Here is a 72,089-nt window from a genome sequence, read left to right on the forward strand (position 1 = left end):
TGACATTGTTCTTGATTCTTTAGATCTCCCAAGAGTGATGTGGCAAGAAAGTCATGTGCACTCTCCACCAGCACAGCTACATATGTGGTAGGGGAGAAGGGAACTATGATCAGGAGAGGGAGAATAATGGGGATGTGGGACTATGATGGGCGCAAGTAAGGAACTGTGATTTCAGCTGTGCTGTAAATTTGCTCTCTAGTTTCACCTTTTATTTTTCTCACACGTCTCAGATGAACCTAATCTGGATAGCCCAGGTGAGCCTGATCTCATCAGATCTCAGAAGCTAAGCAGGGTTGGCCTTGGTCAGTAATTGGATGAGAAACCTCCAATGAAAACTGGAGTTACAGAGCCAGGCAATGAGAGACCTCCAATGAAGACCAGAATTGCAGAGCCAGGCAACCCATCTCTATTAGTCTCTTGCCACGAAAACTCCACTAGGGGGTGCTATGACTTGATGGCACTCTCCAGCACCTCTCAGTCGGCAAATATTAAAAGGTTTGGGAGAAACTTGACAACAGCCTGGAGAAGAAATGTCCTGCCCCTTTAACAGAGAGATTTAATATATAGAAATGGGCCGGTGAACCTTTTCATGGCCTGGAGGTAAGTAATATCACCGGGTATACAATATTCCACTAAGCTTCTATTAAAGGGATAGGGCATTTTTCCCCCTCTAGACTTTTGACAACCCTAAGTTTGTGTCTCATTTTTTCAGGTGTTTGTCATGTAGTGGTAATTTTGCTTGCAGAAAATGTAGGCATTTTTACTCTTCAGTTCCATAAGTATGCCAAACAGTACAGTTTTACGTGCTGTAAATGATGGGTTTAATGTCGTGAAAGCTGTAAAATCAGTTTAGGCTTGATAGGAAACTAACAGTCAACCCTAAGCAGATCTACTCAGGGCCAAGCTACAAGTGACGAATGACACTTGAATGGCAAGTGGATCAAGTGGAGGGCAAGTGAACAGGGAGAAATACACTTGCCGTTCAAGTGTCATTCATCACTTGTAGCTTGGCCCTCAGAATCCAACTCCAGTCTATTCAATGGAGCTTCATAATGGGGCGACCCACAGACAAAGTAGTCTGTCTGCATACTTGGTGGACATGTCAGCTATCCTTGGGACAACCATAAAGGATTCCAAAACCAGCCTCACAAAAGATCTTCGCCAACAAGCTCCCCTCCAGATGCCTAAATGTTTAACTGAGGGCGAAGCTACAAGTGACAAATGACACTCCCTGTTCACTTGCACTCCACTCAATCCACTTGCCGTTCAAGTGTCATTCGTCACTTGTAGCTTGGCCCTGAGTCTAAGATGCCTGATTAGGAAGGCGACACGTTATAGCTGGATCTTGTCAAATTTCAGGAGCTAAGCAGGGTCAGTGCTGTTGGATGAGTGCCCAAAATACAGCAGTAGATACGCAGTACTAATTTAAAGTGTGAAAAAGAGTTTATTTAGAAACGACATTATCAAAAAGAGGAGAAATAGAGATAGTGCCTAGCTATCTAGCTGTCTAGGAGAGAGAGGGAGATCTCAGAGAGGAGAGAGAAGAAGAAGATTGCCTCTGTTAAGCCCAATTGGAGACAAGAAAAAGAAGTGACCCTTAACAGAAAAGAGAGGTATTGTCCTCACATCCCTATCTGATTAATCCTTGCTGCCCCCCTGTAAGGTAGTGTCTTCTCTTCATCTTTGTACACCAGACACTGCTACTTCCAACAGGTACTTGGATGGGCAACCACCAAGGAAGACAAAACCAAGGATGGCAAACCACCTCTGTTTCCCACTTGCCTTGAAAGCCCCTTGCTGGGCTCACCATAAGTCACTTGCGATGATGACACAGGCACACAAGGCCCCTGATACTATCATGGCCGGTATTGTCTACTCCAACTGACAGCATATCTCCAGTCTTCCATATCACCTACTGTCTGATCTTTTCAGAAGGCCGAATCAGCAATTTATACTGATTATTATTTTTGTACATATATTTTTGTACATACTGTACATATATGTTTTGAATTGTTCTGCCAATGTATGTTTAATGTTGCTGCTGTTTGATCGTAATAAATGAAATGAAGAATTAGAAGAAAATTGAACCGGGAATATTCCGCAGGCAAAAGAGGTGCTCTGTCGCCTAGTCAAAGCTCCGCCCCACACTTTTCCTGGCTAATCTGGGCTCATTTTTGGAGGGACAAAGCTGGAATATAAATAAATTAATATGTTCTAAGGAACAGCAGTCACCTGGTAAAAGCACAGGAGCAGTAGGCAATCCTAAAGTTATTGCAAATACCCCAATGGGACCAAGATTACAATCAAGGAGTGAGTACCGTCTTAAGAAACAATTGAAAAACTGCCTTTTTAGGGGGAGAAAGGAATCATTGTGACAGTGAAAAAGAGCCACAGCAGCCAAATGTGTGAAGAGAAAATAAATTAAAAACCGGCACTGATGATGGAAACAAACAAACAGAAATTAAATACATTTCCCTCAAGTGAGATTTTTTCTCCTCTCTTCATTGTATTTCCTGTGATCTGAAAAATGTAAATACCCAAGAATAGCATTTGGCAAATAACTTTCCCTTTGTAACAGTTTGGGGGAAATAAATAGCTATAAAAACAAATTAATGCCTGAAACGAAATAAAGCTGTTAAGAGAATAAGATATATATTTGCAGCTCTGGCGCTTTCAATGTAACTGTTAACGAACAGAGACCCAAAGGGATGTTTTTCTTCCCCCACCCCCTTCCTTTCAGCAGGGAAACGTAATCTAGCTGCAAATACAGTTCAATAATTCAATTAAAGTTTGACTTACGTTGCGGCATTAATTTCTAAATCTACCTCAACTGGATTAGGGATGAACATTTTTTTCCTATTGCTTTCATTTCCGATTAACTTCTAGTTTTTGTCAGCTGTTTCAGATCTTCGAACTTCACTGCTGGTTTGGTAGATCCAATTGCATTTATAGAATCAGAAGGTTGGATCCACCCGGCTTTTCTGCTGTTGAAAAAGGGCTTCCCCCATTAACCATCAATGGACAAAAGCCATGTGAAATGGGGGCTGTAATAATGAGGGGAATTCAGTGAGTTTGGATGAAAATCCTGGTTGAACCCAACCCGCGGAGTTCTGCAGTTGGAAGGGATTGCTCGTAGCAACTAGCTCAATTCCCTTCTTAATCCAGGAAACCAAAACAAGAGTATTTTTAACAGATAGCTTCCCAGCCTCTGGTAGAATACCTCCAGTGAGGGAGATATTGGTCATCAAATTGCTTTCACTATTAGGAATGTTCTCCTAATATTAAGCTAAAATCGACTATCCTGTAACTTACAGTGAAATCCTAAACAGAGCTACTCCAGTCTAAAACCCATTTATGTCAATGGGCTTAGTGTGGAGGAACTCTGCTTAGGATTTCACCATTAAACCTATTAGATTTCTTCTTGCCTTCTAGAGCACCAAAGAGCTTGCCTTTGTTTCTTCCATGCAACACACCCTAAAGTGATTAAAGAACAAGGCCATATCCCCGCTCAGTCTCCCCCATATCCATTTCCTACAGTCCTTCTTCATAAGGGATTTTGGACCTTTTCCCCTCTTTGTTTTCTTCCTCTGAGTCTGTCTCAGTTTGCCTGCATCTTTCCCAAAGTTTGTCACCCAGAATTGCACACAGTGTGGCTGACGCCTGGCTAGCCCAAAGCGAAGTGATTAGAACTTGGACCCTGTGCTTCTGTTAATAGGGAGGAAGGACCATGGCTGACGTGTCATTAATGAGAAGGATGTTCTCTGGCACAAAACTGGCCTCCACAGCATTCTAACCACACATTTGAACAACCACCTCAAGTGATCCAGTTGATTCGTGTGTCAGTGAGAAGTTCAGTGGAGGTAAGTTTACCAGGCAGTTGTGTTTACTTTGAAGTTATCAGTCAACCCTAGTTATGGTAGGAGTCGAAAGAAGAGAAGGTGGAGGACTATGTTGGTGTTCAGCCATTGGCCTTATCAGTAGAGTTGCCAACTCCAGGTTGTAAAATTCCTCAAGATTTGGGTGAAGTCTTATGGAGGAGAGAATCTCAGTGGGGTATAATGCCATCCAGTCTGCCCTACGAAGCAGCCATTTCCTCCTGAGGAACTGATCTCTGTAGTCTGGAGATCAATTGTGATTCTGGGAGCTTTCCAGACTCCATCAGAAAGTTGGCAGTCGTGTGTATCAAACCATGATGTGGACTCCTTCAAGCACATACATCCCCTTACTCCTGTCCTCAAGCTAGTTGGCAGCTTTGTTCTTCTTTCTAACCTTTCAGCAGCAGCATCTTATCATTCCTTCCATCAACTGTTGCCTACAGTAGCATCAAACCCCTTACGAGTCACTGTCATAGGAAGTTCCTTATGGCTGCCTATCTATGAGTTTAGAACTATATTTCAAAATTACATTATCTCTCTCAGCCATCAGTGACAGACATTCGATGTCTGAAAGACCTCGTCTGATCCCCGGTCAACTCTAGCAAAGCTGGGTCAGATGAGATTAATGAATGACGTCTTTAAAATGATTATGTGTGTATGTAAGTCTCACCAAATGTAAATGCAGGTAATTTACTTGACATTTTAGAAATCCAATTTCCAGCCCTTTAGGAAAAAGACACAGTTGTCACTTGACGGCAGCTTGGTAACGAAGGGGACATATTTTCAAAGTGACATCATTAATAGTTCTGAAAAGGATGGTAGCTTATGATTCAAAACCAAAAAGGCACACTTTTGAATGTTTAGAATATTGAAATCAATAAAGTCTTTCAGTTCAACTGGAAATTAGAAAGGATCTTACCAGATTTTCAGCTTGCTTTTGCCTGATGCTCCACCTCACTACCACTTCCTCCCTCCATGCTTATATCCATACTAGAGGCAGGCATGAACCGAAATATGAACCAAAGTTCATCATGAACTGGGCTAGTTTGTGGTTCATGAACCGGTGGTTCGTAGGAGCTCGTTTCTCATGAACCGTACCAAATTTTAGCCTGGTTAGTTTGGTTCGTATTTCGATTTGTCTCTGCATACAGCCTGAAGCCAATCAATCAGATTCCTAGACAACGGGAGAATAGGCTCCCTGCAGACCTTCTGCTGAACAGGAAGTGCCATTTTTATGAACCAAATGAACTGATTCGTGAACCGGAGCAAGTTCATAAAAGTTCGTGGTTTGTGGTTCGTGAAACATGATGAACCATTAACTGCATGGTTTGGAATTGTCCTGGTTCATGCCCATCTCTAGTCCATACAAATCCATGATTTCTGGCATAAGCTTTTTAGTGTCCACCAGCAAAAGAGTGGTAGGATTCAATCCCCTATGATTGCCTCCTGTACTGCTATAAGCCCCCTACAGGAATTGGAAATCCCATTTATTTCCCATTCTAGAAATTAACAGTTTGTCAGCTCTTTGTCTCGCCCCAGAGACAACCTTGCAATCCTTTGTTCCTCCTGGGACCAACCACTCAAGCCTTTGTTTTTGGGGTAGAAGATGTAATCTCACCTCAAAGTAGGGTCCATGGTATAAAATAGGCTGCCCCTCAGCCCCAAAATGTGTTCATGCTTGGATCCAGAATTCCACCCACAAACTCCATTCGAGCCCTTCAGCCTTGAAGTGCAGGCTGCTCATCGCTCATCGCTCCTCCTGTCTCTCAGAGATCTGAATGGTAACTATCCCCTACCTTTTTCTCTTCCCTAGTTAGACTTGAATGTGTGTTGCATTGTGTGAAGGTGTTGTGTGCGTCTGATTTTTGTTATTTTTAATAAAGATTCTCTGTTTGTTTGAAATATCTGTCTGTTTATTGAAAGGAGTTCTCTAGCTGGGACAATCTCCATATATAGAGACTAAAAGATCCCTAAGTTACTCTTCTTTTCACAGGCTTTTCCTTGTTGATAATTCCCTCCCAACTTGCAAGGAGACCTCATTTTGGTAACAGTGCCTCCAGAACTCATGTCAAAGTGACCTCTTCTGAGAAACTGTTCTGTAGAACTACGCTCTCACATAATAAAAAACTTCCAAAATAAATTAATGAGAAATCAAAGAGAACCCTTCTTTTGAAACAGGGGAAAAAAAGAATATGAGGAACCCATTGCTATAGCTATCAGAGAAAAAAAAATTAGGGGGGAAATCCACCCCTCCCCTGTAACAATCCTATTCTGCTGACAGTTTGCACTGCTGAGCTGAGCAACTCCTACAATGCTGAGCCACAAGGGCCACTCGGTTTGACAATTCCAGGACCATTTTCAGTAAGGTTTGACCCAAAAAATATTCGTAATAACCTGAATCCTGAAGTGGCAAGTCGCTTTGGGATTTGGGTGTTTAGATCACTTTGGTATGCTCCGTAAAGATTCAGGAGCTGCTCCACCTGTCAGACGAAGCAAGCAGCACGGGGTTTGAAAGTGCTCCTCTTCATGCTGCCTGCAAGCAGCATGAAAAGGGGCATTTTCAAACTTCCTTCCTTGCCACTTTTTTCCCCCATGGGAGGGGGTGGAGAAATCAGAGGAAAAAAGCAGTGGGGTGAGAAGTTTGAAAGCAAGCTTCACTTTTCTGGCTGTTTGCAAATGCAAACAGCCAGAAAAGTGCTGCGGGCTGCTCCCACTTGACTCAAAGCTTTCCAAAGCGATCCAAATCACTTCAGAAAACTTTGATTCAGTATTTCTGAATCGGGCCAGCACTGCTAGGCCCAATTTGGAAATCCTAAATCTTTCAGAATTAGATCTGATTAAGGGTTTCCCCCGAATCAGGATTCCAAATTGCATACCCCTAATTTTCGGTTCCCCGTCCACTCCTGGCCACATGTCCCATTTCTTTCACTGCAATAAGTCATGTGGGTCACTGCCATTTGATAGCTGAGGAAGAGGGATCGCAAGCCACAAAAACTGCAGTACAGCCATTAGATAATCAAAGCGTATGCCATTCCATGGAGGGACTTAGTAATGGACCTTGCTGGAACTAGGATTAATACAAGCAATTGTAACTAATAAATAGCAACTGTTTATTTTGCTGATGGTGGATTCAGTGGACTGGAGAAGTGATGAGCATTCATTCTTACCAGGATTGATTTATGAACTGCAGTGACTAATACAAGGGAGTCTGCGGAGAAGTTAATGGGGGAATGTATTGGGGCAGTAATAAATGTTGTCAATTGTTGCTAATAACAAATCTCCTGCGAGGTTCATCATTAGGGGAGACATTACAAAATCATGGCTACCTTTCTCTCTCCTCTTCTCTTGCTTTAGCTCCTTTCCCCCTCTAGGATAGAAACAAATTACATGATTTAAGCTTGTGCTAATATGAGAAACAGATATTTCAGAACTATATTGGTGTTAAATAAAACATGCTCAGTGGGACCTGCATAGGTAATAAACTTCATTAAACTCTAAAAAAAGTATGAGAGTGGAATTCAGAAGCCAGCCTTTTCATTTCACTCTATCCCAGGGATTGATTATCTATGTAGACCCAATAGAAGAGAGATTAGGAATGTTCCTGAAATCTCCCATTTTGTCCAGGAGTGGAAGCCATTAATTGTAGCAGTAAGATCTGGGAGAACTCCCCGGTAAAACAGATGTTGATTCATCACAGTTCAAAATTCAATGGAGTTGTCCCCCTCAAGCAAAGTTGCAGGGAGAATTCCGTGGGGATAGGCCATGACTCAATGGTAAAGCATCTGCTTGGAATGTAGAAGGTCCCTAGTCCAATTCTTGACATTTCTAGTTAAACGATTAACCTTTGGTAGTTTCATTCTTTGTCTGTCTGACCAGACACGAAGAATCTTCAGTGGAGTCTCCACCAGAGGTGTGGAATCAGTCGTGTGGGATTTGTCTTGTGGACTTGCACAGGATTCTGTTCTCTCACCCATGCGCTTTAATGTATGGATGTGTGTATGACATCTCATTCCTCTGTTATGATGGAACAGATGAAGAATCAGGAGAATGAGGGAAACATGTAGATTTGCACCGTAATCCTTCATATTCAACCCAGTGCTTGTAATTTGGAGGCAAGATATATGTGTGATGGATACATTGGACAGACAACGTAGCTCATTGCTCTTTGCACCAGGAACGAAGTATCTCCTCCTATCTCTGCAATCAAGTCAATTGAAAACTCTATGTCCAGGACCAAAAGAGCAATTATGCATACAACAGGTCTATCATACATGCAGGCAATACCATGTATTTAATTGCAAGCACCACTTTGGATACCAGTAGCAATAATTATAGTTAGGTGAATCCTTGATCAGCGCTATTTGTGATCTTTCTGGGGTTATTTGAATCTGTGTTATTATGTGTGTGTTATGTGCCATCAAGTTGCCTTTAACCTATGGCAACCCTATGAATGAAAGACTTCCAAAACGTCGTATCATTAACAGACTTGCTCAAATCTTGCGAACTGGCTTCCTTTATTGATTCAAGCCATCTCATTTTGGGTCTTCCGCTTTTCCTACTGCCTTCCACTTTTCCTAGCATTATTGACTTTTCCAGAGAATCTTGTCTTCTCATGATGTGACTAGAGATGGGCATGAACAGCAATATGAACTAAAAAAAGCCACGAACAGTCCAATCAGCTGTTCGCGAACAAGCTGTTTGTGAGGCCCCATTCTAAATGAACAGGTGGTCATTGCAAGCATCGTTTGTTGCTGTTTGTCAAGCCAGACAGTCTGGCACCTGCAATCAATTCCCTTGGCAACCAGAGGCAGGGACTGCCTGAACTCTGTCTGAACTCCTGCTGTTGTCCTGGAAACCCCAATCTAGGCCCAATTTAGCTTGATAGGCAGGTCTTCCTTTCAAGTGTGGAGCTCCACATTTGTTACAAGGAAGCAAAGAGCAGGGGGGAGGGGGGCTCCTAGCTCTGGTTTTGCAGACAGTGAGGGAGAGACAGTTGCTGTTGGCATTTTGAGAGAGAGAAAGGGAGAGTGCACAGGAGCTTGAATTTTCTGTGTGTGTGGTGGGATAGGGATCTACCTCTTCAAGTTCCAGGGCTGCTGCCAGGCTCTGGGCCAAGCTATTATTTATTACTGGTACCTTTCCTGGTGCTTGCTCAGGTCAGGTTCCTGGGAGTGGTGTGGTAGGGATCTACCCCTTCAGGTTCCAGGGCTGCTGCCAGGCTCTGGGGCCAAGCTATTATTTATTATTGGTACATTTCCTGCTGCCTGCCCAGGTAGGGTTTCTGTGAGTGGTGTGGTAGGGATCTTGATGGCTGGAGGAGGGCCTGCAGGCCCCCACGAACAACGAACAATGAACATATTCGTGAACAGGTCATGTTCATCAATGTTTGTTGTCCGTTGTTTGTGGATGGCAACAAACAACGAACACCATGTTGTTGTTTTTTCTGTTTGTGCCCATGTCTAGATGTGACCAATGCTTGATAGCCTCATTTTTGTCATTTTAGCTTCTAGGGAGAATTCAGGCTTGATGTGATCTAGAACCCACTTATTTGTCTTTTTGGTTGTTCATGGTAACTGCAAAATTCTCCTCCAGCACCTCATTTCAAAGGAATCCATTTTCTTCCTGTCAGCTTTCTTCATTGTCCGACTTTCACATCCATAAATAGTAATGGGGAATACTATAGTTTCTGTGTGTGTGTGTATATTTGTACTAACTTTGGCTAAAATACATCTGAAAAGGAACATCTGGGAAGGCAAACATTGTCAATGAACATACTCGTGGGCAAACCAAGTGTGTCACTAAATGGCTGTCATAAGCAGTTATGGCTTGACTGCATTCTCCTTGCTCTCTCTAACATTTCGTAAGGGTTGTCTTACATTGAGGCATCATGATGTTCTGTCTTTCTTTGCTTTTGGCAGAGCAAGGATCAAGAGACACAGAATATTTGTGACAGCATGAGAAAGAACCAGTTTGGTGTAGTGGTTAAGAGTGGCAGGACTCTAATCTGAAGAGCTGGGTTTCATTCCCCACTCCTCCACTTGAAGCCAGCTCAGTGACTTTGGGTTCGTCACAGCTTCCTGGAGTTCTCTCAAGCCCCACCCACCTCACAGGATGATTGTTGTTGTGGGGATAATAATAACATACTTTGTAAACAGCTCTGAGAGGGTGTTAAGTTGTCCTGAAGGGTGATATATAAATAGAATGTTGTTGCTATTATTAAGAGGTAGGCTGTTCTAGGGATACTGTAATCCATGTAAATAATGTGCTCAAATTTCAAAAATGTCCTGCTTGCAATACCCATTTCCCCTAGATTCAAACACCCCACAGGGATGTCAGCCATATCTTTTATTTCCTCATTATATTTATCCCTCACCTTTTCCCTTGGAAGGTGCTTATTTGTTCTTAATTAAAAATGAATAGTATTTGGAATGTGCTTCATTCTGTGCTGCTGGGAGCATTCATTGTCCCATAGGCAGCAAGCCAGCTGTTGGCACATGCTCAGAACATACAGGATCACTGAGGCAGATGGGAAATGTAGTTTTCTCAGTCTTCTGATTCCCATGCTGAGAACTTCATGTGGAACATGGTTATAAGGCAAACATACCTTGTTCATAACTTGCACATCGTTTGAGTCATGGATTGGTTCATCTTGCCCAAATATTCACTTCCCAATGTGAGCAGTAAACCAGGGATGTTCGTGGCTACACAGCAGCCACGGATGATAAGTTTTGTTAAATTCCTTGTGTCCACTTTTGCACATATTCTTTCCTTCATTCATTGCCTGCTTTTCTCACTGAGGGCCAAACTACAAGTGATGCCTGACACGAGTTGGACACTTGTCAGCTTCCCTCAAGTTTTGATGGGAAATGTAGGCATCCTGGACTTGCAGCTTGGCTCTCCGACTGCTGTCCAATGGACTTTTCAACTGTCACTTGCCCAACATTCCACCAAGCTGCCTACATTTCCCATCAAAACTTGAGGGAAGCTGACAAGTGTCCAACTCGTGTCAGGCATCACTTGTAGTTTGGCCCTGAGACTCAAGGCAGATTCCAGAGTTACAAAACAATGCAATAAATATTGATCAAATACACAATACACAGTAAACAAAGCAGTGAAACTTAGTCACTCAGTTAAATGACCAATGAAATAAAAACATCAGAATGCATCCAATAAGCAATGGAATGTGAGAGGGAGAAAGAGAGAGGGGAAAAACTTCCCACAGTTTTTCAAGGCGGGAATTGCTTCAATACCTTCCCATACTTGGCCAACTTATTAGCTGCACTGCATTTATTTTATTTTTAAATTATTTTTCCATTTTATACCGCTTCCTTTTAATCAAGATCTTACTTATTTTATTTTATTTATTTATGTCATTTATAGTCCGCCTTTCTCACTGAGGGCCAAGCTACACATGATGAATGACACTTGAACAGCAAGTGTATTTCTCCCTGTTCACTTGCCCTCCACTCAATCCACTTGCCGTTCAAGTGTCATTCGTCATGTGTAGCTTGGCCCTGAGACTCAAGGTGGATTACACAGTATGAGATCAGTGCAATCAGTATCTTGAAGCAGTTCACAATGATCACAACAGCTAAAATTGATACAAAAATATGATATCCAATAAAATCACAATCAAACAATGACCTAATACAAATATTACTCTTCCTTCTTCTCTCCCATGTCAGTGTCTAGTGACTAGGGATGCTGCAAATTAAGCTGTGAACACATTTAATAGTAGAACCTACCATGTTCAAAGGTGGTAATCTGATGTAAGCTGTTGTAGCATAGTCGTTAAGTGGTTGGGTTGCAAATCAGACTCTGCCGGTCAGAATCTCACTGCTGCCCTGAGGTCAGCAGGCTGCCTTGGGTAAGCCCCTCCTCTTAGCCTCAACTCCCCAGCTGTATTATGAGGATAACAATAACACTGACTTGATTCACCACTCTGAGTGGGGCACTAATCTTTCTTGAAGAGTGGTATATCAGTGCAGTTATTAGGGCATCAGAGCTTCTGTAACATAGTGGTTAAGTGGTTGGTTGTGAATCAGCACTCTGCTGGCTCAAATCCCACTGCTGCCATGAGCTCAGCAGGTGGCCTTGGGACAGCCTCTCCTCTCAGCCCAGCTTCACAGCTGTATTGTGGAGAGAATAATAACACTGACCTTGTTTAGTGCTCTGGGTGGGCACTAATCTGTCTAGAAGAGTGGTATATAAGCACAGTTATTATTATTGTAGCATGGTGGTTAAGTGGTTGGGTTACAAATCAGTTCTCTGTTGTTTCAACTCCCATGAATGCAAAGAGCTCAGCAGGTGGCCTTGGGCAAGCCACTCCTCTCAGCCCCAATTCCCAAGCTATATTGTGGGGATAATAACAGTGACTTTGTTCACCGCTTTGAGTGAGGCACTAATCATTGTAGAAGAGTGGTGTATAAGTCCAGTTGGGCTAGTCACAGCTCTCCAGAGCTCTCTCAGCCCCACCCACCTCACAGGGTGTTTTGTTGTGGGGATAATAATAACATACTTTGTAAACTGCTCTGAGCGGGCCTTCAGTTGTCCTGAAGAGAAGTATATAAATTGAATGTTGTTGTTGTTGTTGTTGTTGTTGTTGTTGTTGTTGTTACTGCCATGAGCTCAGCTTTGGGTGAGCCATTCAGCCCCAGCTCCACAGCTGTATTGTGGGGATCATAATAACGCTGACTTTGTTCACCGCTCTGAGAGAAGCAGTAATCTGTTTAGAAGAGTGGTATATACACATCGCTAGTGCTCTTGTTGTTAGCCAATCACTTGAATTGTTTGGTTCATGCTGAGCAGCTGCAAATGCCTGCTGAGCCTTTTTGCCTTAGGTTCTCAAAAAAAACTATGCCTGGTAGGGAACATAAATCCAGGTTGTCCAAAAGTAATTTTTGAAGCTCTGGTTTTTTTTTGGCTAATCACAGCCAACTCTGACTTCAGACCTCTTTATGGCCATTTCAGGATGACTGGAACAGCCCTTCATCACCAGATGAGTTTGTGTGTGTGTGGTGCCCTCAAGTCAGAGTTGACTTATGTTGACCCCTGGTGGGGTTTTCATGGCAAGAAACTATCAGCAGTGGTTTGCCGTTGCCTGCTCTGCAACCCTGGTCTTCGTTGGAGGTCTCCCATCCAATTACTAACCAAGGCCAACCCTGCTTAGCTTCTGAGATCTGATGAGATCAGGCTCACCTGGGCTATCCAGGTCAGGGCCAGCCAGGCTTACCCACATCGAAAAGGTAACTTAGCATAACAGAGTGTTGCTCACAATACCAACAGAACCCACACTGAGGGGAGACCTTCTGAAGGATCATTTTGTGCCTCTGATTATTTAGTGTCTATGATACAAAGTGGTCTCCTGCTCACCTTTTTAGTTGGAAATTGTAAAACCTCACAAGAATTCCTGCGGTGATCTATAACTTCTCAAGACAAATGTTTTCAATAATTTTGACTTCCATTTTCTCTGGCTGGGCCAGATCTATTTCTGCTTCCATTTTTATTTCCATTTAAAAATATATATTTCTCACTTGCATCACCTCCATACCTTTTTCTGATGAAGGATCACCCAATCCATGAGGAGAATGAGTCGGTTAGGCCACAAAATAGCTTCTGAAACTGGTTAGATTAAGCGGCTCCTGTAATTTGCTTTGACTGGTTGTTACATCCTTTAATGGAAGTCCATTAAGGGTGCTCTCCTTTGTCATACAGGAGAGTTCAATATCAAAAATGTCTGGTTTCCTAATGGAACAGCAAAGCCAAATCGAAAACATCAGAAAAGCACATTTGTTAAAAGACATAACACTTGATTCTTCCTCAGCTTGCATTGAATGGATGTCAGATCAATAATGGACAAGAAAATATTTTGGGAAGCATACATGGCTTTGAGAAACAAGGGTGGAATAACTGGTGAGCTAAAAGTGTCATAACATTTCATAGAAGAGGGGTCCTGGGTGTGAGTAAAGTGCTGTCAAGTCACACCTGACTCAAGACAACTCCTACTGGGGTTTGCAAGGCAGGTGAGAAGCAGAGGTGGTTTGCCAGTTCCTTCCTCTGCAGAGTCTTCCTTGGTGGTCACTCATCCAAGTACTGAACCTGCTTGGCTTCTGAGATCTGATGAGATTGGGCTATACCATGCCACCTTCCTTCCTTCCTTCATGCCTGCCTGCCTGCCTTCCATTATTTATGTTCCATCTTTCCCACTGAGACTCAACCAGATAACATAGTGTAAGACAATACAATCGACAGCTGGGGCATTCAATAGATCACGCAAAGTGTGTGTAAAGTACCCATATGGTGACCCTGCTGTGCTTTGAAGACAAGTGAGAAGCAGAGGTGGTGTGCCAGTGCCTTCCTCTCCAGTGTCTTCCTTGGTTGTTGCCCATCCAAGTACTGGCCCTGCTTAGCTCCTGAGATCTGATGAGATTGGGCTATACCATGCCACCTTCCCTCCCAAAAGAGAGGTCCTACTTTCCCAAATAGTAACACAAGGGTAAGTTGACAAGCGTCCTCAAATTTGTAGACCGTTAGGATACAATGACCTACATAAATCAACAATAATAGCTATTAAGCGGGATCCTGCCAACTTTTCCACTCAACCTCACCTGATTCTCCTCTTTAATAAAACCCTTGTTCCACATAACATTTGTTCATACAGGTCCCATGAATCCCAGAGTAGCTCTTTTCCTGTTCCATTTTTCATGAGCAGAAAAGTTGGAGGCATTCTGCCCATTGTGTTGTGAAGTTTCCATGCAGCGGCAACAATTCCAGAAAAGTTTGTAGGACAGCTTTGGAAATTTTTGAAGAGCCAACGTCAAGTTAGGGTATGGAGGCAAAAGATGTGTGTCTTTATTCTCTCTTAGCCTAACCTACTGTACAGGGTTGTTGTAATAATCAAATGGAGGATGGGAGAATTGCATGCTACCTTGAACTTCTTGGAGGAACAGTAGTATAAAAACATGATAGGTAGTTTTCGGTAAAGTAATTTGCTATTATACCTCACTGTTTTCCCCAGTGGAGACCCAAAGCAGCTCAGACACTCAGACCTCTCTAACCACTCTACAATACAGTTAATGTAATTATCTGAGGGCCAAGCTACAAGTGACGAATGACACTTGAACAGCAAGTGTATTTCTCCCTGTTCACTTGCCCTCCACTCAATCCACTTGCCATTCAAGTGTCATTTGTCACTTGTAGCTTGGCCCTAAGAGTCCCTTGGGCAAATGAGGTGATGTGGGTTTTCCTACCTCACCTTTGCTGATTCCGCACACATTGAATAATGCACTTTCAATCCTCTTTAGGGATCATTTGGAACTGATTTTTTCGTGTGCGAAACAAAAAACCCCACTTCCAAACAATTGCTAAAGTGCATTGAAAGTGCATTATCCAACGTGTGCGGCATCAGCCCTTGGCTCATAATACTATTTATTTTTAAAAAATTATGCTCTCCTTCCCAATGAAAAAACAGTCCACTATTGATCTAAAGCAACCAATTATCATTACCAATCCCTTGCCTGGAAATTTGTTGAGATTCTTCCCTCCTTTGATTAAAAGAAAGAGCCATATTCTTGAGCAGGCGAAATAATACGGCGGCTGCAAATCCAACTCCCAAAAATGCTGCAGTAAACAATAATAGAAAAAAGAAGATAGGAAGGAGAGTTTGTTCAGCTCCTGAGCAAGATTATTCTATAACCCATACTTGCAAAGAGACAACCTCATAAATCATGAGCACTTCGACAAGCTTTGCTGCAGTGCATATAACTCACCTAGATACTCATTAGACACTTTTGAGTTTCATTAAGAAAAATACATCAACGCACGTCCATTCGCCACCCAAATACGTTTCCCGGCTGTTTCCAAAATAAGAAGCGTGGTTAGAAAGCTGTCTTTACAAACACATTTCCTTTCTCTGAAAGCATCAAACTATACGATAAACACTGGGCAAGCTGGAGATGGGTATCACAGAGAGTGAGGAGCTGCATAACATTCACTCGACACCCGGGATATCCGTCAGTTTATTGTCTCTGGAGGCCTTGATCTCAACTGCACTAAGTCAAGAACCTTAGCACAGAATAATTTGGGGATTGTAAATCAGAGTTCAGTGCAGGAGCCCATGTTTGACAGATCAAAGATCAATCTCGAGCATCTCTAGTTAAAAAGGATTTCAAGTAGAGTTGTTGGGAAAGTATTTCTCTGCCTGAGAGCCTGGAGAACCACTGCCAATCAGAGTAGACATTACTCTGGGCTAAATGGACCAGTCGTCGAATGATATAAGCTGGGTTCATATGTCCAAATTAATCTTTACCACAGAGTTGGCCATAAAAGTAATTCAATTATATCACTCTGTTGGCTATCTATCAGTCACTGCGCTCAGTTCAAGGTACTGGTTATCACATAGAAAGCTCTTCACGGCCTTGGTCTGGCATACTTTTGGGACCCCCTCCCTCCTTGTGTTCCTCCTTGGAAGCTTTGTTCATCTGAACAGGTTCTCCTGCAAGTGCCACCTTGCATATGGGCCAAATCAACAGCATCCCGTATATGGGCGTTCTTTGTGATGGCCTTTACCCTGTGGAACAGCATGTCTGAAGAGATCAGGAGGGCCCCCACTCTCCTGGCTTTCTATGAACAATGCAAAACCGAATTATTCGAAAAGGCTTTTTTTCTCAGATGCATATGTGTTATGTGCTGTCAAGTCACCTCCAACTTATGGCAATCCTATGAATGAGAGCCAAGCTACAAGTGATTAATTATACTTGCCTGGCAAGTGAACAGACTCAGTGTAATTCGTCACTTGTAGCTTGGCTCTCAGAGACCTCCAAAATGTCCTATCATCAACAGATTTACTCAGATTCTGCAAACTGGAGGCCGTGGCTTCTTTTATGGAGTCAAGCCATTTCATTTTGGGTCTTCCTCTTTTCCTACAGCCTTTCACTTTTTCTAGCATTATTGACTTTTCCAGAGAATCTTGTCTTCTCATGATGTGACCGAAGTATGATAGCCTCATTTTTGTCATTGTACCTTCTAGGGAGAATTCAGGCTTGATTTGATCTAGAAACCATTTACTTGTCTTTTTGGCTGTCCATGGTACCTACAAAACTGTTTTCCAGCACCACATTTCAAAAGAATCAATTTTCTTCCTGTCAGTTTTCTTTACCATCCAGCTTTTACATCCTTTACTCAGATAGGAGGGCTGTATTGTAGGGAGGGGGTTTCAGAAGCTTTACTAACGAGTTAGGGACTGTAGACTTCACCACTGTTTCCTTACATACTATTTGTTGCTTTAAGTATGTGCTCTGATGTGCTACCTGTACTTCAAGTATAATCCTACTGGGTAGTTCTATGTTGTCTAATGACAGTCCTAGAATTACTTATGCTCTGTTTCAGCATTTCAGCTCTGTATTGGATTCTTGCTGATGCTCTTTATAAACTTGTATTTATTTATCGCATGGCATTGTTTACGGAAATGTCCTTGATACTGTTTTGCCATCTTCTGGGCATAGAGCAAGGGTAACTGGGTGTGTGCGGGGGGAGGCAGTTCTGAATTCCCTGCATTGTGCAGGGGGTTGAACTTGATGACCCTAAAGGTCCCTTCCAACCCTATGATTCTACCGACGGTTCTAATCTCACACTGTGTAATCCACCTTGAGTCTCAACGAGAAAGGCAGACTATAAATGACATTAAATAAATAAATAAAACAGCCTCAAGCTCAAGGAAATGGGTAATCTAGAAATCAGTATTAATAACTGTTGTATTATGAGAATAGGACAAAACATTTAAAGCACTTCTGTGCTTAACTCAGATCTATTCATTTTTAAACGTACCCTTGAAGTCCCAGGAGAAAATTAAATTGTTGTTCCACCTCCTCCTCCTCCTAGCAGGAGGTCTCTAGTTCTTCTCGTCTTTTTGCTGAAAGCAGAAACAGGCTACCTGTCTGAAAGGGATGTGTAGATTATCAATTCCTAGGGCTGCAAGCGTACAGTAAAATTATTTGGTGCTAGTGGTGCAGATATGAAGCATTTTGCCCAACACATGCAGCTGAAAAATACAGTAAAATACGTGGAAAGGTTAAAAAAAAATCAGAAAAGGCATGTATTGAGGTGGTGGAAAATGCAGCCGACTTACAGTGAACCTGTAGAGTTTTCAAGGCAAGAGATGAGCAGAGGTAGTTTGACATTGTCTGCCTCTGCATATCCCGTTGCCACGCTCTGCATACGAGGGCTGGACCCTGCTTCACTTCTGAGATCCGACAAGATCAAGCACATGCACTGTTGAGAGAAGGAGAAACAATTAAGGTTACAGGTCATTAGATCTCTAGTGCTGCATCTTATGGGAGAAATCAGTACTAGCTGAAAGGGACAGAAGGAAGGAAGATTGCATAGCCCAATCTCATCCGATCTCGAAAGCTAAGCTGGTACTTGAATGGGGGACCACCAGGAAACCACCTCTGCATCTCATTGACCTTGAAAGCCCCTTGCTGGGTTCGGCATGAGTCAGTTGTGACTTGATGGCACTTTACACATGCACACAGACAGGACAGCACTCTATCGGATTACTGGATGAGCAAGTGGATAAAGCAGCAATACCAATCGGAAATGGCTATCTGTCATGCTACATTTCCCTTTGCATTCCTTTAATTTCCAAGTCTGACTTGCTTTTCCAAAAAGAAAAAGAAAAAACAGCAACTGTGATTGATGGGATAAACAGCAAAAGGCAGTTGCAGACATTTGGCTAAGTTTGCCACATGAAATGATGTGGATCATGCATGACCAGGAAGGGCTAAGCTTGCCACATGAAATGATGTGGGACAGGCATGACCAGAAAGGGCTAAGCTTGCCACATGAAATGATGTGGGACATGCATGACCAGGACCAGGAAGGGCTAAGCTTGCCACACGAAATGATGTGGGACAGGCATGACCAGGAAGGGCTGAGGTGTGTGGCCTAATTTCACAAGTGGATCTCTGGTGGCCTAACAGCTCAATAAGCATGTGCAGGAACTTTGGAAGTCTAGACAAATGTACATCCATTTTTCACCCAGGTGCATCGTTTCATACCCTCCAACATTTCAGCGAAGGACTATGCTTGTAATACCATTATTCTCACACTAAGGATTGCTTTCCAAGGTTAACTCCCCTACTCTATTACTGCACATCGTTGAAGGCTCTTCAGTGTTTGGCTGTATGCCACATCCGTTTGCTCTGTTGTTGTCCCCTCCTCTGCTGATTTCAAAAGCGAGAGCAGGGACGCTGTTTCCGTAAACAGTCTAGGAAAAAACATAATTGCCTTTTGACGTTATCAGCACTTCAAAGAGCACCTTGGCATATGGAGGGTGTGAAATGGCAGATGAAAACCACATGGGATTAATACATAAGCATTTGGAGTAGGGTTGCCAACCGCTGGTTGGGAAATTCTTGGTGATTTGGAGATGGAGTCTGGGGAGGGAAGTGTTTGGAAAGGAGAGAGAACTCGGCAGGGATGTGATGCCATAGAGTCAGTCCGATGAAGTAGCCATTTTCTCCAGGGGAACTGTAGTCTGGAGATTAGCTGTGATTCCAGGAGATCTCCAGTCCCCACCTGGAGGTTGGCAACCCAAGTTATGAAATATTTTTACTCAAAAGAAGGTTCAGCCATCCACCCACTCAGAAATTTAACTTCTAGAGAACCTATGGAGGACATCAGACCTCAAGGACACAAACTGTATTGACTTGTGCAAACCGTAGTTTAAGAAGACAACCCCCTCCCCAAGTGGAAGGAAGGAAGGAAGGAAGGAAGGAAGGAAGGAAGGAAGGAAGGAAGGAAGGAAGGAAGGAAGGAAGGAAGGAAGGAAGGAAGGAAGAACCGAATAAGACACTGACTTCCCAGGACAGGTCCGAGAAAAGAGGGGCTTTCCTTTGTAAGTAGGATTCTGTTATATTTTTATTTTATTTTATTTTATTTTATTTTATTTTATTTTATTTTATTTTATTTTATTTTATTTATTATTTCGATTTATAAACCGCCCATCCTCTGGGCATTGAACAACAGTTAAATTCAATAAAAACAAGAGAACAATCATTCTAAAATCAACATACAATAAGCAATAATAAAATAAATTGACCAAATACATTAAGGTGCAATGGAGGGGAGAACTCCCCACCCCAAAGGTGGAAGGCTGACATGGCACCGCCCCCTTCAACCATCGAACGCCTGGTGGAACATCTCTGTCTTATAGACCCGGCGGAATGATAGTATGTCCCGCTGGGCCTGGGTCTCCATTGACAGAGCGTTCCACCAGGCTGGGGCCAGGCCCTGAAAAGGCCCTGGCCCTGTTTGAAGTGAGGTGGGCTTCCTTAGGGCTGGGGACCACCAGTAAACATTTATCCGCTGATCGAAGTGGTCTCTGGGGAACATACAGGGAGAGGCGGTCCCGAAGATCATGATTTTCTGATCACAATTAACAACTTGCCCGCTTTCTGGACAATGATGTAGGCATATTGTTACATTGTTATCCTGCCCTTTCTCTAAAAAAGCTAATTGTGGCATTCACGACTTTCCTTTCCCCACTTTATCCTCACAACAGTCTTGCAAGATTTCTCAGGCTAAGAATATGTCAGTATTCCAAGCCAAGGTCACGCAATCAGCTTCATAGCAGTGTAGGGACTAGAATGCAAGGATTCTAGTATGACATTCTAACATTCCGATGTAACAGCTTGTAATAGTGGCTGATTCTGCGCACATTGGATAATACACTTTCAATGCACTTTTTCAATAGTTTGAGGTGGATTTTTTGTTCTGCACACAAAAAAATCTGTTCCAAATGATCTATAAAGAGGATTGGAAGTGCATTATCCAATGCGTGCGGAATCACTCATTGCCTCTCTCATGCACAAATCCACAAGAAAGGAGTCAAATGTTAAATTGCTCTGTCCAAACTCTTCACAGACCTGCACACCAGAGAATATAGTTGCTATCAATCAGAACTATGTAGTGGAGAGGGAAGCTGAGAGGTAGGACTGCCAGCTTTGGGTTGGGAAATTCTTCAGCAGGGTATAATGCTATCTAGTTCACCCCCTTAAGCTGCCTTTTCTTCCAGGGGAGTTGATCTTCGTCATCTTAAGAGTTATAATTGCCGAAATCTCCAGGCGACACCTGAAGGTTGGCAACCCTATTGAGCATAGATTTCCACAAACCAGATTGCAGGGGTTTTTTTTCTGGGAAAAGTGGTGGCGGAACTCTCGAGAGGGAAATGAGGAAGAAACACACAGGATTCTTTGAAATAATATTATTTTCATACACTATTGCCGGGTATTTTCAAGAGATGCTGGAACTGCGTTCCACTGCGTTCCCACTGAAAAAAAGCCCTGCCAGATTGATGCATGGTCTTTCTTAAATCAGCACTCCCACACCAGGCATACTGTTAGGGGAGGGCAAAAGGAAGGCCTTCCCCAATATATCCGATGAGATAGGATTATATGGCACTCCCAGCCAGCGGCAACAGCCGCTTCGGCTGGGGGGCCACAATTCGCCTCCCTGAAGGAGGAGGAGGCAGCAGCACTTTCCCAGTCATATGGGAATGCTGGAGGGGGCGGATTAAGAGGTATTATAGGGCTGCTCCACCCCTCAGTGTCTCATTCGCACCTCGGGCTTGGCCCACCCCCCTCACCCTATTTCAGTGCAGGTTTCGCCGGTCGCTGTTCATCAGGGCCAGGTAGGAATTTTTTTCCCACAATTGGCAACTGGGTGAGGAGTTTTTCACCTACCTTGCATGTTTGTATGGAGAGGTAATTGGCTTAAGTTGGATCTGTTAGAAGCTGCTTCTGGCAGATTAGAAGTTGGGGGAAATCAGCGGGCCGATGAACCCCCTTGGCATATCCCCATTGGTGGGGAACTGGGATCTGTCAGGAGCATCTGGCTGCTTTATGGCCCAGTTACAGGGACAGATGCCCTGGTGGGAAACCGCTGGACAAGCCAGTCTCCCCCCTCAGTTTTACGGCTGGGTGGGGGAGCAGGCCGGGTCCCAGCCATGCACATGGATGGCTCGCGCCAGGGGCAGCTGCGGCTTGCACAGACAGGTCAGTGTGGAGGTCCAGGAGTGACCTTAGGGCCTGACCTGTACTGCTAGTTAGGCCCTTGCCATGTTGACAGTTATGTTGTTGTAATAAGCAGCCCTTTAGTTCCCAACTCTTGTGACTGCCTCTTCATTCTGAATGAGGGAGGGCAAATCTTTTGGAGCACATTTCTCAGTGGGAAACCCAAGTGCTTGTTGTACTGAGAACAGTTAGGAACAGTTAAGTAGGTGTCTTTTGTAGGTAGGCATACCAAAGTAGAAATTCAATTGAGGAGGAAGAAGAAGAAGAAGAGGAGGAGAGGAGAGGAGGAACGGATCGGATCGGATTGGATAAAATAGGATAAGATTGGATCAGTAGTACAGTTAATCCAACATTCTGTTTCATACAGTGGACAACCAGGTGTCCCCCCCCCCAAGGTGGCCAAGAAACAGGGCACAGAGGGTAAATGCCTCTAAACATGAAGGTTCCATTTAGTCATCTTAGCTACTAAATCTCTACTCCATGAAGCTATTCCCCTTTGAAAGCCAACTAAAGTTGGGATCATCTCCACATTCATAAATAAAAAACAGCAATGTTGGACCTGTATGGCTAGCATTAATATAGCCAGACCTGCACAAATTGTGACTGATCATACACCAGGTAAGTATGGCGACTCGCCTGGGTCTTGATAAACTTCTTATTTTTCTTGTCTTCCAGGGTCTGGTTAAATAGGGAATGCTTTCAAGCACATCAGAGAACATTATAGATGGAAGAGTTCAGTCGAATAAAATAATAATCACCGCAAATGCATTTAAAATACAGTCAGTTAGATCCAATTCCTCTTTGCATGTAGCAAGGGCACAAAAGGGATTTTTCTCACTGACAGCCACCAGCCCCACTCACTCGGTGTCCCAGCTCGGCTCAATAAATTGCCAGGAGCAAGTCCTTTTTTAAAAATGTACTCATTTTCCTTTCCCCCTAAGACTAAACTTGGGTAGTCTGTCACCAACAAGGGACCCTCCTTGAAGATTTGATCAATACGGGGGCAATCTCACTCCTGGACTAACTATCCCTTAAGACTTGTCCTGAAACTGCTTCAAATGCCCTCTATTTTCTGATTGAAAATGTGCTTGCAGGAGAACACAGGTTTACTTCCCTCCTCCTTTTTCTCTCTGACGGATCTGTCTGCCTCGGCACCCCCTTCCCCGGGTAATGTTGTAATCAAGAAAGGCCAAAGCTTCCAAAAGAGGTATGTTCCCCAAAACACAGAGATCATGTTTTTTAAAGCGTTCTTAATATATATAGTAGAAAGTACAGATATTTAGGAGAAATAAAGCAGAATGCTAATAAAAGAACAAATTTGCAGTTTCTAGATCTACTTTCAATGCATATATGACTCTGCTCTTCTTTGAGAGATACCTCCTCCCCTCCACTGTAAAACTGACCGAGTCTCATCCAAGGAGATGTTGGAGCCCTAATGAAACTACCTGAGGAAACTGACTGACACAGAGCCGCACTCCAGGCTGTCTCAGAGCCAAGCTACAAGTGATGCCTTACACAGGTTGGACACTTGTCAGCTACCCTCAAGTTCTGATGGGAAATGTAGGCGTCCTGGTTTTACAGCTTGGCTCTCCATTACAGCTGCAAGACCAGGATGCCTACATTTCCCATCAAAACTTGAGGGAAGCTGACAAGTGTCCAACCTGTGTAAGGCGTCACTTGTAGCTTGGCTTTCATTCATCTGCTTTCCCTCTACTTTGGGAGTTCCATTCCTAGGCCAATCAGAACTTGGAGTACAGTTTCAAAAACTCCATCAAGAAGACATTGAGTCAATCAATTAAAAAGTATAGAGCAAAGGAGTTTTGCACTCCCATGTGCAAATTGAAGTAATGGATGCAAAGGAGTGAAGGCCAAGAATATTTCAACAGGTCAGTGAGAAGATGTCCAAATGGACAGAGCTGACATGTTGATTCCACTTTCCTTTCTCCCATCCATCTGTCTGAAGAGGGCCATAAGACTCCCTAGCTAGGAAGGTAGTTTGGGAATCTTATGGTCCATTTCAGATAATTGTGTGATCTTCAAAATATATTCACCCATCCCTAAGGAGGAGAGTCTCAGGAATGGGGTAAGATGTGGGACATGGGACTGCAGAAAGAAGACAGAAATTACCCATCCCCACTTTTGTATGTGGAGCAACTGAGCACAAATTCCTTCAGCAGCAAGAGGAAGGGAGAAGATTATGCATGGGACAGAGAAGGTAGAGAAAGAAGTCTTTTTCTCCCTTTCTCACAATACAAGAACTCATGGACACTTGATGAAATTGCTGAGCAGCCGGGTTCGAATGGACAAAAGGAAGTACTTCTTCACCCCAAGGGTGATTAACACATGGAATTCACTGCCCCAGGAGGTGGTGGCAGCTTCAAGCATAGACAGCTTCAAGAGGGGATTGGATAAACATCAGTGGCTATTAGTCACAAGGTATAGATGGAACTCTCTGTCTAGGGCAGTGATGCTCTGTATTCTTGGTGTTTGGGGGAAGGGCTATCAGTGGGAGGGCTTCTAGTATCCCCCACTGGCAGACCTCCTGAGGACACCTGGTGTTTTGGCCACTGTATGACACAGAGTGTTGGACTGGATGGGCCATTAGCCTGATCTAACATGGCTTCTCTTATGTTCTTAGAAATGTCTGCTAGTTCTCTCTTCTTGCTGCTGCTCCGTAGCTCATACCATTCCCAAGGATACCTTGAGCCTCAGTGCTTTGGGAGAAGAGGAAGCCCTTTTGTAAATGTTCTCCATTCATGGAAAGGCTGGACCCACTGCCCCCTCTTCCATGTTCATCTGTCACATATTTATCCCACCTTTTCTCCAAGAAGAAAAAGCCTCAGAGAGGTATTCAATGTCCTCCCCTCCTCTATTTGATCTTCACAACAACCCTGTAAGGAAGGGAAGGCAGAGAAAGGGAGGGAGGGAGAGGGATTTGGAGTGGGAGGGTCACCCAATGAACTCAATATGAAGTGGAGATTTGAACCTTCATTTCCACAATTCTAATATCTCTCTCACCCTGACCTGAATGGCCTAGACTAGCCTGATCTCATCAGATCCTGGAAGCTAAGCAGGGCCAACCCTGGCTAGTACTTGAATGGAAGACCACCAAAGAAGTCTGGGGGTGCTATGTAGAGGCAAGCAATGTTCTTCTCTTGCCTTAAAAATGCTACCAGGTTGCCATAAGTTGGCTGCATCTTGATGACACCTTACACACACCCAACTTGGATCTCTATTACGGCACCCTGCCTGTTGAAGTTTTCCAAAAATAGGCCTACAAACTTTGCCAAAAATTGTTCCCATACTGAACTCTCTGACATTTAAGCCCTCCCAATGAAACCCGTATTCAAGGCTTATCTTCTCTGAAGTGTTACAGAAACATACCCACGCGCAAGTCTTTATCTTAATAGGTGTTCATTAGTACCCCAGTCTCTGGCTATCTTTCAACTCTTAATACCTGTAAGGAGCTTCCCTGAGGTTAGACTAATATACTTTCGGATTCCTTAATTGCTTTAACAATGAAAATCAAAGACGAGAATATATGAATGTCCTACCTATTGTGAAATGCACGAGTCCTCGCCGTGTTTAAAAGCATTCTGTTGCTCTCCAGTTTTGTCCCACAGGTAGCTTTGCTTAGGCATTATCTCTCCCATCAAATGAGTGGAAACTTTGAGTCATAAACCTCATCCATGTTATCTTTGCTGCTGCCATTCAAATTGAATAATTTCACACTTCCCTCGTAAACACAAGTCAGGGGTGAAACTTCGCGCAGAACTAATTTAAACCAAATGAGGTAATTACTCTGAAAGACAATTCAGCAGTTGCAGGACTGTTTTTAATCTTAAAGCGCTAATCTGGAAATTTACAATGCTGCAGGTGAGAGGGGGAGGAAGCAGGTTTAAAAAGAAACGTAACAAAAAAAACAGCAGGGCTGCATCATGCTTTAGACACAGTTTGCCGCAGCCACCTTCTCTGGCGGACATTTCAGGGGGTTGCTTTGATAGATGAGGACTACAGTGGAACTAATATAGGCCCAATTGTGTGCACAATCCAGGATGCCATGGGACTGGCCCAAGTTGTGTTGCACCTTCTATTTGTGTGCGTGCGCACGTTTGTGTCAGGTTTCCAATTTCATGCTAAACCGGAAAACAGAGAAACAGTTGTGTGTGATGATACATAAGAAAAGCCGTGAGTCATCTGACAACAGCACTTGGGGGGAGGGGTTGTAGCTAGAGATGGGCATGATCCCAAAAAAATTAACTATCAAGCTGATCGTGGATCGGCGCCGGCGACGATCCCGATTTAACGACCCACACCGAGCATTTTCCGTTCCCGATCCATGGATCGTGGATCTTGGATCATGGAGGCAAAAGCGGAAGAGCGCCCTGCTGTTCCCAGCGATACAGGAATGGTGGGTGATGCCAGCGGCATCTGTGTTTGTGTTTGGCCATCAGAGCTCCCTATCAGGGTTTGCAGGGATGTGATTGGAGTGCCCATGGCTACAGAACACCCCTTCCCCTCCCTCCCCTGGGTGTCTTCTCCCAACTGGTGACTGCTTTGCTGCTCCGTGGTTGGAAGGAAGCCCTGCTGATCAAGGAAAGCTGGGCTTCCATTTGGGTTTCCAGGGCGACAGAAGGAGGGCAAACAGAGCTCAGGCATTCCCCTGGCTCCGTTGCCAGGGGAATAGATTGCTGGTGCCTGAGTGTCTGGATCCCTGATCCGAGCCAGATCGCCCTGATCCAGGCCCTCCTGATCGCTGGATCATTGGCCGTGGACGATAACGATCCGCCGGGTCATGCTCGTGCGATCCCATTATCATGGGGTTTTTTTATCGTAATGTGGATCGTGCCCATCTCTAGTTGTAGCACTTAGGAAGGAGCCATGGTGTAAAGACTCAAAACTTGTAGGTTTTATTTTGAATGTACAAAATTGAATCAGAATGGGATTGTTCAAGTTTTGTGCAACCTGCAGACAGAGGGCTCCGAGTTCAATTTCAGGCATCTTTAGATCAAGGCTAACAGGTTCTGTCACAGACCATTCTGTGTCTGAAACCCAGGATGAAAGCTACTCAAAGACAGAGACCCCAATGGCATCATAGATTTCTAGTGTTACCACTTACCTGGTTTTCATGAGCATTTTCCCTCTTTCATTGTGGCCCTCCCACTGTTTTTCTTTGAACAGCAGGAGGGAAATGGGAAGGGGAACCTCATTACATGCCTTGAAATGTCACTTCCTGCAAAAACTTGGAAGTGACATCGTGGCCACACTGCAATGCACTAGAAATGTCCCAAACCTCTATGGTCTTTACTGTAGAGATTTGAGGAATTCCTAGAGTGTTGCATTTCCAGATTTTCACAAGAAAAATTCTTTCTTTTATATGTTCCAAACCTATTGTTAATCAATTTCATAGGACAACCCCAAGATCTAGTGCTGAGAGAAGGTGAACAATTTCTTTCTGTTCAGTTATCTGTAATCAAATGGGTTTGTGTGTTCTGTTTAAATTTCTAGTTAGATGGAGCAGGCTTTACAAATGCGTTGAATGTTTTGGAATTTTCCCCTCTAAGTTATATGGCCTGAGGCTAAAATGATTTTTCTCTCCCCTGGACAGGAGAATACAGCGCTGAAATTATTTAAGACCTTCCCTCCTTTACTGTAAAATTAATAACAATTATAAATAAGTAAAAAGAGAGCAATTCAAAAGTAATGCTGCCCAAAGTATTCCAGTACAGTCTGGACCATCGAGAGAAGATGACAGCAGCGGGAAATAATTTACTTTCAGTTTAAAGCAAAGGTGTGAGTTATGGATCTCAGGATAAACCACATCACATTGAGGAACCAGATGCAGTCAGTTAATGGGGTGCTGCTAAAAATGTCCAGTGAAGCTCTATTCAAAGTAAAACTAATGACTGAGCTTTGAGCTTACCTTGAACATATGAAGCTGCCTCATACCGAATCATACCTTTGGCCCATCAACATCAATACTCAGTGATTCCGCACACGTTGGATAATGCACTTTCAATGCACTTTATCAATCGTTTGAGGTGGATTTTTTGTTCCGCACACAAAAAAATCTGTCCCAAATGATCTATAATGAGGATTGGAAGTGTGCAGAATCACTCACTGTCTACTTAGAATGGTAGCAGCCCTCTAGGGTCCCAGGTAATAGTCCTTCACATTACCTGACCCTTTTCGTTAGAGGAGCCCAGGGGCAGATTCTCTACCACTGAGCAGTGGCCCCCTCCTCTTGTTCAAAACCCCTGGGGTTTTATGGTCAGGTCGAGTCTCTCTTTTGATCCTCTTGAAGACTGCTTGCAAGAAAAATAGCTTCTGCACCGAAGCAGCTGGGTAAGTGCTGATTAGACATGCTTGACTATGATGCCCTTGGGTCGTCATATGGCACCTCCTTTAAAAAGCAGGTAAGTTGTCTGCACAGTTGGCAGATTTCCTCCCTTTCCCCCCCTTCCTTTGCTTGTCCACCACCAGGACCCTTTTCCTTTCCTTTTTTGTTGCAGTCATCCTAAAGGAGTCCATCTCCATGGCGACAGAATCCTGGGTCCAATTCATTTCACGTTTCTTACCTTGGAACTGTGCTTCTCTAGATAAATACACGAGGGAAGATTCCTAAGCCTGTCTCTGCAGGAGTAGGGCAAGATTCAGGTTTAGTAGCACCTTAAAGACCAACTAGATTTCCAGGATATGAGCTTTCTATCTGATGAAGAGAGCTCTGAATCTCGAAAGCTCATACCCTGAAAATCTAGGTGATCTTTAAGGTGGTACTGGACCTAAATTTGCTTTTCTACTACAGATCAACATGGCTACTCACCTGAAACTATTCAAGAGAACAACAACAACAACAACAACAACAACAAAGCCTTTATTGGCATATCTCAGGTTATCGATACAGGCCATAAACAAATATAACGGTAACATGGGTAATTTGAATGAAAGCAGTTAGATCTTTTTCAATCAATCCTTGATTTCCAGACTTAAAAATAGGGCTACCTTTTCAGTTATTTTGGATGACGAATCATTCAGAAGATGGTACACCATCAAGGCCTCCAAAATTGGGTCTAAAAGATCAGTACGTGTATCAGGAGTAAATTCCACTAAGTCCAAGAAGTCTTACTCCCAGGTAAGGATACATAGGATTGTGGCATGATAAGACTACGCACTCTGTGAATTGAAAATGAAACTGACCAGGGCATTAGAATTTGAGTCCAGTGGCATCTTAGAGACCAACAAGATTTTTAGTGTTTAAGCTTTTGTGAGTCAAAGCTCCCTTCTTCAAATACAGGGAGGAGTGACGATCCCTGAGCCTTTATATTTCAGATATAAAGCTTATACCCTAAACATCTTGCCTGTCTCTAAGGTGCCATTGGACTCGAATCCTGCTGTTCTACTATAGACCAACAGGGCTACCTACTGGAACCTGACCAGGGCTTTGAAACTCTTTTCTCAGTTTCAATACAAAGCCAAAGCAAAGCAATGCTTTATTGTATATGGTCAAAGGCCTTCACAATCCAAAACCATTCTTTTTTAAAAATACAAGAATACAAATATAATTACATGCATATAAATAAAATTACTATAAAATGCATTTTACCTAAAATGTAAAAATTAAACATTAAAACCAAATGGTTTCTAGCCGCTTATAAGACAACCATCTGTATCAGGTGTTTACTCTCCTGGTTGCCACATTTGCAATTTCAATACATGGGATGAAAACTCAGGTGTCTGGTGCAAAAGTGCACTTCTCCTACACTCCACCTGTGCATACTCACCTGATCATCTGCAGAGGCAACTGCACAGAGGAAGTGGCAGCTCACTCTTTCCCCCCGTAATTGGTGATGCTGGTTTTGGAATGTCACTGATCACAAGGAAGGAAAGTTCACACAGCCCCTTCCTCCATAAGGGTGCCCCAAATGACCAGGTACACAGAGGCAGGGGGAGGTCCCGTGCATTTGATCCCTCTCTCCCTTCCTACGTTTTCAGTGAACAAAAGGGTCTGTTGTGCGCACTGGGCTTCTGTGTATGGATCTGGAAGGATCTCAAGCCTACATGCTGATCACATCTTATGGAAAAGTGTTGGGATGTTTGCAAGTGTCCTATGTTCGGTCATGAAAGAGTTAAATTGTTATTCTGTTTGTTTGGTCAGATAGCTAGTTAACATAGGGCCACTTAGGCCTCAAGTAAAAGTTCCCGCCATAGAAAGGGGAGTCTTTAGTCTTAATCAGGGCTCATTTTGAGGGGGAATGCACAGGAACACAATTCCGGTAGTTCTCCCAAAAGGTCACATGTTAGGTGCCCCCGCCCACCTGCTTTTTGGCCATTTTGGGCCCATTTCAGCCTGGATTGGGGCCGAAATGGCCCAACTCGGGCCCAAAATGGTGAGGATCAGGCCCCAAACAGCCAGGATTGGTCCCGAAATGGCCAGGGTTGGGCCTCTGATGGGTGGAGGATCACTCTCCTGCTCAGCAGCAGCCTAATCCTGACAATTCTGACCTCCTTTTCAGCCATTTTCGGCCCCTTTTTGCCATTTTCGGCCAAATTTTGGCCCTGAATGGCCAGGATTGGGTCCAAAACAGCCAGGATAGGTGATGTCAGGGGGTGGGGCATATGCAAATTAGTTATGCTAATGACAAACTTCTGGTGCTGTCAAGGGGCGTGGCATATACAAATGAGTTGTGCTGATGAGTTATGCTAATGAGTTCCTGCAGCTTTTTTCTACAAAATTACCCCTGGTCTTAATGAAGGAATCTAGGATTGTCTATTGGATGAGCCAGTTTATTGGAGGGGGGAAATTAGCTAGCAACATATACTAAGGTGTTTTGTTCAGTCTAACTCTCAGTTCTGTTTGTGTGTTCAATGTTTAGTCTCTAAGTTTCTCTCTCTAAGCTCCTAGTCTAGCCATCAAGATGTAGTTAGTTAGCTATTCTTTATTTTCTTACCTTTCCCCCTGTTGTGTAGTAAAGAATTTTTTTGGAGCTAAAACCACAGAAGTCTGTCTACTTATTTCCAAACTCTATTTCCTTTATAAATTCTCACCTGCCAACAAAAAGCTTGCCTGCTGAACCAGGTGATCAAGTGTCTGAGGGCCCTAGTGTGGTTTAACAGTTACAATGTCAGACTAGGATCTGGGAGACACTTTTAAATCTCTTCCCTACCAGGAAGCTCCCTGTCCCAGACCCACCCACACGGCAGGATAGCTTTGAGGCTAAAATGAGGACAGGAAAACCACGTACTCCATTGTGGGCTGTATGAACCAAGGGTGGAATAAAAATGTCCAAGATAGGTAAGGTGTACTCGGGCTAAAAGGCAATTGATTAATCAACTCAATCTTTGGTTAAAAGGCCTAGTACAGTTCCTATACATCAGAAACCATCCTTAGATAACCACATAATTATATGAAGTTGCTTTATATTGAATCCCAAACACAGATGCCACCGGCATCACCCACTGTTCCTGTATCGCTGGGAACAGCGGGGCACCCCTCCGCTGTGGCCTCCATGATCCACGATCCACGGCTCAGGAACGGGAGATGCTAACTGCGGGTCGTTAATTCGGGATCGTCGCCGGCGCTGATCCACGATCAGCTGGATCGTTAAATTTTTTTTGGATCGTGCCCATCTCTAGTAGGAAGTGCCATCAGGTCAAAGCCAACCTAGAATAATAGAATCATAGAGTCACAGGGTTGGAAGGGACCTCTAGGGCCATCTAGTCCAACCCTGCAAAATGCAGGAAATTCCCAAATGCCTCCTCCTCCCACACAGTAACCCTTACTCCATGCCCAGAGGATGGCAAAACTCCATCAGGATCCCTAGCCAAACTGGCCTGGGGAAAACTGCTACCTGACTGCAACGTTGCGATCAGCCTTACCTTGAGCATGTTAGAAGAAGCCATGAGAACTAAGCTGGGATGTAACCCTTCCTGCCCTCCCTCTCATGACTTATGGTGACTCTGCAGTGTTTTCAAGGCAAGAGATGGACAGAGATGGTTTTCTATTGCCTGCCTCTGCATAAACGCCCCTGAACTTCCTTAGTGGTCTTGCATCCAAGTCCTAATCAGGGCTGACCCTGCTTAGCTTCAGAGATCTGAGAAGATAAGACTACCTTGGGCTACTCAGGTCATCATCTGCTATCTGATCCTTAACTGGAGATGTTGGGGATTGATCTTGGGACCTTCAGCATGCCAAACAGATACTCCTAGTTAGGACACACACGCGCTCCAATTAAAATTATCCCAAAAATATCAACCAAGAACAATTATTCAAAAATCGGCAGAAACTTCTCATGCTATAAAGATATTTCAGTAGCTTCTCATCATAATGATACCTTCCACAGCTTCATTACTGCTTTTCACACTGCCATCTTTCCCTGTGTTCAACAGGCCTTTTTTTGGACATCATTTTGTTCTGTTCATGTTCACTGCTGAGCATGGGGGACTCTTGCTCCGTAGCTTAAGTGGTGCAGATACACCTTTGGTTCATGCTTTGCATGAGATGAGTTGCACTGAAATAATGAGACCTGCCTGATTCCATGGACTGTTACAATTTCAAGAATCAGGCCAGGCATGCCAAAACATTCAGCAAGGTTTGTTAAACACATTTTCAAAGTCCCTGGCCAATTTAAAATTTCATGTTGTGGTGGTTCTGCAAGGCTTTGATGGACTAGGCATCATCCAAAATTCATGCGCTTCGGTAGAGTATGCTCCCCGCATGGAAACGCCAAGGATGCAAAGCGAATGTGAATCAACCTCAAGGAATACAGATACATGAAAACCTGAGTTTCTCAAACCACTCAACTTTGTGGCTCATAAAAGGTTGAATCGAGCCATTAATGCCGTACAAGGACAAAGTTATGGAGCCTCGATCCAAACCCATCTCTATTTCTTCTTCTTCTATCGGTTCAAGCACAAGTTCGCCACAGGTCCTTGTCTAATGATGAGGGGAAAGGTACATGCATTTTCAGCTACTGCCACATTTCATTTCCTGTTGTTTTTTTTGCCATGGTACTAATCCTTGCACATTTCCTGTTTGTGCACTTCCTTCCAGAACTGCAGACAATCCCCTCCTTAATAAACTCTAGATTTCTTCTGTCACACTCACATGGTCCTTCCTCTCCCCTCATAAATTTAATGAACTTTATTGGAGGGGGGTTGAGAATAGAGCCATAAATGAGATCAGGTAATAATCATGCTCTGGGATCATGAAATATGACTTGGAACCTACAGCTAGTGCAGAATGCTGCAGCCAGACTTTGTGAAGATATGCCAGCACTGAAAGAACTATGCTAATTATATATAGGGAGGAAAGTGCATAGGATCTCACCCAAGCAGGACTGCACTAAGTCCACTTGCACATCGCTGGGTTTGAGCAACATGCCCAGATGATAGGGAAGTAATAGTGCCACTCTGTTCCATGCCCACCTGTTCCATTCTGAAAATCATGTTTTAAGAAGGTTATCAACAAACTAAAGCATATTTAGAGAACAGGCAACCAGGATGATGAAGAGTGTGGAAACCAAGCCCTATTAAAAAAAGGTTGTAAGTGCCGGGCACGTTTAGCTTGGAAAAGAGAAAACTAGGGGAGAACATTTCAGCTTTCCGCAGATATCACATAGAAGGTATAGGAGTCTAGACTAGAGATGGGCATGAACCGGAAAAAACCCGAACTGTGTGGTTCATGGTTCATCGCATTTCACGAACCACAAACTTTCATGAACCTGCCCCGGTTCATGAACTGGTTCATTTGGTTTGTGAAAACATAACATCCAGGCCAGCAAATCATCAGCAGAAGGTCACTTCTGGGCCAGCAGAAGGCCACTTCCGGGTCAGTAGAAAGTCTGCAGGAAGTCCATCCCCTGTTGCCTAGAAAACTGATTGATCAGTGCAAGGCTGTCTGTAGTGATAAACCAAAAAATGAACCAAAAGAACCAGCCTAAACTTCGTGGTGGTTTGTCAGAAATGAGCTCTGACGAACCGCTGGTTCGTGAACCACGAAACGGCCCAGTACGTCACGAACTTTGGTTCGTATTTCAGTTCATGCCCATCTGTAGTCTAGACGATTAAGGATGCCGTAACCTTGTTCAACCGGTGAACATATCATATTTGACAGCCACAGTCACTCATGACAAAACTGAGGCTATCGTACTTTGGTCACATCATGAGAAGACAAGAGTCTCAGGAAAAGTCATTAATGCTAGAGGCAGTAGTAAAAGAGGAAGACCTAAATGGTTTGACTCAATAAAAGAAGCCACAGCCTACAGTTTGCAAGATCAATGCAAGTCTGTTAACAATAGAACACTTTGGAAGTATTTCATTAATGATGATGATAACAACAACATTCAATTTATATACCACCCTTCAGAACAACTTAATGCTTACTCAGAGTGGTTTACAAAGTATGTTATTATTATCCCCATAACAATCACCCTGTGAGGTGGGTGGGGCTGAGAGAGCTCCTTGAAGCTGTGATTCACCCAAGTTCACCTAGCTGGCTTCAAGCGGAGGAGTGGGGGAATCAAACCTGGATCTCCAGATTAGAGTTCCATGCTCTTAACCACTACACCAAACTGGCTCTCGGGTCGCTATAGGGTCGCCATAGGTCAGAGGTGACTTGATGGCACATAACACACACACAACACACACAGTCACTCATGAGTAGGGGTGTGCAAGCCAAAAATTTTCGGCTATAGCCGAAAGTAGAAAGCCGAAAGAAGATTTTCTATCGTTAAAGCCGAAAGCCGAAACAAGAATCTCTTTCGGCTTTCGACTTTCGGGATTATTTCGGCATTATTTCGGCATTCTTTCGGCTTTTTTCTATGGGAAATGCCTCCGTCTTCCAGGACGCCTGGAGGAGGCATTTTCCCACCGAATAAGCCCAAAATTGGTGGGGACCTTCCTCTAACCCTTCTCTAACAACCACCCAAGCTTCAGACAGATTGGACTTTGGGGGGCCATGTTATGGCCCCCCAAAGCAGGTCCCCCCATCCTCCCATAAGAAAGCGAAGGAGCAGCATATTGTTAGCATGCTGCTGCTCATCTTTCTTCATTATTTCCTATGGGGAAAAAATGAAGAGGCAGGCTTCCTTTGCCAGGGGTGGCATTTTGCATGCAAAATGCCCCCTCACCCTCAGGGGCCCTTCTCCCACCCCTCCTCCCACCCCCCACCAAGGCTCAGCCTGCTCCCACTTGGGGGGGGCCATTTCATGGCCTCCCCAAGTAGGTGCTCTAATCTCTACCACTGACAGCTGGGGGAGGCTTGTGTTGCCAGGGGTGGCATTTTGCATGCAAAATGCCCCCCAACCCTCTGGGGCCCTTCTCCCACCCCTCCTCCCACCCCCCACCAAGGCTCAGCCTGCTCCCACTTGGGGGGGCATTTCATGGCCTCCCCAAGTAGGTGCTCTGCTCTCATCTCTACCACTGACAGCTGGGGGAGGCTTGTCTTGCCAGGGGTGGCATTTTGCGTGCAAAATGCCCCCCAGCCCTCTGGGGCCCTTCTCCCACCCTTCCTCCCACCCCCCACCAAGGCTCAGACTGCTCCCACTTGGGGGGGCATTTCATGGCCTCCCCAAGTAGGTCCTCTCAGCCCCTAAAGTCCACCCCTTACAGCCCCACACAAACCCAATTCCCCCCCAGCTGCCACACACAGACCCAAATCCCCACATTAGCCCCTCACAGACCCAAATCCACCCCCACCTGCCCCACACCCATAACCCCAGGAACAGGCTGGCAAAGGCCAGCCCTCTCCCTTTGTTCCCTATGCTGGGAACTTCTAAACTCTCTTTCCCTGGGCAATTCTGCACAGCCCAGGGGTGCCACAATGGTGGGCACACTTCTGAGTGCCAGCTGATCCCTGTGAAAGAGCACCTGAACCACAGACACCCTCCCTCAAATTCCCCCACCACCTACAGAGATGGCTGGCCAGCCAGCCCCATTGTTCCCTATGATGGGAACCAACTGCACAACAAAGAATAAAACAAGAACAACACAAAATAAAGTTTTTAATTTTTTTTCTCCCTTCCAAAGTACAAGTAGGCAAAGCATTATGACACATTACACCAGCAGTCCCCCACACAGAAAAATTAAAACAAAACTCACTTAACATCAGAGAATCACAAAACATGATTCCTGTCAAAAACACTTTATTTCTTGAACAGCTTTAGGTTACACAGCAGGGGGGAACACCAAAGGGCATGGCAGCACTATCTTACACAAAAATAACACAACTCACTTAACATCAGAGAATCACAAAAGCACAATTCCTGTCAAAAACACTTTATTTCTTGAACAACTTTAGGCTACACAGCAGGGGTGGGGGACACCAAAGGGCATGGAAGCAGTATCTTACACAAAAATAACACAACTCACTTCACATTAAAGAATCACCCCAAAAAATTGCTGTCAAAAGCACTTTATTTCTGTAACTGCTTTAGGTTACACAGTAGGAAGGCACCACAGAGCAGGAAAGCAGTGTACTACACAAAAATAACACAACTCACTTTACATCAGAGAATCACACAAACACAATTGCTGTCAAAAACGGTGAAGTGGGTTGTATTATTTTTTGTAGTACATTGCTATCATGTCCTGTTGTGCCCTCCTACTGTGTAACCTAAAGCTGTTCAAGAAATAAAGTGTTTTTGCCAGGAATTGTGTTTTTGTGATTCTCTGATGTTAAGTGAGTTGTGTTATTTTTGTGTAAGATAGTGCTGCCATGCCCTTTGGTGTTCCCCCCTGCTGTGTAACCTAAAGCTGTTCAAGAAATAAAGTGTTTTTGACAGGAATTGTGCTTTGTGATTCTCTGATGTTAAGTGAGTTGTGTTATTTTTGTGTAAGATAGTGCTGCCATGCCCTTTGGTGTTCCCCCCTGCTGTGTAACCTAAAGCTGTTCAAGAAATAAAGTGTTTTTGACAGGAATCATGCTTTGTGATTCTCTGATGTTAAGTGAGTTGTGTTATTTTTCTGTGTGGGGGACTGCTGGTGTAATGTCATAATGCTTTGCCTACTTGTACTTTGGAAGGGAGAAAAAAAATAAAACTTTATTTTGTGTTGTTCTTGTTTTATTCTTTGTTGTGCAGTTGGTTCCCATCATAGGGAACAATGGGGCTGGCTGGCCAGCCATCTCTGTAGGTGGTGGGGGAATTTGAGGGAGGGTGTCTGTGGTTCAGGTGCTGTTTCACAGGGACCAGCTGGCACTCAGAAGTGTGCCCACCATTGTGGCACCCCTGGGCTGTGCAGAATTGCCCAGGGAAAGAGAGTTTAGAAGTTCCCAGCATAGGGAACAAAGGGAGAGGGCTGGCCTTTGCCAGCCTGTTCCTGGGGTTATGGGTGTGGGGCAGGTGGGGGTGGATTTGGGTCTGTGAGGGGCTAATGTGGGGATTTGGGTCTGTGTGTGGCAGCTGGGGGGGAATTGGGTTTGTGTGGGGCTGTAAGGGGTGGACTTTAGGGGCTGAGAGGACCTACTTGGGGAGGCCATGAAATGCCCCCCCAAGTGGGAGCAGTCTGAGCCTTGGTGGGGGGTGGGAGGAAGGGTGGGAGAAGGGCCCCAGAGGGCTGGGGGGCATTTTGCATGCAAAATGCCACCCCTGGCAAGACAAGCCTTCCCCAGCTGTCAGTGGTAGAGAAAAGAGCACCTACTTGGGGAGGCCATGAAATGCCCCCCCCAAGTGGGAGCAGTCTGAGCCTGGGTGGGGGGTGGGGGATGGGTGGGAGAAGGGCCCCTGAGGGCTGGGGGGTATTTTGCATGCAAAATGCCACCCCTGGCAACACAAGCCTCCCCCAGCTGTCAGTGGTAGAGATTAGAGCACCTACTTGGGGAGGCCATGAAATGGCCCCCCCAAGTGGGAGCAGGCTGAGCCTTGGTGGGGGGTGGGAGGAGGGGTGGGAGAAGGGCCCCTGAGGGTGAGGGGGCATTTTGCATGCAAAATGCCACCCCTGGCAAAGGAAGCCTGCCTCTTCATTTTTTCCCCATAGGAAATAATGAAGAAAGATGAGCAGCAGCATGCTAACAATATGCTGCTCCTTCGCTTTCTTATGGGAGGATGGGGGACCTGCTTTGGGGGGCCATAACATGGCCCCCCAAAGTCCAATCTGTCTGAAACTTGGGTGGTTGTTAGAGAAGGGTTAGAGGAAGGTCCCCACCAATTTTGGGCTTATTCGGTGGGAAAATGCCTCCCCCAGACGTCCGGGAAGACGGAGGCATTTTCCCATTGAAAAGCCGAAAGAAAGCCGAAAGAATCCCGAAACGTTTCGGCTTTTTTCTTTCGGCTACCCGAAACGTTTCGGCATTCCCCGAAACGTTTCGGCATTCCCCGAAAGAAGCCGAAACACTTTAGTTTCGGCATTCTTTCGGCATTCTGAATGCCGAAACGCACATCCCTACTCACGAGTTAAGCCTCAGGGCCAGATTAGTTGTTATAATGACCCATGGCTACCAACACCATTTTAGAGGAGAATTTAGCTATTTAAAAAATTGCCACAAGGGCCCAATGCAGACTGGTCCAATTGCACAGCAGTACCATGTGACCTTGCCCCCCCTGCATTTTCAAGTGCCAAAACAGCCCCCCTACTACTGGTTTACCACTTGAAAAAGGGCGGGAGAGACAAGATCACATGGTGCCTTCATACCACATGTCAATTTATAAACTGCCAAATTCTCCTCTAAAATGGCATTGGTGATCACAGGTTAGACCTGTGGCCACTGTAAAAAATAGTTTCGCAGCTGGGCTGTCCTGTTTCAGTTTTGTTTCCTTCTGTTTTATGCCCAGTCTTTCATCTCCCCATGAGGTGAAATCAATTCTTCCTAGAGTCAAGGATATATCGAAGTACGGAATGTCTCAGACCAAGCGTAGTAATTAGTCTGTTCTTGTCAGAGGTACCTGGAGGACTAGTCTTTCTCCTAGGTATGATGAAGTCATTCATTTCCGATTTAATGGTGAGCTTCTTCAAATCACTTGTTCTTGTGATACCTTTGGGTATGGTTGGATTTCCTACCTCAAAAAGGTACCAAAATATTTTCTGCCATCTCTAAGAGGAGTCTGTCCCCACCCCGGGAGAAAAGTGACATTTCTCTCTCAACAGGGAGCCCTGACAGGACCCCATGGGGCTCTTAAATCTTCTCAAGAAGCCATTTCTGCAAGCAATAGTCTTTCTTCCAGAGAATACAGCCCTCAATACATTTTTGTCAATAAAGCACCATATTACGCATTTCATGTTTTCACATGGCATTTCTAAGGTTGCTTTCCGCACTTGCATGGAAGACAAACGGCTTTTATGGCCTACAGGAGGCGCCTGGCTTCAGTGGATTTATTGGCAGAAGAAGCAGACATAAAGTAGGCCGGAATGAGTAATCCAGGTATTTCTATGTAAAATAAAACTTATACAGATAGGATATTTACTACCTGGAGTGCCTTAATGCTATAAAGAGATGGATGCCTATGGATTGAGGAAGGGAAAATTCTACAGCTATAAATGTTGTAAAGCAGAAGAAAAAGAGGGAAAGCTGCAGTTTTAAAATCCACCAGCGCAAAATGGAAGCAATGAATTGGATTTTTTCAAAGTTGGATGGAAATTCTGTGTGAGTTGAAACCACCGGAGTGTGGGGCAGCTCTTCTATGGTTTTGTCTATTTTATTTTTAAAAAATGGTATGCCATCTCGCTAAGCTTGCAAGATTCCCACTGGTGGTGGAGGACCCACAGCCACCAGCAGGCACTTTGCACCCCCGTCCAGCTGCTTGGAGGGAGAAAAATTAAGATGATGATGATGATAACAATATTCGATTTATATACTACCCCTCTGGACAACTTAATGCCCACTCAGAGCAGTTTACAAAGTATGTTATTATTTTCCCCAAAACAAAACACCCTGTGAGGTGGGTGGAGCTGAGAGAGCTCCAGAGAGCTGTGACTAGCCCAAGGTCACCCAGCTGTCATCAAGTGGAGGAGTGGAGAATCAAATCCTGTTCTCCAGATTAGAGTCCCGTGCTCTTAATCACTACACCAAACTAGCTCTGATGGGAAAATGGTGCGACAGGCATCATCCTGACACATTGATGTCACCCCCTGTAGATCCAGAAGTGACCTCTGTGTGTTGCTGGACATACTTTAGCATTTGGGCAAAATTCTATGGTTAAACCATAGAGTTTTGCTCAAATGCTAGAGGACACCTGGCAACACATTAACATCACTTCCAAGCATATGGTGAGTAATATCAGCCTCTCACACCTGGTTAAAAGTGCAATCCTATGGTGAGTTACTCCAGTCTAAGCCCATTGAAGTCAATGAACTGGAGAATTACTCCATAGGATTGCACTGTAAGCCTCCTATTATGTCGCAAAGTGACTAATGAGAGGCTCCTGTTGGGATTTCAGCCAAGAACTTTACTGTTCTGCTCTTTCTTCTTTTCTGCTTCAACCCCACTATGTCTCCATCCAAACTTGAATTCTCGCCCTCTTGGAGCTTTTCCCCCAACCCTTTCATCCTCCCCACCCAAACATTAAAAATTTTCTGTTTTCCCTAGAAATGCAAATTTTACTTTTCATATTCTGCTTCATAAGTTATGCTTGAGGTATCTGCAATCATATAGATTACTAATACCAAAGTCCATTGTGGGGAAAAATACAATCAACTCTAGAAAGAGAAGGGTGGGCAGGCGGGATTTGTCTCCTCCTCCGTTACTGTTGCTGGCTGGGTGAAGGCGAGGGGCAGACATGGCCACCTGCTCTGTACCTGATCTCGGCCAGGTGAAGGGGGGTGGCATTGCCACCTGCTCCGCTATTGATCCCAACCAGGTGAAGGGGGTGGGCATTGCCTCCTGCTCCATGCCTGATTCTGGCCGGGTAAAGGGAGGATGGGCATTGCTGCTTGCTCTGTGCTGGATCTGGGCAGGGTGAAGGGGAGGTGGGCATTGCTACCTGCTCCACTCCTGATCCTGGGCAGGTGAATGGAGGGAAGGCGTTGCCACTTGCTCTGCGTCTGATCTCAGCCAGATGAAGAGGGAGATGGCTATTGCTTCCAGCTTCATCTTCATCCCAGCCGGGTGAAGGTGGGGGTAGGCATTGACACCTGCTCTGCTCCTGATCCCAGCTGGATGAAGGTGGGAGGTGGGCATTGCCACTTGCCCCACTCCTGATCCCAACTGGGTGAAGGAGGGGCTGGCATTGCCACCTGCTCTGCTCCTGATCCTATCTGGTGAAGGCAGGGGGCAGGCACTGCCATGTACTCCTCTCCTGATCTCAGCTGGGTGAAGGGGGGCTGGTATTGTCACCTGCTCTGCTCCTGATCACAACTGGATTAAGGCGGGGGCAGGCATTGCTGCCTGCTCTGCACCTGGTCCCATCTGGGTAAAAGTGGGGGGCAGGCATTGCCACCTGCTTTGCTTCCGATCCCAGCTGTGTAAAGTTTCATGAAAATATTTCATGAACTGGTTATCTAAATGGTATCATCTTTAACTCATCCTACCCTGTAAGATTGTTTATGTAATATGTATTGAATCATGTATGGAGTGTTATGAGCACATTGCACTTTTGGAATTTTGAAAATATTATATAAAGAATCATTTTTTGTATCCTGTAGGGTTTTGCCCCCCTTTTTTCCTCCCCGTGTAAAGGTGGGGGGCAGGCATTGCCACCTGCTCGATGTCTGACCCTGGCCTGGGCTTTCTCCCTAGGTTGTCTCTTCTGGGCTTCCCTCCATGGCAGCGCCCTTTGGAGTCGCACCAGGGTAGGAAATGTCTGGAACACGGTTAGCCTTTTATATAGTAGGATTTTTCAGTTAATGAAATTAAGCATCAGTTGGCCAAATTATTATTATTTTCTTACAATCAAGGAGCCCTATGACTTTTAACTTTTCCTTGTAGTAAAGATACGTCTCTAGAAAAGCTCTAGAAAAGAGAAACATAATTGGGTCTTTGGTGGGGGGAGATGCCCAAAGAGGCACAGGAGAGTTTGGAGACCAGAAATGTTCTTCCTTAACGGAAAGGCTGGGGAAATATTTCCAGATTTGAGGCAGCCAATCCCACTGCCAAAGATCAAGTAAACAAGCACAGGGCTGACTCTTCTGTGTAGCTGAGTCTACCCTTCCCTCCCCCCTCAGCATTTCTCTGGCGTGCGACCCACCTGAGCTCTTGTTTGTGGAAGACATTAAACTTGGAAGAGGTAGCAAACTGACAGGGGAACTGCAAAGTGACCTAAGGAACAGTTGAGAACTCATGAGTGTCACAGGCAAACAGAAAGGACATGAGGAGGAAAACCAATGTAGATTTCTCCAGCAGGGAAGTGAGGAACAGACAACGCCTGGAAGAATGCCATTTTGCGGCCGGATGAGTCAATCGGAAGCAGGTTTCTATGCAGCCTGGCTTAGTTACTCTTCCAAGTGTCCAGCGGTACATGTGTCTCTGGGGTTATGGACCGTATGGAACAGAGATCTTCTGAGCTAAGCTTTCTATAAAGAGTTAGTTTCTATCACAAAAACACTGTTCTGTAATGTTTCATCATGAATATTCTTTCTTTATTAACATATTTAATATCCCACCCTTATATCCCAAGGCCAGTAATCACCAACACTTCACTGCAAAGTTAAAATTGAGGATAAAAAACATAGTCAAATAGTATGTATCTGATGAAGGGATCTTGAAAGCTTCTACCCTGGATATCTTGTTGGTCTTTAAGGTGCTACTGGGCTCAGATTTTACAGAGGGAAAAGCAAATAAGAACAGTTTCTTCTCTGGCTACAGCGACTGTAGAGAACTGTTCCTCTGTTATCGAGCCCTTGAACCAGGCCATTGATTGAACCCTCCTGTCCTCCTCAGGGACATTAAAAAATACCATCCTTGAGGGTAAGTCTGGATAAGTGGACAGAAGAATCTGGTTGGGCAGGGGCAAAGCCTAGGAACATAAGAACATAAGAGAAGCCGTGTTGGATCAGGCCAATGGCCCATCCAGTCCAACACTATGTGTCACACAGTGGCCAAAAACCAGGTGTCCTCAGGAGGTCTGCCAGTGGGGAAGGGACACTAGAAGCCCTCCCACTGATTGCCCCCCCCCAATCACTAAGAATACAGAGCATCACTGCCCTAGACAGAGAGTTACATCTATACCTCGTGGCTGGTAGCCACTGATGGACCTCTGCCACTGATGGACCACTGATGGTCCAAGGATGAATAAGGTCAGATTGAGGTGTGTTGTTATTTTTATTTTTTAATGTATATATTGGTGGGATAGCTTGTGGGGTGACCTTCTGCCTCAACTCAGCCACAAATCAAGGCACAAATTATTGGATCGGGTTCTGTTCTGGCCTTAGGCCTCCCAGTCTGAGGTCTCCTTGAGAGCCAGGACGTATTCTGCAGACTATCATCTGGCAGTGTCTGAAGCTGGCCCACCCTGGTATGTAAGAACTTTGTGATAAACATTTCCAGCAGACAATTCTATCGCCCTTGACTGCTATGATGACTCATGATTAGAGATGGGCATGAACAGAAAAAAACCCCAAACATGATGTTCGTTGTTCATTGCCATCCATGAACAGGGACTCATGAACAACCATGAACATGGCCCTGTTCATGAACATTTTCACGGTTGGCTGTTCGTGGGGGCCAGCAGGCTCTCCTCCAGCCACCATCCAAGTCAAGATCCCTACTGCACCACTCCCAGAAACCTGACCTGAGTAGGCAGCAGGAAAGGTACCAATAATAAATAATAGCTTGGCCCCAGAGCCTGGCAGCAGCCCTGGAACCTGAAGGGGTAGATCCCTATCCCACCACACACAAAGAAAATTCAAACTCCAATGCACTTTCTCTATCAAAATGCCAACAGCAACTGTCTCTCCCTCTCCTCTGTCTGCATAGTCAGAGCTGAGAGCCCCCTTTCTCTCTGGTCTTTGCTCCCTTGTTGTAACAAATGTGGAGCTCCACACTTGAAAGGAAGACCTGCCTATCAAGCTAAATTGGGCTTAGATTGGGGTTTCCAGGGCAACAGCAGGACTTCAGACAGAGTTCAGACAATCCCTGCCTAAGTTGCCAAGGGAATTGATTGCAGGTGCCAGACTGTCTGGCTTGATGAACAGCAACGAACAGTTACGAACGAGGCTTGCAACAACCACCTGTACGTTTAGAATGGGCCCTCACAAACAGCTTGTTTGTGAACTGCAAATTGGGCTGTTTGTGGCTTTTTTTTGTTCTCATTGCTGTTTGTGCCCATCTCTACTCATGATTAGGTTCTCAGATCATTCTTAATTTCCAGCCGCATAGTCAAAAAGTTCTTTCCAGTTTTCCTGAAATTCTAAGATTAGTTTATTCTACATATAAGAAGTTCATTTAGCCATAGTTGCATATTCATACAGTTGGTTCATCCATTCAGTCACATCTGGATATTCTGCCTTCCATTTTGTTGCATATACTACTCCTGAGAGTGGTGCATGATTTTTTTAAAAAAGATTTGATTATTTAGACCAGTGTGGTGTAATGGTTGGTGTCAGGCTAAAATCTGGGAATCCCAGATTCATCCATGCTCTGCTATGGAAGATCACTGGCTGATCTTGGACCAGTCATTCTCTTTCAACCTAAATGATCTCACAAGGTTGCTCTTGCAATGATAAAATGGAGGAGAGGGGATGACTTTATGGAACCCTATTTGCAAAAAAGCAAGGTAGATATAACTAAGTGGTTTCTCTTGAAATCCTATGGATTCTTTTGCCCCACGCTCCAAACTGAAGACACAAGTCTTCCTGAAATTAAGCCCCTTGCATCTCAGACTTATTCCCACATACAGTCTGCACTGGGTAGACCAATTCTCAACACAGTTTGCTAGTGTGATTAAAATCACTGAAAGAGTGGCCAGCCACAGAGACAAACTGTCCACCACGGACATCTGCTTCAACCCAGTTGTGTTTTCAAGTGGACACAATGTCAGAAACAAATGGTGCCTTAGTGAAGTTGGCTTCAACCATCTCTTCAACTCAATCGCTCTCCTTATTACAGCCATCATCCCATATGACATTTATCCATGATACCAGGTATGTTTGTCAATCTCCACGTTGGGTCCATAGATCTCCCAGAATTAAAACCAAAGGTCAGTTCTTCTGGAGAAAATGACTGCTTTGGAAGGTGGACTGTATGGCATCATACCCTACAGAAGTCCCTCACACTTGAAACCCCAGTATCCCCAGACTCCACCTCCAAATCTCCAGGAATTTCCCAACCCAGAGTTGGCAATTCTACTGGCAGAGGAGGACAGACAGACAGGATTCTTGGAAGCAGACTGGAGCTGCTGGCTGGGCTTCTGTGAGAGTAAGCTGTATTTTTCCGCACCTTTCCCCTGAATCCATTCATGCTTCATGTATGTTATCTTCCCAGGCGACTCTAAGCACTTTTTACCTCGCTGTTTTGCAATAAAAGTATGTTGTTGAAAAAAAAAAGTAATAGCAGCTAATAGGCCTCAAGCATAATGAGACGGCACCAACAACAATCAAACAAAATGCTCTAGAATGTCGCCCGAAAGAGGAGCGAAAAACAACTGAATTCTGCAGAGGAGAAAATAAATCCAATAGTGCAGCTAAAATTAAGCATGCAAATTTGGCACGTTAATGCACATACGTAATGAGCCCAGGTAGGTGATAAAGGAGAGATCAAGATTTGAAGAGCAGGGAGCGTAATTGGCTCCAGCAATTCAACACAGGTCATCACAAATTCACAGTCATTCTGGGTAAAATGAGCTTTACTCCCAACGTTTGGGGGCTCAGCTAACTCCTATTAATTAAGCAAACGATCCTCTGAGTTTATCGAGAGCTGTCCCCAAATTGTGCCTGAAGCAAAAACAGACACAAATTGAAATATTCCTTCTGGGGCAAAAAACTCCCCCGGTTTGAGCAATTTGGAGGGAAGCAGAAAGTCCTTTGATAGCACAAGAGAAATGTCATATTCTGGTTCCAGGTTTTGGGGGGCAAAATGTCATCCAGTGACCCTCCACAGCTGTGACTAACAGAGGAAAGCAGAAATGCAAATGGCATCTGCAACTCTGAGCTACCACTGCCTCACGTGATCGAACAACCACTTCTGCAGCTGGAAGAAGCAGTTGATGCTTAATAATTTGATTGGTTCTCTGTCTATTTGGTCACTGACTGCTTCACTGTATTACAATACAACATCTTATAGAAAAATAAGCCTCAAATGGCCCTGTTTCACTGTTTGCTGCCATTATGGACCTCAAGGTGGCCTTCGATTCTTCTCAAGACCCCAGTTGTGGGCCAAATCAGAATCCTCGATGATCGACAGAAGATTGCTCTTACCAATGAGAGCACTTCATGACAAGACCTTCTTAAGAGTCAAGTATAATGCTAGAGGTTGCCTTTCCGAACCAATTAGCACCCACAAAGGAGTCAGGCAAGGATGTTTGCTGGCTCCAATGCTATTTAACTTCCATATAAATGACGTGGTGGCCTAACTTGGTTCATCTGATTTACACCCCCCTAAAATCAAGCATCGGCACATCTCCATCCTCATTTATGCAGACAATGCAGTCTTATTAGCCAGAACCCCAATAGGCCTCAGGAGATCTCTTTCAAAATTTGTGGAATTTTGTAACACGAACCAGCTAGAGATAAACTATCCCAAGACCAAGGTCACTCATGGCTTTTGGGAAACACCAGGGGAAGTCGAAACCATAGAGCACATGTTTTTTAGGGGCCCCTGGTATCAGTTTGCTCATGTCAAATATATTTCACCACTAACAAAGGCATGGCCATGCCGGTCAGAATCAAATCATATCAATTACTTGTCATCTGATGAATCTCAGACTATTACCATTAATGTAGCAAAATTCTGTGCCGCTTGTTACATAACCCAAAAAGATTGTGTAAATTCCCTCATGTTTGTTAACTGATGAGGCCTGGTTGCAAGTCTCTTCTGGGTATTTTAACACATCTACATATATGTACCTACCCTTTTATTTGTATATAGTTTACCGTATCATTTTTATCTATTTTATCTATGTTATTAATATTATTGCCTGTTAATTTTTAAATGTATGTTATATTGGCACAGTGCTGTAATAATAAGCTTACGACTTATAACTTATGATGTCTTCTCCTAGCAGCTATCACTGTTCCTTAAGACAGGTGAGTGAAGAGTGGATAGATACATCCAGAAGACACTGCCATCTAACTACCACAGAGGAGAAAGGGAGGAATAGATGGGGTCACCACTTCCACTGGTGGTGGTGATATGGTGGTGATGGAGAGTGCCCTCAAATCATAGCTGACTTATGGTAAACTCTGGTTGGGTTTACATAGCAAGAGATTAAGAGATGTTTACCATTGCCTGCCTCTGCAACCCTGGCCTTCATTGGAGGTCTCCCGTCCAATTACTAACCAAGGCCGACCCAGCTGAGCTTCTGAGATCTGATGAGATCAGGCTCGCCTGGGCTATCCAGGTCTGGGTGGTGGTGATATGAACACCGACAAAGGGATGAAGGATGGGTGGAGCTAATCCTCCCAGGGATTCTACAATCCCCACCCACAGAGAGAAAGCAGATCGTTACACCAAATCCTCTGCTTTCACATGACACATTTGTATTGGGTGTGTTAACTTGTTAGCTTTCCATTTCAGGAATCCTGTCATGATTTTGTTACGATCTTTTTCACTTGTGGTATTTGGAACATTTGCATCATACTCCAGAGGTGGAAGTGGTGGTGAGGATTTTAATATCTGCTGACCGCTGAGCTGTGATTCCAAGTCCTTGGAAGGGATGGAGATTCTCTAGCGGATTCTATGTCCGTGGTTCTCATTCAAAGTACTGGATTGGGATGTAGCCCACAACTCCCCTTACACACTTATCAGTGAGTAATGACATATGGGACCTCTGGCACTCTGAGGTAGGGGCGGTAAACACTAAAAAAATGCAGCACACCATACACATTATTTGTAATGACTAATGGTTGTTGAGGATTTTCCGGGCTGTATAGCCATGGTCTTGGCATTGTAGTTCCTGACGTTTCGCCAGCAGCTGTGGCTGGCATCTTCAGAGGTGTAGCACCAAAAGACAGAGATCTCTCAGTGTCACAGTGTGGAAGAGATGTTGGCAGGTCATTTATATCTACTCAGGAAGGTGGGGTTGGGCCGAGTCATCCTGTAAGAGTTTCCCAGGGTGTGGAATGCTAATGGAGGGAGGCTTCACTGTATCCTGAGGAGGTTTTTTTGCATATGGATTGGTGCTTGATGTGCTAATCTTCTCTGCAGGGCTATTGTCGGGTATAGAGTGTTTTGTTAGCCTGGTGTTTTTCAGGACTGGAAACCATGCTCTATTCATTCTTAAAGTCTCTTCTTTCCTGTTGAAATTGTGCTTATGCTTATGAATTTCAATGGGTTCCCTGTGCAGTCTGACAAAGTAGTTGGAAGTGTTGTCAAGTATTTTAGTGTCCTGGAATAGGATACTGTGTCCTGTTTGAGTTAGGCTATGTTTAGCCACTGCTGATTTTTCAGGATGGCCAAATCTGCAGTGTCTTTCATGTTCTTTTATTCTTGTCTGGATGCTACACTTTGTGGTCCCGATGTAAACTTGTCCACAGCTGCAGGGTATACGGTATACTCCTGCAGAGGTGAGGGGGTCTAATAAGACTAATGTTCTTGTTTTTATTTATTTATTTATTTATTTATGTATTTATTTATTTATATTTAGTATAAATTCCGCCCTCCCCACATCAGCAGGCTCAGGGCGGATCACAACCAAGTTTAAAAACATATTTCATCATATATACAATTTAAAATCATAAGACGTCCTAATACATAGATTAAAATACATGTTAACATATTCACACACATACACACACATATATATACATATGTGTATGTATGCAAGTAAACACAGTGGCTCATAATCCAGATGACCCCCTATTTAGCCATCTCCAGAGTATTTTGCCCGGGATGTATGAGAGATGGAGGTGTCACTAGTAGGGAGGGCATGTACTGTGCTCTCACAGCTAGGGGGCACCACTTGGCATCAACCATATGCCTGGCGGAACAGCTCCATCTTACAGGCCCAGTGAAATGCTAATAAATCTCGTCAGGCCCTGGTCTCATTGGACAAATCGTTCCACCAGTCTGGGGCCAGGACTGAGAAGGCCCTGGCCCTGGTCGATGCCAGGCGGGCCTCCCTAGGGCCAGGAATCTTTAATAGATGCTCATTGCTAGAGCAAAGAGTCCTTTGGGGTTCATATAGGGAGAGGCAGTCCCGCAGATATCTTATCAAGCACTCACTGATAAGATATCTTATTAAGTACTCACACTGGCTATGTTTCAGATGGGTAGCCATGTCAACCTTTAGTAAAAGAACAACATTCAGGTTCCGTAGCATCTTAAAGATCAACTAGACGTCCAGGGTACGAGCTTTTGAGAGTCAGAGCTCCCTTTGTCAGATACACCGGACATGGTGTCACCAAATATGAACATGGTGCATTTATCATTTAGACCTGCCCTGAATAGCCAACCGATTGTAACTCCAGCAATAGTGTAAGTGAATTTGGGGGTTAGGTGAAACTTTTGAGTGAAACTAATATTGTTCATAGGAGTAGTAAAAATTTGAAGGCTGTGGTGCAGGTCATTCCCAAGTCCCACAGCTTATTGCTATGTTGCACTATCGTTAAAATAACAAGGACTCAACCACTTAACAATTCTAACCCCTCAAGCTAAATCCCTCTTCCCTTGTCAAGCAGCCGAGTTCTCTGTTTGACACCAGAAGTGATGTTGCTATCCCTGCAGTTAGTTTCTCTCAGTACAACCTCTCTCCATATATCTTTAAGATTACTTTGGATTCTTAATGCTTCTCAAGCTGTGACTGCAGCTAAATTTGCTCAGTCGGCAGTCTTCTTCTATTGGTGCAATGGAGGGTCACCTGACTCAACCTTTGTTTCAGATATTTCTCTCCTTTTCCTTCCCTCCCTCCATTTTTCAACTCTTATTTTCAATTCTTTTTCCAAGTCTCCCCCAAATAATTTTTCATCTCTTCCACCCAAACCTTTCTTAGGTCCCGGTGAAGAGTCCTTAGGAGAATTTTCTAGACAAGGGCATAAACAGATACAGGCTTGGATCACAACGCTGCTTTCTGCTCATGCTAGGAGGTATAGAAATAGGGAAGAACAGTTATTGCTTAATCCCCTCTCCATGCACACACATATACGCTGCACTTCCTCACTTTTCTCTCCATGGTGTTCTTGGGGATATATTGATCCATGGGGGAAATTTGGGGGAGTCATAGAAGACTACAGTGGCAGGATGGGAAAAACTGTCATGCAGTACAGCTCAGCTTGGACTGCATAGGATCCAAGTCACAATCTCTTTCACAGTTATCCACTCAGAAAAGTAGACTAAAACTGTGTAAATAAAATTACGTACTGTACACATATGAAGGTCACTGGTCTATCAATATTGTCTCCACTGACTGGCAACAGCCTTCAGGGCTTCAGGTCCTTCACATCATCTGATTGTTTAAACTGGGAAAGCTGGGGATTGAACCAGGCATCTTCTGTCCCAAAGCAGATGTTCTGTGACTGCAGTCTGTCTTAGGGTTGCCAGCGGGGGTTGGGGGGACTTACCAGTTTGGGGAGAGATTAACAACAACAACAACAACAACATTTGATTTATATACCACCCTTCAGGACAACTTAATGCTCACTCAAAGTGTCTTATTATTTTCCTCACAACAATCACCTTGTGAGGTGAGGGGGCTGAGAGAGCTCCGAGAAACTGTGACTTACCCAAGGTCACCCAGCTGGCTTCAAGCGGAGGAGTAGGGAATCAAACCCGGTTCTTCAGAGAAGAGTCCCACCGCTCTTAACCACTACACCAAACTGGCTCTCTGGGGCATTGCTGGGGGATATTAGGGACACTCTGGTATTTGGACAAAACTCTACGGTTAAACCATAGACTGCTGCTGATATTCCCCCATTTCCTGCCATTTCCCTCCACCATCCAGCTGAACAGTGGTGGGAAGTGCCCACTGGCAGGGAGGTGGCAGCCCTACCTTGGCTGCCCTCTAAGCGCCCAATCAAATGAGATGGGTGCCCTTTAGTTTGCCTTGAGGATATGCTGCCATTTTAAAGAGTGAGCTCCCAACCGGGAACTCTTTTAAACTACATTTTAGTTGCAACTACTGTGACGTGGTGGAGAGTAGAGGTCCCTGCCTCTCCCATGCTGTTTTCCTGCCTGAAACACAAGTAGGGGATGTTATTTGCCTCTATGCTCCCTCTGACACAATTTTGGACCAGAGAAATGGCATGGGGTGAAGGCAGCATCCCAACCAGAATAAATACATTCTTTAAAACGGCTGTGCTTTCTCAGGGCAACTCAGGGATGCTTCTCTTTTCTAGTTTGGACCTAACTTCTGGTATAGAATGGAGGGTAGTATTTTTTAATTGAGAGTACCAGAGCAGCTCTGCTTTGTTCTAGTCCATGGCTGATTCCACACGACTTACCTGAAGCCAGAACATTGCGGGACGTTGCGGAACATGCCGGCAAAACCATGAAAGATCACGTTTTCTCGCGCGGGTTTTGCGTGAGGTCGCGCAAAGAAAACACGATGTTGCACAAAGAAAACGTGATGTCGCGCAAAGAAAACGCGATCTTCCGCATTTTTGCCGGCATGTTCCGCAACATCCCAGCTTCAGGTAAGCTGTGTGGAATCGGCCCATCACTGGGTGGATATTGCAACTGGCGAGTTATTCTTTGATTAATGTACCAAGATGTTATTGGGATGTGAGGGTGATCTGGCTGCGACATCTGTCACCCAGGGTTGTTTCGGCTGATCTGGCTGGCTAGGCGGGTGTCCCCTTCCTCCCTCGCCGCTCCATGTGCGTCCCTCCCGAAGCTGCACGCTCGGTGGAAGAGGACAACCATCCCAGATAGAAGGAGTGTACCATTCTTCAGTCAAGGGTATATGATAGATGCGCTCCCCTGCTAGAACCTCCAAGATGTTATTGCGAGGACATAGAAGTCATCGGCAAACATTGCTTAAGAGAACTCCAGGATGAGCAAATCACATTAATAGGATACAGCTGAGAGAAATAGTGGCAGTAACAACATCCTGGCAGTGAAGATGTTGTTAATATCTCCCAAGAAACTGTGAGCCCTGTAGCTTGAAATATTTATACTACAGTGCTACATATACCCCAGGGACTGAGGATATACCACATTACCTAGCTAGAGTTTCTTTTCTACTCCTAATTGCAATGATTTGAAGCAGAGAATTTTAATGTCTAGGGAATAATATAATGTAAGGGGAGGTTCAAGAACTCAATCAGATAGTGATTGCAGTGTTTTTCTTCACTCCGTTACAACTTGCGTACTGTCAAAGAGTAAGGTTATCCCCAGAGATGCACAGAAGACAATGGCTTCATTTTGGGTTTTATTTAAAACTTCTAAATTTTTGTTTCATTAATGCAATATAATTATTCACCTTGCTGTTTTTTTTATTTCTGTTGGTTTCAATGGAAAAGGCATTTTGCAATGTTACCCCCATCCCCTAGGATGAGTGAGATTCTTAACAACTGAATGCCTCATCCCAGGGAGCCTCCCTGCAAAATTTAAGGCAAATATGAAAAAGTGTAACAAACATTTCGCTTGCAGCCTACAGCACTGCCTGTACAGCAGAATAAACAAGGAACACATTTGAAGTAGGCACATAATCAGAGGTCAGAACAGCAAGCAAAGAGGACCAGCTGCCTCAAACAAGTGAGCTAGCAATGTGATTGAGAGACAGACCTGTTAACACAATCATCTTGGTGGAGAGATCTGTGTCTTACTCAGCATGGCTGGTCAACATCCTTGTCAGCTATGGATCTGCTGAGTTGCTCCCTCCTCACATCTCGCACTTCCCTCTGACCTTGCTGAATTCCAAGACAGTTAGCCAAGAGCAATCAAAATGGACAGATCCAAAATTTTCCGATTATTACCAAAAACCATTAGTAGATGTTGATTAACTATTGTAATTCACTTAAAAAATAAAAGCTTTTCGTTTCAACGTTTGGGGTGTGAACGCACATTTCTAGTCTTGGGAAGTTGTATCCAGGTTTCCCAGCAGCAGAAATGGGACCAAAGACCACCATCACTGTTACCGCCGCCACTGCTGCCACCGCCACCATCAGCAACAACAACAAAGAACACCACCATCATCATCCAAAGAAATGTAATGCAGGGACAAGAAATGAGCTGTTGAAATCAAGCTGGACTGGTTTGGTTGAGTAGGTCCAGGAAGTAATAAAAGTTTATCAATGCTCACAAAGAGATATTCAACATGATGGGTATTTCGTTGCCATACAACCCCAAATTTTTCCTATTGGATTTTTGGCCCAACTCTGCGATAGATAGGAATACCAGATCTCTTGTTTCGATATTAGTTGCCTCTGCTCGTCTGGTCATTGCTGTGAATTGGAAATCCCTCAAAGGCCCATTGCTAAAAAAATGGTATCAGAAAATCTGGGAGCACTATTTGATGGCTAGGATTATGCACAATCAGTTTTTTGGGAACTCGCATATGGCAGTCCCTTTATTTGAATATGATGAGATATGGAAACCAATTTTAAATGTTTTAAATGCCAAAGAAGTAATTCCCTCAATGCAGCCAAGTTTAAATGCTTGTTTATTGTAATTCTTGGGTTTTTAACAATTTGCCAAGAGTGGTTTTGATAATGTCTTTTATGGTTTAGTTTTAATCCCTTTCTTGTTTGTATTGTATGGTTTTTATCATTTCTTGTATTAAATTTGGATTAATTAAAGAAAAGAAAAAACAAAACAAATGTTTCTCAATGGAAAAATGGAGTTCCACCCACCTTGAAATAACAACCACTACAATAATAACAACAACAACATTCGATTTATATATTGCCCTTCAGGACAACTTAATGCCCACCCAGAGCAGTTCACAAAGAGGCAGTTATGAGACCCATCTTGAAGAAGGCACCCCACTGAACTAAACAACTACCGGATATTGGCCAACATTCCTTTTCCGGGCCAGGGGTTTGAATAGGTGGTGGCTACACAGCTTCAGGCGATTGTAGAAGTGAATGACTATGTAGGTCCATTCCAACCCCTATTTGATCTATATTCATTGGGAAATTAATAGCAGGAGTGCACCCCTGCTGATTTTGTATGATCAGACCTAGATTCCATCTTCTTCTGTACGTTATTTGCATTAGCAGTCATCCAGATTTCTCTGGGGACTTACAAACATGGCACGAATATGATCACATTCGCTTTGAACTGGTACTCAGTGATATACTGCCTATATATGTGGCAGATCAATTTAGCTATCCTGGTTAATAGACAATGATTTAAGGAACAGGCAATGGGCTTCAATATACCTTTTTGTGAAGTACCGTATACTTCCTGCAAAATCCTCTCATGTCACTACTGCCCCTGGAGGCCACCACCACATCACTGTGTTTGCCGATTTTCACTGAGCAAGACAGCATTTTTGCAGCAAACTCTGCTTCCAGAACTGCAATGCTAAGAACTGTCATGGTAACCAAATGATGTGATCAGTGGGCTGTGACAAAGAAAACAAGCAGAAGTAAAAAGAGAAGGGAGAAGGAGACTCAAATCTTGAAAAAGACGAGAATTGCATACTACTTTTGTGGCTGAAAAAGCATTTTCTGCAATAATGCAAAATGTCAGAGAATCCCCCGATGGAGCTAGAAAATATAGAAAGCATAGCCCTGCTTGTCTCTTTCAGGATCTCAAAAGCAAAAGGGTGGAGGACTAAGAATGACTCACAGCATGTGAGCAATAAATTTACATACTGGTAGAGTGGGCGTTTTCATGTTTCATTATCTCTAGAGATGCTTCCTTAGGTCTCCTTGTCTGAATTTCATCCCAGATTTTTAAGTTATAGATTATGAGGATGCTTCTACAAAGAGGAACTGAGATGGGAATTGACTCTGGAATGTTGGATAGAGCACTTCCCATGTGCTCTTTCCCACAGCATTCAGTTTGGGAAATTGTTCTTGTGTTCGTTGGAGACCAGAACTTGAATCCCATTCAAGTACAATCTTTATTCCCTAGCAAAATCCAAAAATGGTGGGAGCAGTTTAACGAACAGCTTCATCAGAATCAAAGCTTCCTTCCCTTTTGACAGCATTTTGGGAATTATTGCAAAAGGCCTTAGAAACTGTTCAAGGCTTAGAATGATCCCAGATTGATGAGAATTGCCCATGTGACCAGTACTGGATGCATTACCCTCATTCTAAACAGCTTTAGTTACCCTTATGGAACTCAACACTTAACCAAATCTGATTGCTTACATAGCATTATGACATTATCACATCCTGTACATGATCCCTAATTGGCTAGGAGCCCTCGAGGAAGAACAAAACAGAGAAAAAATGGCTACTTTTTTGGCAGAGGAGGAAAGCAGCAGCTGCAAAATAGGGATGTAGAAGAAATCCTCACATGTATCAGTTTGATTCAAGCCATGCTCTTTTAAATGTGTTGTTTTAGGCTCAGGACCAATCACAACCGTTAAACGTCTTTTGAAAGGGAAAAGAACTGGGGGGAGGGGGGCTCCCAGCTCTGGCTTTCTGGGCAAGACAGCTGCTGTTAGAGAGACAGGGTGAGTGCACTGGAGCTTGAATTTTCTTTGTGTGTGGTGGGATCGGGATCTACCCTTTCAGGTTCCAGGGCTGCTGCCAGGCTCTGGGGCCAAGCTATTATTTATTATTGGTACATTTCCTGCTGCCTGCTCAGGTACAGTTTCTGGGAGTGGTGCAGTAGGGATCTTGATGGCTGGAGGAGAGCCTGCTGGCCCCCAAGAACAACGAACGTGTTCATGACAGGATCATGTTCATCAGTGTTTGTTGTTCGTGGATGGCAACGAACAACGAACACCATGTTCGTTTTTTTTTCTGTTCATGCTCATGTCTACTCATGACTCAAGTCATGACAGCTCATACCCTACCACAGTTTTATAGGCGCTACTGGACTCTTGCTCTTTTCTACACATGCAGAGAAAGGGTGCAAGAGAAAGAGAGATGTTCTTTTCTATGCTGGCATCTATAATGGAGTTATTTTCTGGATTTGGGGTCTAAAATATTTTCCTCCCTTTTGAAATATCTCTTTTCTAGCGAAGCATATTCTGCTTTGTTTGCAAATTTCTTGATGAAAGAAAAATCCACCCAGCTAGTCAACCACAAAGCTTCCCCCTACGATCTGTAATAGTATTATAGTCTTATTAAAATATTATAGTATTATTAAAATATTATTATTCTATATTTTGCCATGGGTGATGAAGAAATGAGGTTTGCAATGACAGCAAAGAATTTTATTTTGTCTTAATAAGCTTTGCAGTGACAACAAAAAATATAATTTTAGAAATAAGGCTATACATTCTGCTATCTATATGTAGTAATGTATCAGTGACTAATAGCATTTCTGTCCCCCCTTCCAATAATCGTTTTGTTTGGTGAACTATCATTCTACAAAGGAAGTTTGGTGAAAGAGAAATGCACTCACCTATCACCCTCAAAACAAAGAGTCTTCTAGATCCTCAGACCAATTCTCTCCTTTTGATCCGCAACAACATTTTGTTCTAGTTCAAGTAACTTCTGGTTACATACTTGTTACTCATTTCATGATGATCAATTTAAAATATTTGGTTCCTGCTTGGTATGCCAACAAACACATACTGCTTGAAGCAGGAAAATAAAAAGTAAATAGAAAACCAAATGTAAAGAGAGCCAGTTTGGTGTAGTGGTTAAGAACGGCAGGACTCTAATCTGGAGAACCGGGTTTGATTTCCCACTCCTCCGCCTGAAGTCCCCTGGGTGACCTTGGGTCTGTAATAGTTTCTCGGAGCTCTCTCAGCCTCATCTACCTCGCAGGGTGTTTGTTGTGGGGATAATAATAACACACTTTGTAAATCACTCTGCGTTGGCATTAAGTTGTCCAGAAGGGTGGTATATAAATCAAATATTATTATTTTTATTATAAAATAATATTACATAAGCATGAAACAGTCACCAGACTGAGATTTTCGGAAAAATAAAAATACATCCGGTAGAGAAGTTATCTCATTTCTAGCACCCTCTTGTCACACAAACAAAAATTCTAGCCCATTAAAAGTGAAAATTTCATTGCAAAAATGGAGAGCAATTCAAATCCATATAAAAGTGAAATTACAATGTCATTTACATGAAATAAACCAGTTAGGCCTGCAGACCAAGTACAATTTCTTCTCAAAACGGTAGAAAGATAGGACATTGGGCCGTACATATTGATATTTTTTTAAAAAAAGATGAAATTATATGGTTAATATGTTTTATGACACCACTTTCATATGCTAAATGTAGAAGGGTTAAAGGTACAAATGATTTTATTTATTTTTCATTCTTAGTAGTGTTTTTTCCTGTGTTCCCTATTTTTTTTAAAAAGCATCCACTTAGATTTTAATTCAGTAGGGAAGTTACCAATTTTCACAAGAATCTTGTTTGATATAAAGTTCCCTTTATGCTTTGGGATGTAACTGCTTTATCCTTTGTTTCTGAAAATATTATTTAAATTTGTTATAAATACATCCATTTAAAATGATGCCTGTTTCTGCACGTATTGCCTCACAACAACCCTGTGAGGTAGGTTAGGCTGAGACTGTGTGAATGGTCCCAGCAAGCTTTCCTATCACACTGGGTATTCAAACCTGGGTGTCCAAGAAAGGGTTACCAGATGGGGCCTGGAATTATACTGGACCCTGGAGAGAAGGGGGAGTGGCCTCAACTTTGTTTTTTCTAAAATTTGTGTGTGGGCACTCCCATCTGGTGTGCTGATGTCACTCTCAGAAGTGACATCATCCATCGAACCACTTCCGGGCACCCCAGGCTGGCTGGCCACTCCTAGGTGGCACTGAGCAGCCGCAACAGACTGGCCAGTTGGGCTGGGCAATCAACAGAATTGGGGGAGGGGCCAAGCCAGGTGTCTAGTATTTGGGGAATGTTTTCCCCGGATAGTCCCCCAAACTACCGGACTGCCTGGGTGAAAACCAGACACCTGACAACTCTACTCCTACATTCTTGCCCATCACTATAGCCACTATACTGCACTATGCATGGATTGCCCCTTCAGGGAGAAGAGCTTGAATGCATAAAAGAATCTGGAATGAAAGTAGATTTTCTCCAAAACTTATATGTTAGGGGATGAAGAACTTAGAAATTGTAATCTCATTTCTTTAGGTGTTTGCAGGCATCAAGCTCATGAGAGGATAACTTCGAAAATAATTCAAAGTCACGAGAGTGAGAGGAAAGAGAATTCCCAGAGAGGTGTACTAAGAAAAAGGCTTTGCAAAATGAGCTTGCAGGAGATGCTCCAAGATGGAACGTTCAAGACCTCTGGAAGGACAGAGGTATGGAAGCATCATCCGGTAGGAACAAGTAAACGAAGAAGCAAGTCTTGAAATAAACCAGCAACATGAAGGGTCAGAGCTTGGATATTAATAATGTTCCACTCACTCAATTTAACCTGCACATACCTTCTTTGATTGCCAGTGAAAGAGCCACAGGGGAGAAAGGCTACAAGCCTGATGAAACAGATTTATGGATGAGCGATACATTATTTTCTTTGATTTGCTGCAGCTAAATGAGTGGGTTTTGCAGATCTTCAGCTCTAACCGTTTAATATCTGATGCATCAACTTTCACAGGAGTCCTGATGGGCTTTGCAATTACTAATCTGTCATAACAGCACCCCAAGGACTGGCATTCTGCAGCTATTCCACAGACAATTGTTTACGCTGGCTGCAATTCTTAGCAAATTCCACACCGTTATGAACATGGCTATAAAGTTTCTGTTTTTAAAAGTTATTTGTTTAAAGACGCATACTCCACATTCTCCTGCATTCAAAGCACATCACACAAATCATAGTTAGAAATATCAACTCAGGAATTCCAAAGAGAACAAAAGGAAGGGAATTGTTGGGAATAGGGTTATTATAACCCCCTGCCCAATTGGGGGAAGAGATCCCATGCTGCCAGTGAGTGCTTCCCACCATCGCTCAGCTGACTGGCGGGTGAAAAATGAGCATGGAAATGAGGGCTGAAGGGCAAGTGTCCTGATGTGCTAACGTCACTCCCCGTGCACCTGGATGTGAAGTTAGCATGTCGCTGGGGGAAACGAGAATACTTTAGCATTTGGGCAAAACTCTGTAGTTAAACTATATTTGCCAGAATTTGGCAAGATAGCATTTTCCAAAATGCTAGAACATCTCCAGCCTCCCCTGAATATGCTCTGGTGTCACTTCCAGTCACACAGGACATGACATCAGCAAGTTGCTAGCACCCATGCAGTAAGTCCCCGGCAACCCTAGTTGAGGAATACCTTTCCCTTTGCACAATATCATAGCTATGCTTCTGTCTCTATGTTTGCCGATATAAATGCTTGTGATTTAGTCTTAATCCTTGGCTTGTAGCCTGCTGAGTGAGCTGGTTACTGGATTCAGCTTCTGTCCAGGATGTGGTTTTGTGGTTTTTGTTTTCTTTCATGGGAAAGGCTTAAAAAGATCCTGGGGTTTTCTGAAAATTCTTCAAGAAAACGCAAAATTATTGAACTAATTATGAAGTGAGCTCCATCACTACAAGAAACTAGTAAGTATCTCTGGAATTTCTCTCAAGATACTGTGAGACTCATAACTAGTTTTGTCAACCTCCAAGTCGGGCCTGGAGAGCTCCAAAAACTAAAACAGGTCTACAGACCACAGAGATCAGTTCCACTGGAGGAAATGGCAGCTTTGTAGGGTGCATTTTATCCCAGTTGAGAGCTCACTTCCCTTTCCAAATGCCACCTTCCCTAGTTCTGTTCCCAAATCTCCAGGAATTTCCCCAAGCTAGAATTGGCAACCCAAGTTACCCGTATATGCTGTAGTCTAGCAAGGTCTTGTGTTCAAAGAGGAAGAGAAGAGAAACCTGCAGACGGCAATTAGGATTGTCGAGGGAGTACTTTCTTTTTAATCAGGGTTTTTCTCCTTGTCTGTCTGCAGAATGCAACTCTCAGGGTAATCTCCTGAGAATTTTCGAGAACTCTCTCAGCAAGCAAGGCTTGGAAATGTATTTCTTTTCTTTCTTATCCTGTGTGTATAAAGCTATTGTTGCTGTTAGACTGCTCCACAAGTGCTCTGCCAACAATTATTGGAAGAGAGAGGAAGGATCCATGCTACATAGACTCTCCCCATCTAAGGCAGTTTCTGCACATCCTTAGAGTACCGTTCACTCTTGGAACTGTGGCAGCTTTTCTCCAAGCTTGCACATTATCATTGGCCAACTGTATGAATATTTTTTTTACTGGACTTTCAGCGTATTTACTGGGACAGCACTTGCTCTGATGTTTTCTTTTGCTTTTTTTTTTCTTTTGCATTTTCTGGCATATGAATTCGAAGTGTTTCTGGATTCGTTTTCGTTTTCGCAGCCATGTCGGACGCTCCTCTCGGCAGGTCTGAGAAGAAGCGGCCGAGCCGCCTGGCCGGGCGGCTGATCTGCAAAGGTTAGCCCCCAGACTCTCAGGGAGGGAGTCTGAGTCCGGGGCACGGCGGGAAAAGCCCTCTGACAGATCGAGGCAGGGGGTAAATTGCCCATTTGTCCCTATGGAGGCCGGCAGATGAGCGCGGCACCCAGTGTGCTGCCGGGCCATGGAAAACGGCAAGGAACAGGATTAGGCGAAAGCCTGCAAGTAAGTGAATCCCTTCTGTTACTACAAGCGCATGTGAGGAGTGGTGGGGACTGAAGGTGAGAAGACTCGGATTTTTTCCCCCTCGCAGAGTCTCGGAAGATTGGCGGTTCCCCCCCCTAAAATGGCAGCGAAAAAGCAGAGTCCTGCTCTTGGCAAGTCAGTTACGGCTGCCTTGCAGAGGGGCGAGACGCTCGAGGAACTGGTCAAAAGATCGGTCGTGGAAGCCATAAAACCCTTTGTTGACAAGCTGAATGAAACAGATCAAAGGGTGGGCTTAGTTGAGAGCGATGTGAAAGCCATTAAAGAAGCAGCGGGGGGGGGGGGCAGAGAAGTCTGCCCGGGAAAGTGCGTCACTTATGAGAGCAACAAACAGGGAACTAAAGCTGGTGGAAAACCAGCTGATCGGACTGCAAGTGGAGCGAACACAGACCATTTTGCGTCTCCAGAATGTTAAAGAGGAGGAAAATGAGGATTTGTGGGATCTCGCCTCGGAACTTTTAGCGACACCTGCGAGGGCAACTAAAGAAGAAGTGAAAAGCGCCATTTTGGGAGTCCGTCGGGCATCCTCAAAATATGCAATGAAGCGGCAGTTGCCTCGTGAGATTGTTATTGAGTTTTCATCTAGGAGGGTCCGGGACAGTATCCTATATAATTCATACAATGCGGAGTTAGACTTTCTGGGAAATAAAGTCAAGATATTGAAGGACGTTCCATTTTTAGTTCGGAAGAGAAGATTTAAGTACAAGAAGTTGGCAGCTCTTTTGAGGGAACGGGACATAAAGTACAAATGGCTACTCCCGGAAGGAATCGGGTTTAGTTATAAAGATCAAGCTTACAAGATTAATTCGGAAGATCAGCTAAGGGATTTTGTGGATAAAAATCCAGAATTTGGGCCAGACACCAAGCAAAAAGAAGAGGATCCGAAGCCTGAAGGGAGGGGGGAGGCAATGAGCGCTGCGGTGGTAGCTGCTCAGAGAGAACTGCGTCCGAGGCCCAGGGGAGGGAAAAAGATTTAATTTGAACTGTAATTTGTAATTTGTATGATCAACCACTCCGTCACCACTTTATTAAGCTAATTTTTTTATTATGGCAGTATGAAGGGAAAGCATTGAAGTGTAGCGTTTAGTGTTTGTAGGTTACCTTCCCCTTTTTTCCACCCCCCCTTCCCTTTCTCTTTTTTCTCCCTGGCTAGCTAACACAGGATGGGGATGATTTGAATTACCCCCCAGGTAACCTCCACTCACAACCAAGCAGGCAACACCCTCAACCCCAGCCAACACAGACCAACCCGAAAGTAGAGAAGGAGGGGGGGGAGCACTCGATTAGTGCAGTATTGTTCCCAACCGTGACCACTAGGCACCCTTGACCGGCCAAAAGTGGCCCTGGCTAAGTTCCCTGCCTCGGTAGGACTCTCCAGGGGAAGGGCAGGAACCCCCTAGCCCCCCACAGGGCGGGCCGCGCCTAACACCCCCCCTGAGAAAAAGAATGGACGAAGCCCTGAAGAAGGTAAAGGGGGCTGAATGTGAAGCGCAGCAGGCTACAGGCAGGCGCCCCTAAAACCGCGGGCCCAGCGCACAGACAAGACCCGAGCGATCGCTGCAGTCGCCTGAAAACGCTGCGCTAAGACGAGTCACTCCAAGCCGCGCCGCGCCGCGCCGCCGATCCAGGGCCCTCCGGTGCGCAGCCTCTTCCTACGAACGCCGCCGGGCACGGAGCACACGCCCGGGATAAGGAGCCGGGGAGAGAGGCCGCCGCCGCCGCCGCTGTCGCCGCCGCCGGAAGGCCCAAGCGCGCTCTGCAAGGGGAGGAAGAGAGATCCTCCCTGGACGAGCGCGCGAGAGCAACTGCGCCACTGGGAGAGCGGGGCCAGCCTAAGAATGGCTGGCCACGCCCCCTTCTAAGCACCCAGATGCCCGGGAAAATGCTGCCCTTATCCATACGGAAGGGCAAAGCACGGCACCCGGGTAAGCGCGCAAGCGCGCCCCGGGGGTGCCGATTTCTGCACATCCTTAGAGTACCGTTCACTCTTGGAACTGTGGCAGCTTTTCTCCAAGCTTGCACATTATCATTGGCCAACTGTATGAATATTTTTTTTACTGGACTTTCAGCGTATTTACTGGGACAGCACTTGCTCTGATGTTTTCTTTTGCTTTTTTTTTTTTTTGCATTTTCTGGCATATGAATTCGAAGTGTTTCTGAAGAAACTTCCAGCTCCTCTCAATCTCCATCTAGTTCTTCCTCTGAAGCTCTTATTCTTTTTTCTTCACATTTCCTTTCAGCCACAGAAGCCTTCTTGCAACAATAGCTGCCTGCAACTGCTCATGTGCAAAGAAAAAAATAATAATAAAGAGGGATGGGTACTTTTAAGTCTATAGTGATGAATTGCCCAACCTCCCCTCCAAAATCACTTTTTTGGACTGTTTGGAGGTTTTCTTGCATGTGACTAAACACTTGTGGGGTACTGCACGTGGAGGATGAGTTATTGGGGTGACTCAGGGCCAAGCTACAAGTGATGAATGACACTTGAACAGCAAGTGGATGAAGTGGAGGGCAAGTGAACAGGGAGAAATACACTTGCCATTCAAGTGTCATTCGTCACTTGTAGTTTGGCCCTCAGTAAAATGCACGCCTAAAGCGGGGAGAAAAGCAGGGGCAACAGGCTGTGCGGAAATGGCCTAATACTCATCAAGGCACATTTCAGGCCTTCTGAAGTCACACTGTGTTTTATATATCTGTATTACGTATCATCCATAAACTTTACAAAGCTAATATCTCAAAAGCTATCCCATTCTGACTCTATGCTAAAAGATCATATTGATGTAAACCTTTTGGCACAAAGTCTCGTTAATATGCTAAGAGTGTTTTATTCACTTATTTATTCATTTATTTATTTATTAGGCTTCTAGCCCTGCCCGCAAGCAGGCTCAGAGTGGGTTAAGGTAAAGGTGGGTAAAGGTAGTCCCCTGTGCAAGCGCCGAGTCATTACTGACCCATGGGGGGACGTCACATCATGACGTTTTCTTAGCAGATTTTCTGCTGAAGTGGTTTGCCATTGCTTTCCCCAGTCATCTACGCTTTACCCCCAGGAAACTGGGTGCTCATTTTACCAACTTTGGAAGGATGGAAGGATGAGCTACTTGAACCCAGCTTCCGCCAGGATCGAACTCTGGCCATTTTATTTATTTATTTACTTACTGACTGACTTATTTACTTATTTATTTATTTGTTAGGCTTCTAGCCCTCCCTACAAGCAGACTCAGAGCAGATTACAACAGGTATAAATACATTTAAAATCACAATAAAACCATGCCATAATTTCCATAAAACACAGTTTCCAAGACAGTGACTAATACCACCCACCCCTGCCAATAGTGACCGGGGATAGGGAGAGTAAGTATAGTTCCAGTAAATATGCAAAAAAAACCCTGTAAAAAACAATATGCACATGGTTAAGCTAGTTAGTGAGACTAGTCACTGAGGCAGGGCTGCAAAGCTCACTGCCCTGTTCTCTGAAACGCTTCTCCAACCAGCGCAATCTCAACTCACTGTTATCATAAAGGAAGACCTGGCAGCTCTACCAATATATCACGAGCCTCGCCAGCGTGTTTTCTGAGTTTCTAATTAAAACATAAAGCAGGTAACACATGTCTCGCTTCCTTCCCTGCGACGTTGATGCTAACAGGCAGAAATCTATTTTCATTCTGCTCATTGCAACATCCCACCTTTATAAGGCTGAGAAATTTGCTGCCTGACGGAAACGGCACACGGAAAGATTTAGAAAGCTCGCTTCGCTCATTTCCTGATGACTTTTGGAGAGCTTGCACTCCGTGCTCTTGCTGTCAGGCATGGCATAGAGAGACCAGTGCTGCAAGGCAGACTGCCGCAGTATTTGGAGAAAGAGAAATGACCTCTAATGTAGCTGGGGTTTTTTTTCTTTTCAAAATGCTCTCTAATGAACTCAGATTTCTCAGGGCCAAGCTACAAGTGACGAATGACACTTGAACGGCAAGTGGATTGAGTGGAGGGCAAGTGAACAGGAAGAAATACACTTGCCGTTCAAGGGTCATTCATCACTTGTAGCTTAGCCCTCAGAGAGCCAGTGTGGTGTAGGGGCTAGAGTATCAGACCAGAACCTGGAGACCCAGGTTTGAATCCCCACTCTGATGTGGAAGTTTGCTAGATGGCCTTGGACCAATTGCTCACCCTAACCTACCTCACAGGGCTGTTGTGAGGATAAAACGGAGGCGGGAAGAATGGTGTAAACTGCTTTGAGTCCCCATCGGGAAGAAAGGTTGGGTACAAATTAAGCAAATAAATAAATACATTTGTCAGTGCTCGCCGCAGGCGGCACTGGGGTGCCTGACTTGGGGGGGGGGATGTCAGTAATACTGCAGGACCCTGCTGTGTGGAAAGAGGGGCGGTATACATCACCCAGGCTCCCTCCCACTCCCCCTTCCCTCCTTCTCCTCCTTCTCCTCCTTCACCAACCTTCCTTTTCCTCCTTGCATCCTCATACTTCCTTGCTCCCACCAACTCCTCTCCATCATTCCTCCTACACAACCCACCACAAGCCCTCTGCCAAGCCTGCTTTTATAGGGCTTCCTCTAGCCTCGCTGCCTAATGCACACCAGCTGGGTATAAGAATAAGATTGGAAAAGTCGGAATTAGAAGAAGTGATTCTACAAGAAGGTAAAAAAGAAATCTCGAAAATTTATAAAATACTTCTAAAATGGCACACGGAAGATGAAACAGTTAAAGTCCAGATGGTGAAATGGGCAATACATTTTCATAAAGAAATAACAATGGAAGCTTGGGAGCATTTGTGGAAAAATACACTGAAGATTTCAACTTGTACGAATATTAAAGAGAATGTATATAAAATGATGTACAGGTGGTATTTAACACCAAAGAAAATTGCGCGAGGAAATACTGATATGTCAGACAGATGCTGGAAATGTAAAAAGCATGAAGGATCATTATACCATATGTGGTGGACTTGTGAGGTAGCTAAGCAATACTGGGGAGATATAATTAAAGTAATTAATGAGGTTTTACAAACCCAAATAAATAAGAACCCAGAATTGCTGCTACTGAACTTGGGAATGGAAGATGTTCCAATGCGGTACAGAACATTGTTATTTTACATGACTACAGCAGCAAGACTTTTATATGCGCAGAAATGGAAAGTACAAGAAATACCAACTACAGAAAATTGGATTTACAAATTGCTGTACATGGCTGAGATGGATAAAATGATAAGAAAACTCAAAGACCTTGATCCAGGAGAATATATTGCAGACTGGGGGAAATTGAGACAATATCTAGAAAAAAAATGGGATGTGAAAAGAGGACTGTGGCAGTTTGAGAACTATTAATTTGTGACTTCTTGTCACACTCTGGGGCGCCCCCTGGCGGTGTTAGCGGTGGCGCGGGGCGGGGCCCCCTCGGCGGGTCCGTCCTGCGAGCGTCGGGCCGCCGTCGCTAGGCCCGGGGCGCGAGGGTCTCTTCCCAGGTGGCCTCAGAAATGGGCGGCCCTTGTCTGCACCAGGAGTCCAGGCAGCACGTGGCTCCACGCAGCCGACTGCGCCTTAACGTCAGGGCAGCCGGCTTCCTTCTCCTCCTCGACCAGCCTGTGGAGCCCTCCTAAATATCCTCTTCCCCCTCTAGCTCCACCCTCTGTCCCATGCACCCCCACTCAGGGCCATCCCTACCACCTGGGCCAGGTGTGGCCACGCCCGTCGGCCCCACCCGGCCCCAGACCGTTGGTGGGCTTCGTGGGGTTTTCCCGCCCCCTTGTCTCTGCTGCCCTCCCCCTCCCTGATGGGCAGTGGGCGGGGCCTTTCCCGGCCCAGCACGGCTGGGCCCGCCCCCGCCCAGCATCCAGCTCGGCCCGGCTGGCTCCCTCCCCTCCCCCGCCCTGTCGCGGTGGGGAAGCGCCTGGGCTGGCCGAGAGCACCTGCACCGGCGTCCGCCCACTCGGCCTGGCCGGGAGCGGCTCGCCCCCGGCCCTTTCCCTGCGCCGGCACGCAGCCCGCTGCCGGAGCCGCCGTGCAGCCACGGGGGCCAGCGACGGCTGGCCCGGGGCACCGGCCGGCAGCGCGGCGGCGGCGGTGGCCGGCGCCCCGGGAGAGCGAGGGCCACTCCGCACGCCGCCCCATAGGGCTGCGGAGACTGGCGGCGGCCAACCCGGGGCCTCGGCTGGTGGCGCGGGTGGCGGCAGCCAGCGCCCCGGGAGAGCGAGGGCCGCGCCGCACGCCACTCCATGGGGCCTTCTCGGCGGCCCCTCCCCTGCCATCCCCTCGACCCCCAGGTAGGTGGCGGGGGGGGTTGCTGCCATGGGGGGTAGGGGCCCACGGAGTCTGAGGCCCCCGAGTCGGGCCTCGGACACTTCTTAAATAGAAGAGAGAAGTAACTTTACCACTAATGGGAAAATTTAGCTATTAATTAACCTAAGGTAGTATTACTATTAAGAGACTTTATCAAAAATATACAGTTTAAATAGTGATGTAGAGAATGGATATATTAGTGGACTTGATTGAGTATATATAAGAGAATTTGAATATGCTTAGAGTAAGAGATATAATACATATATGATTTAGAAGAATTTAATGGAAAATAAGTTAAGTAATAAGATAGGTTAAGGGTTGGAAAGCTGTTGGAAATCTATAAGGAGGGGGGAGGGAAAGGGTGGTGGTTGAAATAAATTAGGTATGATGGGGAATGTATGTAATAACTATGTACTCACCAATATTTTTTTTTTAAAAAAGAGACATGTCCTTCTTTGTTGTGGCTCCCATATTTTGGAACTTCCTTCCTACAGAGAATCAACAAGTGCCAAACTTACATATTTTTAGGCACTGGGCAAAGAGCCATTTAAAAATAATTGCTTTTATAGAGTTTTAGCAGTATTGCTTTTATTCCCTGGCCCCTCTGTCTCCTGCGTTTCAGTTGCTGTTGGCTGAGCTGCAATAGTAGTTGGAGAAACTAATAATCATTTTAGCTCCAACTGTTCCTCGGAAACACAAAGTATCTATATGGTTTTTATGCTATAAAGTATGCTATAATGGTTTTTATACGGTGAACAGGTGTTTTATTAGAAAGCTGTGTTGATTGTGATTTTATCCTTGTATATTTTATCTTCCATTGTGACCCACCCTGAGCCTGCTTGCGGGGAGGGTGGGATATAAACAACAACAACAACAACAACAACAACAAATTTTTACTCTAGTCCAATTCAAAATCAGTAACAGCTAATTAACAATTAGATATTCGAGTCATGTTGATCAAAACTCTTTGGTGCCTGCCTCTGAAATAAAGGATCAGACTGTAGGTGCGGAGAAAGACTTTCTTCTGAGACCTTGTACAGGGGCATTCAGTCTAAGCAGACAACTGATGGGCTACTGGACTGATGGAGTATAAGGTGGCTTCATGTATGTTCAGTGTGCGTGATCTTTTTAATCGAGGGTATGTGAGATCTAATCAGCTTCGCCTGTACCCACAGAGAGTGGAATGTACATCCCAGAAACATATAGAGAGCCAGTCTGGTGAAGTGGTTAAGAGCGGCAGGACTCTAATCGGAGAGCCGGGTTTGATTCCCCACTCCTCCACTTGAAGCTAGCTGGGTGACCTTGGGCTATTCACAGTTCTCTGGAGCTCTCTCAGCCCCACCCACCTCACAGGGTGTTTTGTTGTGGGGATAATAATAACATAATTTGTAAACCACTCTGAGTGGGCGTTAAGTTGTCCTGAAGGGTGGTATATAAATTGAATATTATTGTTATTATTATATCTCAGGATTCTCTGCTTGTGGTGATCCAGTTTCCCTTGCTTTTGCTTTAATTCCTTCATGGTACTATCAATCCATCGTTTGGAGATAGCTGAGCATTGGGCCCAGTAGCCCATTGAGAACTTCTGCCTGGAGAGACATAGAATCATAGAATCATAGCATTGGAAGGGACGTCTAGGGTCATCTAGTCCAACCTACTGCGCAACGCAGGAAATTCACAAATACCTCCTCCCCACACACTCACCCAGTGACCCTTATTGCATGACCAGAAGATGGCAAAACACTTCCAGGATCCCTAGCCAAACTGGCCCAGGGGAAATTGCTACCTGATCCCAGGGTGGCAATTGGCCTTACCCTGGGTGTGTAAGAAGGGGTCATGAGAACTAAGCACTGATGTAACCCTTCCTGCCCTCTCCCTCATGATCTGCCCAGGTTCACAGAATCAGCATTGCTGTCAGATGGCCATCTAGCCTCTGCTTAAAAACCTCCAAAGAAGGAGAGCCCACCACCTCCCAAGGAAGCCTGTTCCATTGAGGGACCAGTCCAACTGTCATGAAGTTCTTCATAATATTTAGCCAAAAACTTTTTTGATTTAATTTCAGCCCGTTGCTTCTGAACCAACCTTCTGGGGCAGCGAAAAAGAACTCTGTGCCATCCTCTATATGACATCCCTTCAAGTACTTGAAGATATCATATCATCTCTCACTTGGCCCCTCTCCAGGAGAAACATACCGAGCTCCTTCAACCATTCCTCATAGGACTTGGTCTCCGGACCCCTTACCATCTTCGTTGCCCTCCTCTGGACACGTTCCAGCTTGTCTATATCCTTCTTAAATTGTGGTGCCCCAAAGTGAACACAGTACTCTAGGTGAGATCTACCCAGAGCAGAGTAGAGCGATACCATCACTTCGCGTGATCTGGACACTATGATTCTGTTGATACAGCCCCAAATCATATTTGCCTTTCTAGCTACCACATCACACTTGCTCCTGTTGTGCTGCTTTCCATCTCCCCCCTGCACCGCAGTGAAGTTGTTCCTTTTAAATTCCTCCTTGGAGTGGGATCAGAGAGACTAAAAGGAAATGAAAAGTCAGCTTCTTCCAGCTCAAAGAGTTCTAAGCATCTGGAACTAATCAATTACATATGAATTTATAGGCTCAATATTCCTTTGTTATCCTCCTGCACAGATCGTTATCTGTATTTACTTTTTTGTTGAAATGCATTAAGGGTGGCATCCCGTCACATTACTGGTAATTATTTACTGAATAGGCATTTAGGGATTGTTGCAGAAGTCAGAATTAAAGAGGAGAGAACACCCAGCGCTGTGCTGCAGACAGTGTGGAAGATTTATGTATTTGGAACTATATGGGACAGGAGCGGCGTTGCTGCCAAAGAAAGCAGGCAGCTCCGTGTCCGATCCTTCTCTCTTTCCAGTAACATTCAGTAAAACGAAACTGATGACATGATCAAGAGCCCAGTAGCACCTATGAGTCTAACAAAATTTGAGGTAGGGTATGAGCTTTCGTGAGTCACAGCTCACTTCTTCAGATACAGCTAGAATGTGAATCCATGTGTCCCTGTATCTTGGAGAGTGGAGTGATTACAGAAGCCGAATGATAATAGCTGGTGAATGACAATAGCAGGCATGTTTGGACAGAGTGGTGTATATGCAGAGGGGTGGTGGGTGCGGAGAAATCAACATTGGTCATGAGACAGGAAGCCTAGGTCTTGATTCAGTCCTGGTAGATGCATTGTCTTGAGCTTCGTTATCAGTTGCAATTCAGCAGTCTTGATCTCTCTCCATATTCATCTTAATCTGTCTTCATAGGTGACATGATGTCACCACATCATGTGAGTTTCTTTATCTTTTCAAGCATTAGCTAACGGAGTGACAATCCTATGGCATCGTGTCATATATTTTGTAAGAACAGTTTAGTGTAGTGGTTAAGAGCACGGAACTCTAATCTGGAGAGCCGGGTTTGATTCCCCATTCCTCCACTTGAAGCCAGCTGGGTGACCTTGGGTCAGTCACGTAAGAGTGGCAGGACTCTAATCTGGAGAGCCGGGTTTGATTCCCCACTCCTCCACTTGAAGCCAGCTGGGTGACCTTGGCTCAGTCACTTAAGAGCGGCAGGACTCTAATCTGGAGAGCCGGGTTTGATTCCCCACTCCTCCACTTGAAGCCAGCTGGGTGACCTTGGCTCAGTCACTTAAGAGCGGCAGGACTCTAATCTGGAGAGCCGGGTTTGATTCCCCACTCCTCCACTTGAAGCCAGCTGGGTGACCTTAGGTCAGTCACTTAAGAATGGCAGGACTCTAATCTGGAGAGCCGGGTTTGATTCCCCACTCCTCCACTTGAAGCCAGCTGGGTGACCTTGGCTCAGTCACTTAAGAGCGGCAGGACTCTAATCTGGAGAGCCGGGTTTGATTCCCCACTCCTCCACTTGAAGCCAGCTGGGTGACCTTAGGTCAGTCACTTAAGAATGGCAGGACTCTAATCTGGAGAGCCGGGTTTGATTCCCCACTCCTCCACTTGAAGCCAGCTGGGTGACCTTAGGTCAGTCACTTAAGAGCGGCAGGACTCTAATCTGGAGAGCCGGGTTTGATTCCCCACTCCTCCACTTGAAGCCAGCTGGGTGACCTTGGCTCAGTCACTTAAGAATGGCAGGACTCTAATCTGGAGAGCCGGGTTTGATTCCCCACTCCTCCACTTGAAGCCAGCTGGGTGACCTTAGGTCAGTCACTTAAGAATGGCAGGACTCTAATCTGGAGAGCCGGGTTTGATTCCCCACTCCTCCACTTGAAGCCAGCTGGGTGACCTTAGGTCAGTCACTTAAGAATGGCAGGACTCTAATCTGGAGAGCCGGGTTTGATTCCCCACTCCTTCACTTGAAGCCAGCTGGGCGACCTTGGGTCAGTCACTTAAGAGCGGCAGGACTCTAATCTGGAGAGCCGGGTTTGATTCCCCACTCCTTCACTTGAAGCCAGCTGGGTGACCTTGGGTCAGTCACAGCTCTCTGGAGCTGTCTCAGCCCCACCCACCTCACAGGGTGCTTTGTTGTGGAGATAATAATAACATACTTTGTAAACCACTCTGAGTGGGCATTAAGTTGTCCTGAAGGGCGGTATATAAATCGAATATTGTTGTTGTTATTATTAAATCTTATAAGACAGAGAGAGGATGCATAGCTGCTGCTTTTGACGGGAGCCGTGCAATTCCCACCATGTCTAATTTTAGTCCATACATCAGCAGTTTGGGCCTTAATACGTAGCTTAACTCCTTTTCTTTGCCCATTTGTTTTTGCAATAACTCCTTGGAAATTTCTCCTTTGCTGCACCACCCATCTAGTCCCTTAAACAGCATGCGCCAACCACACATAATTTGAAGCAGTGCTGCAAACCTTGCAAATAATATGCCCCCAAATCAAACTTCCTCTGCTTGTGATGCTCTTATTTGTCTCACTACACCCTACTCTTGGAATTAATGATATATTGATCTGTTTGGTACAGTTTCATTGCACCTTTCCTCCAAGGAACTTCAAGTAGGGATGCTTGACTTGCCTTCTGATTGTGAGTAGCTACCAGGGAGCCGATTGTTCAAAGGGTTATTCATACCAGTATGTGTCCGTGTCCCAGATTGTCTTATTTAATTTGTACCCTTACCTTTCTCCCCAATGG

This window comes from Eublepharis macularius, chromosome 10, assembly GCF_028583425.1.
Source record: "Eublepharis macularius isolate TG4126 chromosome 10, MPM_Emac_v1.0, whole genome shotgun sequence".
In the NCBI taxonomy this organism is placed as follows: Eukaryota; Metazoa; Chordata; class Lepidosauria; order Squamata; family Eublepharidae; genus Eublepharis; species Eublepharis macularius.